The 69,973-nt window shown below is 33.0% G+C and overlaps 8 protein-coding genes across 19 annotated transcripts in view; 5 read left to right on the forward strand and 3 right to left on the reverse strand.

Annotated features, from left to right (window-relative positions):
- The first annotated feature begins 3,639 nt into the window (after nt 1-3,639).
- On the forward strand, nt 3,640-13,153 carry LOC110601830 (protein DETOXIFICATION 19). Of its 5 annotated transcripts, none has more exons than XR_006348748.1 (8): nt 3,640-4,104; nt 7,527-8,071; nt 8,378-8,464; nt 8,576-8,632; nt 8,723-8,961; nt 9,197-9,315; nt 9,440-11,279; nt 11,819-13,153. XR_006348748.1 is itself a non-coding variant. In XM_021739170.2 (7 exons), the coding sequence occupies exons 1-7, from the start codon at nt 3,787-3,789 to the stop codon at nt 9,572-9,574; spliced, it is 1,500 nt and encodes a 499-aa protein (XP_021594862.1). In that variant the 5' UTR covers nt 3,640-3,786; the 3' UTR covers nt 9,575-13,153. The 5 variants fall into 5 exon arrangements, 1 of the variants encoding a protein (XP_021594862.1); XR_006348749.1 differs by having other exon boundaries at nt 12,384-13,153; XR_006348750.1 differs by having other exon boundaries at nt 12,495-13,153.
- Nucleotides 13,154-15,696: 2,543 nt separating this feature from the next.
- Nucleotides 15,697-20,264, forward strand: LOC110601759 (phytosulfokine receptor 2). The gene is made up of 2 exons (XM_021739045.2): nt 15,697-16,073; nt 16,229-20,264. Exon 2 carries the CDS (start codon nt 16,809-16,811, stop codon nt 19,959-19,961), a length of 3,153 nt encoding a protein of 1,050 aa, XP_021594737.1. The 5' UTR covers nt 15,697-16,073; nt 16,229-16,808; the 3' UTR covers nt 19,962-20,264.
- A 6,234-nt stretch (nt 20,265-26,498) lies between these two features.
- Nucleotides 26,499-27,642, forward strand: LOC110602761. The gene is made up of 2 exons (XM_021740359.2): nt 26,499-26,756; nt 26,856-27,642. Exons 1-2 carry the CDS (start codon nt 26,646-26,648, stop codon nt 27,141-27,143), a joined length of 399 nt encoding a protein of 132 aa, XP_021596051.1. The 5' UTR covers nt 26,499-26,645; the 3' UTR covers nt 27,144-27,642.
- LOC110601300 (probable protein phosphatase 2C 39) lies at nt 27,630-29,508 on the reverse strand. The gene is made up of 5 exons (XM_021738385.2): nt 29,184-29,508; nt 28,865-29,110; nt 28,316-28,592; nt 28,075-28,229; nt 27,630-27,991 (listed from the first exon to the last, which is right to left on the reverse strand). The coding sequence occupies exons 1-5, from the start codon at nt 29,214-29,216 to the stop codon at nt 27,854-27,856; spliced, it is 849 nt and encodes a 282-aa protein (XP_021594077.1). The 5' UTR covers nt 29,217-29,508; the 3' UTR covers nt 27,630-27,853.
- Nucleotides 29,509-32,578: 3,070 nt separating this feature from the next.
- LOC110602382 lies at nt 32,579-46,399 on the reverse strand. Of its 2 annotated transcripts, XM_021739882.2 has the most exons (14): nt 46,199-46,399; nt 44,655-45,780; nt 43,801-44,533; nt 42,124-42,616; nt 41,090-41,241; nt 37,631-41,017; nt 37,316-37,528; nt 36,503-36,706; nt 36,186-36,389; nt 35,102-35,257; nt 34,454-34,804; nt 33,687-34,116; nt 33,461-33,545; nt 32,579-32,956 (listed from the first exon to the last, which is right to left on the reverse strand). In XM_021739882.2, exons 1-14 carry the CDS (start codon nt 46,233-46,235, stop codon nt 32,743-32,745), a joined length of 7,785 nt encoding a protein of 2,594 aa, XP_021595574.1. In that variant the 5' UTR covers nt 46,236-46,399; the 3' UTR covers nt 32,579-32,742. The 2 variants fall into 2 exon arrangements, with proteins under 2 accessions (XP_021595574.1, XP_021595575.1); XM_021739883.2 differs by lacking the exon at nt 46,199-46,399 and having other exon boundaries at nt 43,801-44,510; nt 44,655-44,796.
- Nucleotides 46,400-49,498: 3,099 nt separating this feature from the next.
- On the forward strand, nt 49,499-50,377 carry LOC110600883. Its single transcript, XM_021737793.2, has one exon. It carries the CDS (start codon nt 49,561-49,563, stop codon nt 50,254-50,256), a length of 696 nt encoding a protein of 231 aa, XP_021593485.1. The 5' UTR covers nt 49,499-49,560; the 3' UTR covers nt 50,257-50,377.
- A 525-nt stretch (nt 50,378-50,902) lies between these two features.
- LOC110600939 (protein RICE SALT SENSITIVE 3) lies at nt 50,903-54,032 on the reverse strand. Of its 3 annotated transcripts, none has more exons than XM_043951583.1 (7): nt 53,434-54,032; nt 53,252-53,302; nt 52,634-52,773; nt 52,352-52,482; nt 52,127-52,168; nt 51,967-52,023; nt 50,903-51,869 (listed from the first exon to the last, which is right to left on the reverse strand). In XM_043951583.1, the coding sequence occupies exons 1-7, from the start codon at nt 53,562-53,564 to the stop codon at nt 51,129-51,131; spliced, it is 1,293 nt and encodes a 430-aa protein (XP_043807518.1). In that variant the 5' UTR covers nt 53,565-54,032; the 3' UTR covers nt 50,903-51,128. The 3 variants fall into 3 exon arrangements, with proteins under 3 accessions (XP_043807518.1, XP_021593582.1, XP_043807519.1); XM_021737890.2 differs by having other exon boundaries at nt 52,352-52,457; nt 52,645-52,773; nt 53,434-54,028; XM_043951584.1 differs by lacking the exons at nt 53,252-53,302; nt 53,434-54,032 and having other exon boundaries at nt 52,352-52,457.
- A 7,624-nt stretch (nt 54,033-61,656) lies between these two features.
- The window catches only part of LOC110601914 (serine/threonine-protein kinase 3/4), an 11,354-nt gene continuing 3,037 nt past the window's right edge, over nt 61,657-69,973 (forward strand). Inside the window, exons 1-14 of one of the 5 annotated variants that reach the window (XM_043951210.1) lie at nt 61,657-61,849; nt 62,412-62,508; nt 63,459-63,515; nt 64,009-64,036; nt 64,127-64,249; nt 64,491-64,602; nt 64,802-64,839; nt 64,987-65,040; nt 65,889-65,957; nt 66,074-66,190; nt 66,317-66,385; nt 67,523-67,605; nt 69,274-69,390; nt 69,490-69,763. In XM_043951210.1, the coding sequence (XP_043807145.1) occupies nt 62,414-62,508; nt 63,459-63,515; nt 64,009-64,036; nt 64,127-64,249; nt 64,491-64,602; nt 64,802-64,839; nt 64,987-65,040; nt 65,889-65,957; nt 66,074-66,190; nt 66,317-66,385; nt 67,523-67,605; nt 69,274-69,390; nt 69,490-69,763 (1,236 nt within the window). In that variant the 5' untranslated portion in view covers nt 61,657-61,849; nt 62,412-62,413. Of the gene's footprint in view, nt 61,850-62,238; nt 62,509-63,458; nt 63,516-64,008; nt 64,037-64,126; nt 64,250-64,490; nt 64,603-64,668; nt 64,712-64,801; nt 64,840-64,986; nt 65,041-65,888; nt 65,958-66,073; nt 66,191-66,316; nt 66,386-67,522; nt 67,606-69,273; nt 69,391-69,489; nt 69,764-69,973 lie in introns of those variants that run through there. The other 4 variants (XM_043951209.1, XM_021739313.2, XM_021739314.2 and 1 more) reach the window with 4 other exon arrangements.

Genomic DNA, 69,973 nt, shown 5'->3' on the forward strand with positions numbered 1-69,973 from the left:
TTAAGATTTATATTTTATTAGTATTCTTCTATTATATTTTTGTTGATTTGATAAAAATTTATAAAACATATTCAGTCTCAAAATCTCTTATTTTTCTACTCTAAAAATAACAGAAAACAGCAGAGGAAAATGGGGAAGGAAACTGCAAGTGGAAGAGGGTATTGGATGTGGAAAAAGCCAATAACCGAATCTTGTTTTCTTACCCATTATCCTCACCAATGCTTTTTTACTACTCCAATTTCTGAAATGTTTCTCTGATCATTTCGGTGAGCTTGAGATCGCTGGCGCCGCCAGCCTTGCCAACGATTGGTGCATTTCATCGGGAACGCTTTCTCGGTATTTCTTTCATTAGGAGTTAGGAGTTGAAGCAGAAGCGCATATAATAGAAAATTAAATATTGAAATTAAATATTTAAAATTGAAAATAAATATTTAAAATTAGTGAAGAATTGAGAAAAAAAAAATAGAGCAATTCAGAACGTTTTTAACTCTCTTCTTCTCTTATTGAGATATAATAATTCATTGATTATACAATCAAAATATGGCTAATTTCACAGATTATAAGAAAGATTAATAATTTTTTCAAGTTAAAAAGATAGCTAAGGTTTTGGTTATTCCGCGTACTAACTAGTTATGGTTACAAAATTTCATTGAGAGTCTCTACTCGTATCTTAACTCGTCATTGAGCTAGATTTGTCTCAATAATTTATATTTTGTCTTCCGCTTTCCTCAAGTTAACTTCAGCTATTTCAAGAGTTTGCTTAGTTTTTTGTGGATCAATGTCACTACCCTTCTCTTGCATTAATCACTACCTAACATTTACATCATTACATCTACAATAAAAAGTTAACTTTAAATAAATCATTAACTATGATTTAAGTAACTTAAGCACTTAGAAAAAGTCTCATCACTCAATACTCTCCTTTTTAATATTTTTATCACTTTAAATGATGTTTATGCATTATGGTCAGAATGCTTTAATATTTTTATCACTTTAAATGGTGTTTATGCATTATGGTCCGAATGCTGATGTGAGGTTAGCTGGGAAATAAAATCTGAGTTGATTTAGTTTGTTGATATCACTTCTACACCTTTGATTAGGAGTATAAATAAATCAAATTGTTCGTAAATTACTCGAGATTCGATTCGATAAAAACTCGACCGAGTTCTACTCGATTTCTGAATGAGCCAAAATCGAACTTAATTTTTAGACTCGTTTGATAAATGAGTTAATTTTGAACTACATAGTATTCGGTTCATTAAAACTCGTGAGTTCGACTCGTTTTTCGAGTTCATGAGTAGACTCACAAACAGACTGGTAAACAGTTTTATCAAGTAAGCTGATATTATTATCACAAGAGAAATAAACTCAAATCTTACTTAAACTTTTATAAGACAAACCTAAATTTTTTAAAGTTCAGCTCTATATAGTTTAGTTACACTCTTAAACTAAATTTTAAAACTCATCTTTATAAATTTACAAGCTAATTTATAAATATACTTATTTAATAAAAATTATTTTAATTTTAAATTTATCAGTTTTAAACTAAAATTTATTATACATATAAATAAATTAAATTACTTCTGAAATATTTAATACTAAACTCGATAAAAATTCTACTCGTCTAAATTTATTTGCTAAACAAGTCAAGATTGAATTATTTAATATTTAATTCGAATTCGAAATAAGTAAAACTCTAATTTGACTCGAACTCAAAAAAATTTTAATAAAACCAAATTCAAACTCTTTAAAATTTAATTCGGCTTAATTTGGTTCGTTTACATCTGTTTCCGTCTCAATCACACTCCACGCATTTTAAGATCTTCCTAGTTCCTATCAAGTTTGCTATAATTCATTTCAATTTGAGTTTCTACTAAAAAATAGATATATTTAAAATAATTAAATATTAATTATTAATCGACATTTGTATTATAAAGTTTATTTAGAAGCACAAATCCAGCGTCAATTAAAATCAGCATCAATTAAAAAATATATATATATATTCCAAAACAAAACATTTAAAGAAGACAGCAACCTCTTTTTCCTTTTTTTAAATAATTTTTTTAAAAAAAAAGCAAATCAACGGATTGTATTAATAAAATTTTATCAACAAGAGGGATATTATCTCAAATAAAGAGATGGTTATACCTATAGATTCTCTAACTAAAATATGAGCAGTTAGAATAATATTACGATAAAGTTTTAGAGTCTAACAAATATTTATAATTATTTAAAATCAAACTTCTGTATAAGATAATTTGACAAAAATATTCATCATTTTTTCTAATATCTCGAACATAAATTATTAAAATCTCCCGAACAAAATCATAGAAAAAAGTTTTTACGAGATAAATCTTAAATAAGATTTCAAAACTGACGTCGTCATTGTGATTCCGGAGACTCATAATAACTAGTAAACCTCCATTGAACATTACCTTCCAAAACAACCGAATCAATAAAATTTAAAAAAAAGCTAACTACAAAAACAGATCTATGACTCTTCCACATCAACGAAAGGTCTCCTCCGATCCTTGTCTATTGACTAAGAATCAACTATCAAAATGTAAAAAATTACGAAAAAATTCCATACGAGAACTAAAAATTTTTGTTTTCATAAAAAATAAAATGTTTGGTTTGTAACTAGAAACCAAATAATTCAATAGAATAACTGTTCGAGGATTGCCGCCATAAATGTGTCAAAAAGGTCTGCATATTTTGAAAATTGATTGGATACCAAATAATTCAATAGAATAACTGTTCGAAGATTGCCGCCATAAATGTGTCAAAGAGGTCTGCATATTTTGAAAATTGATTGGATTGTATGTGAGAAATATCTCCACCATACATAAATCATAAGTGACGATCGAAATATCTCTGAAACTCTTAATAGGAACAATAAAATTTCTTTTTCATCGATAGTCAATTGAAGCAGATTGTCTTCCATGTGGAAAGAAAAAGAAGAAGTTAGGTTTAAGAAAAAGGAAAAGCGAAAGTATCAATCACAAAGGGATCAGAGACGAAAACTTGTGTATAAATAACTTTCAATACTATTTTTAAAACTCTATTAAATTCATTAAATTATAATGCAACAAAGTGAATATATATCCTCATTAATTCGCTTATGTTTTCTAATAAAAAAATAAAATTAATATATTTATTATTTAGTCTAATATATTGCCAATAGGCAATAACAATATCATGATTAATAAATCATTTTTTAAAAAAAATAAACTATTAATGAAAACTAGAATCAAAATTTAAGTCAACAGGGTGAAGAGAATGATTACACTCAACCTTTATCATATATAATTTGTATTTTGTTATTTCATATATATACTTGCGTCTTGTTGAATGAGATTTATACGGTTGAGTATATTTGACTAAATTTAAAAATAAAATATATTTATAAATTTTTTAATATTTTAATTATGATATTTGAAAGTTTCAAATATATATCTTTATTTAACAATATTAAAACATTTATTTTCTATAAATTATTTATTATATAATTGGAAAATGGATAAATTTAATAATAAAATAATTCAATTTTTGCGGATAGAAGCATGTTTGTCCATCGAACAATGAAATCTTTAAGAACAAAACAAACATAACAAAACAAAACATAACAAAACAAAACAAAAATAAAATAAAACGGGAGCACTTGCGGCGTAGCTGCTTTTCATTTCGGAGTTTGTAATCTGGGCCTTTGATCGGTGTAAGGATCATCGCAGTCCCTCGGCTTCCGATCAAGAGTATATATATATATATATATATATATATATATATATGATTATGTACGACAAGAAGCATCAGCAACATCCCGGGGAGGAGGAGATCAAACTGCTGTCAAACGCAAGTTCGGATGGCGCCGGAAACGAACAAGAGGAAGAAGAAAGCAGGAGAAAGTACTGGTGGAAGAAGGTGTTAGATGTGAAGGAAGCCAAGAAACAAATCTTGTTTTCTCTGCCCATGATTCTTACTAATGTTTTCTATTATTTGATACCTTTGGTTTCCGTCATGTTCGCTGGCCACCTAGGTGAGCTTGAGCTTGCAGGCGCCACCCTCGCAAATTCCTGGGCCACCGTCACTGGCTTTGCCTTTATGGTAATTCTTCAACCTTTCATTTTTTTTTTAATTTATATTTTATGTTTTTCCTTGATAAAAGTATTAGGTCCTTGCCCTTTGTCTGATAGCTAAAATTCGTCATTGAGTAGTAGTAAGAATTAATTTGGGATAAGGTGTTTATGATCAACATGTACTTGAAGAAATGCATGACCGTCGAATACTGAAACGCAACAGTCGGAAGCTTATTAAACAAACGGCCTGAGTTTTTCAGAACTTTAACCCTTTGTTTGGATCAGGGAAAGAGGAGATGAGAACAAAACTAACAAAATTAATTTTCCAAATTTCTCTGTTTAGACATTAATGGAGCCAAAAACTGAGAAATTATATTTTTAACATCTTACATTTAATTCATAATATTTCTTTTCAAGCTAATAAAAAATAAAGAGAAAAAAAAATTGGTGTTAATGTGTATTAAAATGGAAAAAGACTAAAATATATCCTCTAACTTTCCATCAAAATTCAAGTAAATCTGATTTTAACTTTTAGCCCAACAAACCTTTAATTGTTTTAGTTAAGATCAAGTTAGCAATCCTTTAATAAAATAACATATTTTCAATATTAAAATATTATTTTCTCCGGTTTTTAAATTTTAAAAATTATTTAACAAAAAATAATAAGAACAATAAAATATTTAATCAAATTAAATCAATCTCAACAACAACCGTAAATTAACTCATATTTCAAATCCAATAACAAATTATATCATTACAAATTCAACAACAACAAATTCAAAAAACAAGCCTAGAAATAAAGATTGAAAAATCCAAATATTCACGAGCACAATCTCACAAAACTTAAATTACAACAAAATAAAAACATAAAAAGACCTAACCCTGAACAATTCAACACCAATGCAATAATATCCAGTAGCTAAAATTGAAGAAGAAAAGACATCTGATAAACCCAAAGCAAAAATATTCTTCTTAGTATATGAAGGTGCTGTTGAGTGATGACTGTAATATGTAGTTTTCCTTAAATATTCATCCTTTTATGTCTTCAGAAATTCCTAATATGGGATGATCTCAGTAGGATTATTGGAGCAACCATCATATTCTATAAATGATGGTGTTGTTGGAACAAACTGTAATATTCTAGAATTGCAGTCTGCTCAAATTATTTGCTCAACCATCATCCCTAGAATAACAAAGGCTGAAGAAGAATACCGAATGAGGAAAAGAGGAAGAAAAATGCCAAAGAAGGGAATTTCTTGGTTGGATTTGACTAAATATTTAATCAATTTATATCTTCTTGATTTTTAATTTAATTAAAAATTTTAAATATAAAATTAATATTTTATTAATAAAAAATATTATATTAAATATGAACTAACTGTTAAATACGGTTGATAACTGATCATTAATTTTTAATTGCAACTGAAGCATACTAACGTTTGATAAAATATACATAAACGAATGTAAAATGATGAATATAATGTAATAATTTATTATATAATATTTAAAAATATGAAAAAATATAAATTATTTTTTTAATCTATATGTGTATTTTTATTTTATAAAAATAAATAAATATTATAATTAATATAATTATTTTTATAATATTTATATTTATTTTATAAGTAATAATAATTTATTAATATACAATAATATTTATTTTATTATAAAAATTTTGTAATTAATAAATACTAAAAAATAATACAATCCAAATAAAAGATAAAAAGCTAATGAAAAAAAACTGATAGAATATTTATTCGTTATCAGTTACCTTTTTAAATAGTTTACCAACACACAAAATAATTATTTAAAAACTGATAAATTATTAGCTATAAAAAAAAAAAAACTAAATGCACTCTAATTTTAAATTTAAATCTAAGATCTATGGTTCATTTAATTCAAAGAAGTAAAACTAGATTTTATTTGAACATTGATAAAAAGTTAAAAGACATATTTAAACCTATTAACGTATTAAAATGCGTAAATACTCTCACTTCTTTAAAACCTCTCTTTTTTAACTTGCAAGTGTAATGGTCATTTCTCATCTTCCTCTTTTAGATGAGAAATTGTATCTCTCTTTTTCTCTAATAATCTGTCTAAATACCATGAGGTAAATCAATTTGTACTTTTACTCTTTTTAATTTCTCTTTATTCACTCACATTTCTTTAAAGCCTCTCTTTTTTAGCTTGTATAATATAATAGTTAGTTCTATTTTTTTTTATGAAAGAAATTATATTTCTAAATTAAATTTTTTATTATTTTCGTTTCTTTTGTTTTACTCTTTACTTTTTCATTATTTATTCACATAATTAAGCATCCAAGTTTTTTTTTTTTTTTTGCCAAGATTAAGCATCCAAGTATAAAGGGCTAAAGTTGCATTTGAAGGTTATTTTCCAGGAACCTCCCCGTACCATAAAAGCTCTTTCTTAATTTTACCATTTACCACTTGTCTACATTTTGGGCCAATTCGAGTTTGGATTGTCAGCATGGGAATTTTACTCACTGGTCAAAGTTTGCTATCATTTTAAACTGGTTCACTTCGCAGGGTCATTTAAGTTTGGCAGGGTCAAACTACCTGGGATTTTAACACATTAGTTTTTTCCTTTTATCTTATTGATTTATGATCAAGAACAATCTAGAACCGGTCACAAATTCACTTGAGCTGCACTGTTCTGAGAAAAGGAACCATTTAATGGGCTTGTTTAATCAATAGGAACGCTGAACAAGAACAGGATCAGCTATCAAAAGATCCTTGTAAAGAATGCATGTCTTGGATGAACCCTTAAATTTATAAATGTGAAATTGACACACCCTCCTCTGTTTGGAAATCTGGTTTGCAATCTCCATAAAGAAAACAACTTCCTTTACCCCTATCTCTTTGCCAGGGCAGCAGCCTCTCTTGGCTAAAGGGCCTTAAGGATAGGGTTAGAGATTCCTGGAACGTGTTTGACAGCCCTGGTAATTGGATGACCAACATGATTTCTCGGCCAAAACTCTAGTTTGCAGTTTTGGTTCCAATTTCAATTCATAGTCTATCCAATTTTAATTTGATAAATAATTTTAATAATTATGAAGCAAAATCAAGTCAAGATTAGAATTTCACCGAGTCGGGTTAAACATAAAAATAAAGAAAAAAACCTTGATCAGTTTAAATTGAGTTCTAAGCCTGTTCAATTACACTTCTATCCAAGTTTAAAAAACATAGACATAACTAACATTTATTATTATTGTTATTATTATTATTGTAATTATGACTATGCCTAGGAATAAAACCTGCACCAATCAGTTTAAATTTATTACCAGAAAGAAGGGATAATTCAAATTATTTTAACAATCCTGGTGAAATGAATGGCATTCTGTGATGCAATATTTTGTTCGTATATGCTTGGTGTCTCACTGTCTATTTAATAAAATTTGTTTTGTTTTTATATTCATTTTTGTTGTTTTAGACAGGTTTAAGTGGAGCACTAGAAACACTATGTGGCCAAGGCTTTGGTGCTAAATTGTATAGAATGTTGGGAATTCATCTGCAAGCATCCTGCATCATATCGTTCTTCCTCTCCATTATAATATCTGTAATCTGGTTCTATACGGAGTCAATTTTGGTCTTACTGCATCAGGATCCACAAATTTCTGCCACTGCAGCTCTCTATATGAAGAATCTCATTCCTGGATTATTTGCGTATGGATTTCTGCAGAACATGTTGAGGTTTCTTCAGACACAATCTACAGTCATGCCCCTTGTCCTATTTTCATTTATACCAATGTGCATTCATATTGGTATTGCTTATGCTTTGATTTACTGCACAACTCTTGGTTTTAAGGGAGCTCCACTGGCAGTTTCAATATCATTGTGGTTATCAGTGCTTATGGTGGCCATGTATGTGATAATTGCAAAGAAATTTGAGCACACGTGGCATGGATTTTCATTCGAATCTTTCAACTACATTCTTACCAACATAAAATTAGCCCTTCCTTCTGCTGCAATGGTGTGGTAAGGACTCCCATCATTCATGCGATTCTCTCTTCCTTGCAGTTGACATTAACTTCCCGAGTTGCCACCAAAATTCATTGCTGAGATACTGAAGATATAATATTCTATTCCACAAATTATCTATCTGATATACAATTCCTATTCAACTAAGTGATCTTGTGTGTTTGATTAGCCTCACCGTATTATCGGAGCAGTTACATGCTCAACAGGAATATGAGATAAATTCATTCAAGATCACTATAATCTCGCTACTAATAAACTTTTCTTTTCTTTTCTTTTTTTTTTAAAAATAAATTATTTTGCTAGCTTGGAGTATTGGGCTTTTGAGATTCTGGTGTTCTTAGCAGGCACAATGCCAAACTCAAAGATAACTACCTCATTAATTGCTATATGGTACATTTGCTTTCCTGCTTCTTTGGACTTTTACAAATTACAATAGTTCTTCAATTTTCATGATATATACTACTTCCTCATTTTCTATTTGGGTTTCCATTTCGTAATCAGCGTGAACACAGAATCTGTAGCCTACATGTTAACCTACGGTCTCAGTGCTGCTGCGAGGTAAGCTGACATATTATTAAATTAATCCTCATGTTTTTGTTCCATTTTCTTTTGGGTGGTATATCGAAAGTGATGGACTTTCTGCGACAGCACAAGGGTATCTAATGAGTTGGGAGCAGGCAATCCAGGCCGAGCTAAGGGAGCCATGGCAGTGACTCTTAAGCTTTCTGTCTTTCTTGCCCTCATAGTTGTTTTGGCTCTAGCATTTGGTCACAATATCTGGGCTGCAATGTTCAGTGACAGCCATGCAATAGTAGAGGACTTTGCCTCCATGGCTACCTTGCTTGCGATTTCCATTACGGTTGATTCCATTCAAGGTGTCTTATCAGGTTTGACTCGTCATTTCTTCTATAGTTGCGAGCAGTTTTAGTCTTTTATCACTGCCACCGCTCCTCAAGTTGTGATTTGTACTCTATTAACATTTTAATCAAAGAAGCACCGACTCCTTATTAAAGAGATCACTTAACCTAAAAGCTCGAGCTCGAGCTTTTAATAAAAGGGTCTTGTTCTTGAATGCATTTCCATGATTTGTCTAATTAATCAAGGGATATTATGATGCTGCAGGAGTGGCCAGAGGATGTGGTTGGCAGCACTTAGCAGTGTATGCTAACTTGGCAACATTTTACATCATTGGGATGCCAATAGCATGTCTTCTTGGATTCAAGTTGAAGCTGTATGTCAAGGTAAAGCAACATTGTAGGAGCAGAAACGTAATGAAGTGGGCAGTGCCCAATAACTTGTTTATACAAATGTTGTCTCTGTTTCTACTTCTCACTGACTTAGCTGCATTACTTATTTTGGTATTAGGGTTTGTGGATTGGCTTAATCTGTGGCCTTTCTTGCCAAGCTGCTACCCTCTCATTGATCACAATTCGAGCAAAATGGACTCGAGTAGCAGATCTTTCTATAAGCAGAGATGAAGAAAACCCGCTTGTCGGTTAGCAAAATATCCATTTAATTGCTTGATTCGATTACATATAACCATTAATGGGTACTTTTCGGCCATTGGCTAATTTGTAGCTATAGGCACTTCTTTTTCCAATTTATGTTTATGTTGGTGTTGTAGAGTCCCAAAATAATTATTTTTAGAGAAAATTCAAGATGTTAGACACAATCTTTACCTTCAATAAACTTCAAAAGGATCAATTAAGCCAACCTCAATTGGTCCAATAGCAAGCATTTTAGTTGCTTATGCTTCATACTCTATTTGCAGCTAGCCAAATGCTAAATTAGAATCACACTGAAAGGGAGTACGTAGTAGATATTGAAGTTTCTTAGAAGTGCTAAACCAAATGGTATAGAATGCTTCAAACTGAAAAGACTCCTTTTATAGAAATGGGTTGATTCACCTTTTGATCCACTACTGTCATGAAACAAACTGAGATCAACGCAATCAAGCTAAATCAGCACAAAATAGACATGATATCACATATATTTTATTAATTTAGGCAAAATAAAATGTGAAACTTTTATTTTCCATGCATTGCAATTGAAGATGGAAGCATTTCACATGGACTAAAGAAAAATGCTACATACAATTAATTGAGCACCAGCAAAAGAAAAGAGTCCAGCACCGGAAGCAGTTCCATCATTTTGCATCAACATTGTATCACTCCTTTTTCTCTTCCTTGGAATCCTCTACCTTGGCTTCCTTTGCCTTTGGTTTTCCCTGCTTGGGCTTCATGAAGCAGAAACATGAGCAACAAGGACACTGGAACAAGAACTTCATTGCTTATGCCTGCTTTCACTTCTAAAAATGTACCCAAAACCTTATATCTAGCAGAAGTGTTAGCTTTCCCTATGCCTTTTTATCTTCTTTTTTCTTCCTTTTCTTATTTTATTTTATTTTTTTTGGGTTACTGCCTCTTTATCTTCTTTCTCATCTAATAATGTTGTTTCATTTTTTCAGAATTTTTAATTATCCATAGGATTCCAATTCAATCGCTTTCAATAAAGAAGATGCTAGCCTAACAATGCCAGCTCTAGAATGAGAAGTGGTGGGGCTGCCCATGAGAAACAAAAAAATTAATGCTTCTAATCAGGCTTCTCTTTGTGGGTCATGTTTCACCGCTAGTTTAGAAATTTAGAGGCTCCTTTTTTATTTCTTTGTCTCACCCTAAAATATGATTCCCAAGCTGGCAAGCAATACTTAGCAGAAATAAATTTTAAATTACCATCTGGAGCCATCACACTTTTTCTGAACTACCCGAAGACTTTTTAAGCCATCTGATTGAAATCTTGATATTTATGTCAAATGGGTGCATTCATTCATGATAAGCTTATTGACCAATTAGTAAGTAATCAAGCTTGGCTTCAATTTTTCTTTCTTTATTTTTTTTTCTTGGAAAAGCAAGAAGCATATTCTACACCAATCATGATGGTTTTCATGAATTGGTAGAAATCGCTTTTATATACCTATCATTTGACTTTGCTTTGAAAGTTCACAAAAAGGAAATAATGAAGGCATGTGAATTTCAATCTATTATGCGACTTTCAGGGTTGCTTTTGCCGGTAAAAGAAAAGAATATTTATGAACAGCACTGGCGTCCAATTATTTTTATGCTCTGACCCATATCCAACAGGCCTCTGATCATCTTACGATTTCAGCTCTGAAACTTCCCTTGTGATCTTCAAGGCGCTCATACAGGTACAATTACATTACCCTTTTAATCCAAAATCATTATATACGGTTAAAGGCATCTAATAAATTTTGAGATATAATAGAAAGAAGATGAGAGAAGGACAAGATATGGTGTTTCTGTTATCATTTAGTTCCAAGTATTGCAACTCACATGCCATGCAGATGAAATGGGGAAAAATGATCTATGTGAGTTAACGTTAATCCCAGCTTGTTAATCAAGAATTAACCTAAGATACAGGAGCAATATTGCAAAAGTATCTGTTGGTCTTTGGGAGGAGAGATTTGAGACTGAATTGTTTTATCATTTTATTTATTGAAGTATGAATATATTGATAAGAATATGATAGAAAATCTAAACAAAATATAAATCTTAAGAACTATATTTACCAAATCAAATCTACATAAATTCATAAATAATCTGAATTCTAACAGAAAACCTAAAAATATTATTCTATCTTTAACTATTAATTTATTTTCTTAAAACTTCTTTAACATATATATTTTTTTGTAACGGTAAAATATGCATGATTCAACAAATTCTGCAGAGTTTACTTGAAGCACATTCCTCTTCTTTTTGGGGACCTTGAACACTTCCTATAGAACTTATTCTCGATTTACAAGTATTTTATGTGCAAAGCAATGCATTATTTGCAAAATACTATACCATAATTGATTCAAACCCATGCCAGTGGCTCCACTGTCCCTCAAGCTTCTGCAAGCTTTTAAGGACCCATTGGATGGTTTGTTCTCTCTGTATCAAGGTTCTGCTTTGTTGCCACTCTTTGCAACTTGAAACAGAGCATTACAATTACTTAAACATAAGGAAAAATGAAAAGATGTATTTGCTAATTGCAGCTTAAGACACAGGGAAACAGAGATTGTAGCACCGCCTGTATATAATATAAACATATATTCCGAGAACACTTGTAATAATCATTTGAATACCGAATATGTTTCACATTTTTTGACATATTTAGTCTTAATTTGTTCAAATCAACACATAAGCATGATTAAAAGGAAAGAGAAACTCCAGTCCTGTCTTGAGACTTACGCAAATGTCGGTGTTGGAGACAACTGGGTAATTTATGCAATTATTACATAACTTATCAGTTGCAGATGCAAGATGAATTATGAAGATAGAACTTGTAGTAGAAGCCAAAACGGCAGAACTTTAAACAATCTTATCAAGTTGAAGAAACAGCTTTTTCTTCACATTTTCAGATTCCACAATAGCTTCAATTACAAAAATCTGCCTATGCACGTCCAGAGCATCCTCCAAAGTTACTTGTCAGGTTGGGAAAAAAGGAATCTTTTAAAGCTCATGCTCGTGAATTTACAAGAAAACAAGATTTAATTCGTCAACACTTTATTCTCGCAATCGCCAGTTAGTCTGAAGGAAATGAATTCAATCCCTTCATTCCTATCAACAGAAACGATTCCTGTGGGAGGGAAACTTTCCTCATTGGTCATAAACGACAGGGAAATTTTTTCCCGTCAATTTGCTCCCAGTGAAAAAATTGACAATTGTAGAGCATACATAGCTATTGAAAGCCTCAGATTGCTATCTATCTGCAAATCAAAGCTTGCCGGTAGGGCCCGTCGCTGCAAATTTACCGGTAAAGAACGACTCTTGAGGGTACTGCGCAGGCAAGATTGTATCACTTTGTTCTTGGATGATCTTCCATATGAAGTTGTCAGCTCTAGAAAGAACCGTGCTGCATCTTCTACTCCCACGTTTTGCTTTGATGCCTTGAGTTCTTCTTCACATGCTAATGGAGACATCACTGTGGATGCTCATATTATTTATTGAACATTTTTGTATATATAAGCTTCCTGAATTATGTGAAGCTGCTTAACAGTTTGTTCAATTTTTTTCCCCAGTTTATGCATTTTCATCTATCTCATCTGAGAAACATATCTATACAACTGCATCCCTCATAACGTGATTGCTGATGTTCTTGCATAAAATAGTTTGCAAGTTCAGTTAAAGACATCAAAATAACTTCTTTTCTAAAATCTTCAAACAACTTTGCCATTTCATCTGTGGTTTTCCTTCCTTAAGTAGAAAACCAAGTCCAAAATTAGAAATGGAGTGGCAGGAAGGCTTTTAAGTGCTTCATATGAAAAGGGTATTGCACAAATTTGTTCTAGTGAATTGAAGCTTTTAGCTATGGAAGGATATTTTGGAGACGGTATCACAGTTTGTGCAGTTGCCAATCTAAAGACTCGTTTAGTTGTTTTCTGTTCTTGATCAATATTGACTAATAGTAAAGGAATCTCATGACACTGAACCACGTTCAGAAGGAGAGCTGACCAATTTGTTGATCCACACTCCTCAGGAGATAGCTATCACTTCTTCAGAGACTGCTTCACTAGTAAAGGAATACTACCAAAATATCAAAAACTTTGCACATATGATAGTAATGGCCGACTGAGTTTACAAGAATACTAAGGTAGAAAACACTAAAATTATAGCTAAAAATTGACACTTATTTCCATGTATTTCAATTACAAAGCATTCCATTATTGGCAAAGTTCTATAGTATAATTTCAAAGCCTCATTCAGGTGCTTTACAGGGGAGAAACAGAAAATGGAGCACCACCCATAAAAATTTAACGATAATTTCGGTCACCTCTCTGCAAGACCTTGGTTGCATAAATTTCATTTGATGAGTCCACACCACCCACAGTCCCAAACAAATAAACATAAAATTGAAATTAGAAGAGGGAAAAAAATCATGCATATGAATATGATGATGCAATTTTTAATGAAAACTCAAGTAAAACTGTGGTGAAGGCCCTGAACAGAAGGCTATTTTAAATGCTGATGCTCTAGGCTCTAGCCCAATAAGAAAATACATAGGCCTGACTGCCAATTTCAAACTCTCTGATAAAACTCGGTCCATTGAACATTTTAGAGCAAAAATGTGGAATTTCAATTTTTTTTAAAAAAAAAATAAAATCATGATACTATTTGAATTTTACCATTTCTCTTCAAATATTAGCTAAATATAATCCAACCCTAATTTAAAAATTTGGACTAACATGGTTTGATTTTGATTATCAATAAAATCATAATTTACAAATTAATATATCATCAATTCTTATGCAATAAAAAATATAATTGCAAAAATTAGAAATTAGAAAATGCCAAATAAATTGAACCAAACTAAAAAAACAAAAGTGATGATTTAATTGATAGCAATAAAAAACGAAAGTAAAAAAGTGGGAATGATTGAAGTTGAAAGGGTGCACAAAGTCATGAGTGAAGGTATGAAATGAAAATATAATGGCTTCTGCAAGCTTATATAAGAAGCTAATATTATTAGCAATGAGTAATGATTTTGGACAAAAAGCATTTTCCCAAAAAAGGAATTTCCACCACCTCCCAAATTACCATTATTTTTTTTTTTATTTTACCTTAGGTGGGTTTCATCATGCTTTGTTGCTTTGGGCTGGGTTGTATTGCAATACCTTACATTATATATTTTAAAAGCAAATTAATGTGGGAAAATTTCTTTGAATTTTTTTTTTAAAAGGAAAACTTGAAAAGATAAGAAAATTTGACATATTTTAATTCTTTTATTTGGATATATGAAAAAGGGGAAATGAAGAGTGAATATAATTTTCAAAAAAGATATTTCCTTCCCTTTGTATTTATTTATAAACAAAGCACGAGGATGAGGAGCGAGGAGAAGTGGGTTTGGTGGGTTCACATGAAAGAAGGCTGAGGTGAGAGTAGTTGACCCGACAACCACAATCTTTTGATGAGCCTCCTTCATTCATATCTCAGTCCAGCCGCAGATCCCCGTGACGTCCGCTCACCCAACCGGCTATTACCGGTCAATTCTCTCACTCGCTTTGACTTCCTTCTTTTTACCTTTTCTCCACACCCGCAATTATAACGCGTGCTTAACACATTCATGCTATCCTTCATTTCTACTAGCCGCACCTTTGAATTAAAAGAAAATACAACAGAAGAGAAATAAAAGTAATGAAAACATACATTTTAGTTTATTTGGTTAAACCGATTAATAATAAAAAATCTCTTTAATTTAAAAAAAAACTAATAAAAAAAATAAAAATTTAATTGATTAATAGGGATCAGAGATGGAGCAAGAAGGTGTACATCACGCGCATGGTTGAAGCGTAAGAAAAAGAGTTGCATCTTGGGATTTCCTAGCTAGTCGATCCCAAAGTTTGGCGAAACTAAAAAACATGAGCAAAAATGAAAACTGAGGACACCAAAATATATTTGTTTTTCTAGAGAGAGAGTGAGTAGAGACAAATGTAGGTGTATATTGACAATGGGAGTGTGACTGATTTATGAGAAGAGATGAACAAGCAAAATACCCAAAAGCAACTAATATGTCCAAAAAAGTCAGCTCTCTCTCTCTCTCTCTCTTGTGTCCACATTTCATTTCAAATCACTACACCCCCTCGATCCCTATTTCAATTTTTTGTCCAAATAAATATTAGATTCTTTATGAAATAGAGGGAACTTTCCTTTTTCACAGCCTTCTTGTCTCTATTCTCTTTCTCTCTCTCCTTTGAAATCTTTTTCTTTTACTTAGATTCTGCCATTTATTTCTTCCTCTCCTTTTTTTTTTTCCTTTGTTTAAAATATTTTGAGAGAGAGAGAGAGAGAGACGTCTAGTTTTGAAGTTGGGGTTAGCCTATTTGTGGGAAGGTGGTGCTCACTATGGGTGTTGGGTTCACAGGAGGCTTTAACTTGCCTTACAAGTGATGTTTTTAATGCTCATTTTAGCTTTTTTTGAGATTTCATGTGTCTAGTTACTGGTAAAGTTTCTTTCTTTCTTCCTTCAACTTATCTAGTCTTGTGGTAGTTTTTCTATGCCATAAATATGAAAACGTTAATCTTGGGATCTGGCTGCAGTTTTTAAGTAAGAATTGCTGCTTAAATAGCTAACCAGTGCCTTTTTTGGGTTTTCTAGGTGCTTTGGGATGTGTGTCTTGAGTTTCTTCACTTAGGTAGGGTGACTTTCTTGTACAAGGGAGTTGATGGTTGTGGCTGTACAACAATATAGGGTTTAGGGGTTTGTAATTTTTTGATTTTAGTCAAGGGATTTGGTTGCAGGTGGGGACTAAAGATCTCAGTGTGCTTTACTGGACTCACTCATTTATTTTATTTGAAAGATCGCTATTATTGCTTCACTTTCAAGTTGCTGTTTTGTCTTCTGATATCTGACGAATTTTGTGCTTCAAGTTTCATTCTTTGAGCTTTCCTTCTCCTCTTACAAAATCAATTGGGAGTTCTGAGTCTCATTCTTTAGTGTTCTTGAGATTTGATTTCTGGTGGGGATTGGTGCTCTATTAAATTTTACTTCTTTTGGTTGCTTCATTTGCAATTTGCAGCTTCCAAGTTGCGTTTCCTTCTTCTCCTTTTGGGATGTCAAAGAACTTGTTTTTTCATTTGGATTTCTTCTTGAAAAGTAGTGCCTTCCCCAAAACATACCAGCTTCAATTGAGGGGTTTTGGCTTCGTCTGAGCTGGGGGTAGGTTTTTGTTTCGGTAATGATGGTGCTGGACATTGCTCTGGTGACTTTCCTCAAATGGGTAGTCTTCGCTTGTTTTCTTTGTTCATCTTTGGGTCTCAAAAGCTCATCCCAATCCTGTGATCCTCGTGATTATTTGGCGCTGAAAGAATTTTCCGGAAGCCTCACAAATGGGTCCATTGTTGCAGCCTGGTCCAACGAAGCTAATTGCTGCCAATGGGATGGTGTTGTATGCCGAAATAATGGCAATGGTTCGGCTGGTAATAGAGTGATAAAGCTAATTCTGCCGAGAAAGGACCTCGAAGGGATAATATCGCAGTCTTTGGGCCGTTTGGATAAGCTGAAAGTACTTGATCTCTCTTGCAATCATCTCCAAGGTGAATTGCCTATGGAGTTCTCAAGCTTGAAGCAGCTGGAGGTTGTCGATCTGAGCCATAATATGCTGTCAGGACGGGTTTTTGGGATGCTTTCTGGTTTGTTGTCTATTCAGTCGCTGAATATGTCTAGCAATCTGTTCAAAGAGGATTTGTCTGAACTTGGGGGATTTCCAAATCTTGTTGTATTCAACATGAGCAACAATTCATTCACTGGCCGAATCCCTCCTCAAATTTGCAGCTCCTCCAGTGGGATTCGGATTCTTGATTTGTCAATGAACCATCTTGTTGGCAATCTTGAAGGCTTAGACAATTGCAGCACATCTCTCCAGCAATTGCATTTGGATTCCAATTCACTTTCAGGCTCTCTCCCGGATTCTCTGTTCTCGTTGTCTGCTCTGCAGCAATTCTCAATCTCCAACAACAATTTTTCCGGCCAGTTAAGCAATGAATTGAGTAAGCTTTCTAGCCTTAAAACCTTGGTTATTTATGGAAACCGGTTTTCGGGCTATATTCCAAACGTGTTTGGTAATCTTACACAGCTAGAACAACTTGTTGCACATTCAAATTTGTTTTCCGGGCCATTACCATCAACACTGGCATCATGCTCAGAGCTTTGCATACTTAACCTGAGAAATAATTCTTTAACTGGCCCAATTGATCTTAATTTCACTGGAATGCCTAACCTTGGTGCACTTGATCTTGCCACTAATCATTTGTTTGGCCCCCTTCCAAATTCCCTATCTGATTGCCAAAAACTAAAAGTTTTGAGTCTGGCTAAGAATGAGTTAACTGGTCCTATCCCCAAGAGTTTTGCAAAGCTCTCATCCCTGTTGGTTCTCACTTTATCAAACAATAGTTTTATGGGCCTATCTGGGGCATTATCTGCACTGCAGCAGTGCAAAAATCTCACCACTCTTATCCTCTCAAAGAATTTCATTGGTGAAGAAATTCCCAGAAATGTGAGTGGTTTTGAGAATCTAATGGTATTATCACTTGGAAATTGTGCTCTCAAAGGCCAAATTCCAGCTTGGTTGTTAAGTTGCAGGAAGTTACAAGTTCTTGATTTGTCATGGAATCAATTGGATGGCAGTATCCCTCTTTGGATTGGTCTAATGGAGAATTTGTTTTACTTAGACTTCTCAAATAACTCTCTCTCTGGAGAGATCCCAAAGAGTTTGACTGAGCTAAAGAGCCTCATTACCCTGCATTGCAGTATATCCAATGCTTCCGCTGGCGTTCCACTGTTTGTCAAGAGAAATAGGAGTGCTAGTGGTTTGCAGTACAACCAACCCACAAGTTTTCCTCCCTCACTATATCTGAGCAACAACAAAATAAATGGGACAATTTTGCCTGAAATTGGAAAGTTGAAACAGCTCCATGTCTTAGATTTGAGCTGGAATAGTATAACTGGGACCATACCTAGCTCCATTTCTGAAATGGAGAACCTAGAAACTTTAGATTTGTCATCCAATGATCTTTATGGGTCAATTCCCCCATCATTTGAGAAGTTGACTTTCTTGTCCAAGTTTAGTGTGGCTAATAATCACTTGAAGGGGCAAATTCCAACCGGAGGGCAGTTCTCTAGCTTTCCGAGTTCAAGCTTTGAGGGCAATTCAGGACTTTGTGGAGGAATTGTTTCTCCTTGTAATGTCATTAGCAATATGTTGCAGCCTGGTATTCCATCTGGTTCAAACAGTAAATTTGGTAAAGGAAACATTGGAAACATCCTGGGCATAACAATCACTATTGGAGTGGGGCTCGCATTGATCCTTGCGATTGTTTTGCTTAAGATGTCAAAGAGGGATGTGGGAGATCCAATTGAGGATTTGGATGAGGAAGTCAGCTGGCCACACCGGTTATCTGAAGGCCTTGGATCTTCCAAGTTGGTGCTTTTTCAGAATTCAGAGTGCAAGGATCTTACAGTTGCAGACTTGTTGAAGTCAACAAACAATTTCAACCAAGCAAATATCATTGGCTGTGGTGGATTTGGCCTGGTTTACAAGGCCAACCTTCCCAACGGTACCAAAGCAGCAATCAAGAGGCTTTCTGGGGACTGTGGTCAGATGGAACGTGAATTTCGTGCTGAAGTGGAAGCACTTTCAAGGGCTCAACACAAGAATCTTGTTTCTCTTCAAGGTTATTGCCGTCATGGTAATGACAGATTATTGATTTATTCGTACATGGAGAATGGAAGCTTGGATTATTGGCTACACGAGTGTGTTGATGGAGCTTCATTTCTTAAATGGGATGTGAGGCTCAAGGTAGCGCAAGGTGCAGCATCTGGGTTAGCTTATCTGCACAAAGTCTGTGAACCACATATAGTTCATCGGGATGTGAAATCTAGCAACATACTTTTAGATGAAAAATTTGAAGCTCATTTGGCTGATTTTGGCCTCTCAAGGCTGCTTCGACCGTATGATACTCATGTTACGACGGATTTGGTTGGCACTTTAGGCTATATTCCTCCTGAATATAGTCAGACATTGACAGCAACCTGCAGGGGTGATGTATACAGTTTTGGTGTGGTTCTTCTTGAGCTCGTTACTCGTAGAAGGCCTGTGGAAGTTTGCAAAGGAAAAAACTGCAGGGATTTGGTGTCTTGGGTGTTTCAGATGAAGTCTGAAAAAAGGGAGGCAGAGATTGTGGACTCATCCATGTGGGACAAAGATATTGAGAAGCAGCTGTTTGAAATGCTTGAAATTGCCTGCAGATGCTTAGACCAAGATCCGAGGCGGAGACCCCTCATTGACGAGGTTGTTTCATGGCTTGATAGTATTGGAATTCAGGGTGCTTGAGACTGCATTTTGTTAGTTCCTGGTCATTAGCTTCAGTCGGAGGGATGGTATACCTGTAAAGCGATTACTATAATTCCAAGTTATTACAAGCAACTTTCTTTCTTTCCTCCATAGAAACAATCCTTAGTGCTGTCTGTATATTGACAAAAGAGCTGTGTATAAAGAGGCTCTTTTGGCCCTTTTTATTTTATATCAGCAATAAGCATCATAAAATATGTTGATTTTTGTATAGCTTTTCTTTCTTTGTTCCCCCTTAACATTACCTTGTGAAGAATCAACTCCTTTCAATCTGTTTCACAATCAGTTTTTATGATTCTTGCTACTCCATTTTCAGATTCTGAATTGTTTTCATTTGTTGCTAAAGTTAAATGCAACAGAGAATTAAAGAAACAACGTATCAAGACACTTGGAATATAAATTGAACTTGCACATTACTATTTACTTCAGTTTGTGGATGAAATCACAGCAGCAGTGGTCGCCGAAAGCATGATTGGTTGAAAGAGAAGCTAAATTAGTGTACCACAACCGAAAGAAGAAAATATGATTTGGGTTGTTTTTTCTTTGTTTGGTGTGGGTTTGTTATTTGATATTGATAGCCATCAGGCGATAGAAGATTGAGACAGGGTTGCCTTTAGGTTACCTTCTTTTTGACTTTTGTTGACATAGAGAAACCCCAACTGCTGCAAAAGGCAAACTACCAGCATGGTGATGTGAAACCCACAAAAAAATCCAACCCTTTTTAATAGAGACATTTACAGGACATTGTATATACAGTGCATGCAAGAAGAAAAATCATCCTCTGTTGATGAACTAAAACATTTTGGATTCCTTTTTAATTTTCTTGGAGGAATGGTTGAAAATGAAAACAGTTGATTGGATCAAAATAAATAATGGAGGGTTGTTTGGGGTTTGGTATACATCCTTTTCTTTTTTAACCTTTTGTGAAAAATTTTCTGCTACCTCGAGCTTGAAGCTCCGCAATTCTCTCTCAATTTTCATTTCAATGTGTCTTCTACAGAAGAAGGAACTACTGAAAATGAGCAGTAAATCAAAGACCCAAAAAAACATAGATAAGAAAAATTCAACATTTTCGCCATTTAGTATTTAAATAAAAAATACTTAAATTTTGAATGTATTATCTAATATTTATATTAAATGTAATTTCGAGTCAAAATTTAAAATCAACATCTAAAATTTAATTTTTATACCCATGATACTATATGAAATATCTACTAATTAGATATATTATGTTTCACAAGTTTTCCTCTGTGAGAAACTTGTGATCCCCTTTGTGACTCGATACTCTCGCTTTTTCCTCTTCCTTAAACCTAACTTCTTATTTTCCCGATCAACGTTAATTAATTATCGATAAAAAAAAAATATTGTTATCACTATTAAGAGTTTCGAAAATATTCTGATTGTCACTTATAATTTCTGTATAGTGGGTATATTTCTCACATACAATCCAATCAATTTTCAGAATATGCAGACCTATTTGACAGATTTATAGTGGCAATTCTCAGACAGTTATTGTATAGAAAGATTTGATTCCTAGTTACAAGCCCGACATATGAAAACAAAAACTCTTAATTGTCGTATAAAATTTTTTTCATAATTTTTTATATTTTGATGGTTGTTTCTCAGTCAATAAGCAAGGATTGAGAGGAGGTCTTTTGTTAATGTGGAAAAGTTATGGATTTATTTCTGTAATTGGCTTTTTTTCAAATTCTATTGATCGGGTTGTTTCGGAATGTAATTTTCAATGGAGATTTACTAGTTATTATGGATTTTCGGAATCGCAACGACGACGTCAGTTTTGGAACCTTATTCGAGATATATCTCGTAGAAATTCTTTTCCGTGACTTTGTTCGGGAGATTTTAATAATTTATGTTCGAGAGGTGAGAAAGAAGAGTATTTTTACCAAATTATTTTATGCAGGGGTTTAATCAGACACTTGAGTATTTTTGTCAAATTATCTTATGTAGGAATTTGATTTTGAATGATTATAAATATTTGTTAGACTCTAAAACTGATATTTCTGTTAAATGGATTCGTCGTAAAGTTATGATAACTGCTCATATTTTGGCTAGAGAATTAAATATAATTATCTATTTCTATTTATTTAAAAAAATTTTATTAATATAATCAATAGTTCTACGTTAAAAGAAAAAAGATATGTTAGACGTAGAAAAATTGAATTAATTATAACTAATTTAAAATTAAAATATAAAGCAGTAAATAAAATAATTCTGTTGAGTTGTACTTATCTTGTTTGCATATCCTATACAATGAGGCATTGGTGGAGTTATATATACTAGTACTATAGTAAAAAATGCAGAAGAAGATATATTTCTATTGATGTATATCTGTGGTTAAATACACAAATGCAAAGTCATCTAATCCTAAGAAAAAGGAATTTGAAATACAGATGGTTACAACAGTTTACTATTTAAACTATGTTGTTATCTCCACATCTTTATCTAATACGCCCCCGCAAGATGGTGAACGATTAGTTACACCAATCTTGGACCTTAACTTACAGAAATCGGAGACAGATAATGGCTTTGTTAACAAGTCTGCAAGCTGTTCTTGGGTAGAGACATGACATACTCTTAAGCTTCCATTTTGTACTTGCTCCCTTACAAAATGATAGTCAATTTCTACATGCTTCATTCTGGAGTGAAATACGGGGTTTGCTGCAACATAAGTTGCCCCCAGATTATCACAATATATAAACTGGTGGTTTTTGACATGGAACTTGTAACTCGTCTAACAAATTTCGCACCCAAACAAGATCTGCTGCTGTCGAAGCAACTGATTTATATTCAGCTTCTGTGGAACTCCGAGCTACAGTTTTTTGTTTCTTAGAGGACCAGGCTATTGGGTTTTTGCCAAGAAAAATTACATAAGCACCAGTAGACTTTCTATCATCTTGATTCCCTGCCCAATCCGCATCGGAAAAGGCATGCAAGTCTACAGACGTCTCTTTATGAAGAGATAGACCAAAATCAAAAGTACCCACCAAATACCGAAGAAGCCGTTTAAGAGAAGACCAATGATTTTCAGTCGGCTTTGAAGTGTATTGAGAGAGTTTGTTGACAACATAAGCCACATCTGGTCTTGTAAGCAATAAATATTGTAGACTTCCTATCAGTGCTCTGTATTCTTGCACATCAGAGAGACAACGAGAGTCATTAAGACTAAGTACAGTCTTCTGGGTCATCGGCGTGGGAGCTGACTTAGCTTCATGCATATGAACCTTCTCCAAAAGCTCCCGAATATAATTCTGTTGCGAGAGAAATAATCCCGTAGGTGTTCAAGTGACCTCAACCCCCAAGAAGAAATGAAGAGCACCTAAATCCTTGATAGAAAACCTCCGGCTAAGAGCATGTATAAAGTCCTCTACAGATGATGAATCAGCTCCAGTAATTATTATATCATCAACGTAGACAAGCAAATAAATAAGCTTGCCCATGTGATGATAAATAAATAGACATGAATCAGATTTAGACTGATGAAAGCCAACAGATAATAGAAAAGACTTCAATTCTGAATACCATACCCGCGGAGCCTGTTTCAATCCATAGAGCGATTTCTCAAGCTTGCACACCAAATTGGAATTATTTTCATGAACAAAACCGGGTGGTTGTTCCATAAACACAACCTCACTTAACTTTCCATGGAGGAAGGCATTATTAACATCCACCTGGCGAAGAGACCAGTTGTTAATAACAGCTAGAGAGAGAACTAAGCGAACTGTCGGATGCTTTGCGACGGGGGAAAATGTCTGATCAAAATCCAGACCCGGTCGTTGAGTGAATCCCCGTGCGACCAATCGTGCTTTATAACGCACTGGATTTCCTTTCGAATCATGTTTAATGCGAAAGAGCCACTTACAACTGACAATATTTTCTGCTTGAGCTGAGGGAACCAAACTCCATGTTTTTTGTTTCATAAGAGCATTGTACTCTTCCTCCATGGCAAAACGCCATTTTGGATCCTGCAAAGCTTGAGCTACTGTCTTGGGAACCTGCGGTTGGCTGTTCGAAACTTCAGTCAAGAGACACAGTCTATTCACTGGCTTTCGAATATTATTTTTGCCTCTAGTCACCATCGAATGGGTATTTGGATTTGAACGTAACTGTAAGTTGTCCACATTATCAATTGGATGAGACATAGCGGTGGAAGTTACAGAATCAGTATTACCTCTGATTGTAGTAGCCGAAGGACCACTGTGAACAGGTGACTGCTGAACTAGCAAGGGAGAAGCCGATTGAGGAGGCTCCAAATTTGGTTGCCCAATTCGGTCAAGACCTGTAGTGACAGGTAAAATAAAATGCACAGGGGACCAAGTATCCATAGTTGTGGTAGTGGGTCGATCCAAGGAGGAAGCAAGAGTAGTAAAGGGAAATTCAGTCTCAACAAAATCGACATGTCTGGATAAAAACATTTTTGATGTTGTAGGATCATAGCATTTATATGCACTTTGTGTGGCAGAATATCCTAAGAAGACACAAGGTATAGAACGTCGTTCTAATTTATGTTTAGTAAACGGACGAACCCAAGGGTAGCACAAACAACCGAAAACCTTTAATTTGGTATAATTTGGTTCTTTCCCATGTAGACATCGAAAAGGTGACTGATTTTTTAAAATAGGAGTAGGCATCCGGTTAATTAAATATACTGCAGTTTGAAACGCATATGTCCAAAATGAGAGTGGTAATTTGGCTTGGTGAAGCAAAGTAAGACCCGTTTCAACAATGTGTCTATGACGACGCTCAGCAATAGCGTTATGTTCTGGTGTATATGGTGGAGTAAGAAAATGTGAAATTCCCTTTTCCTGAAGATGCTTTTTTAAATGTAGAAATTCCCCCCCATTGTCTGAGTAAATGGATTTGATCTTGCAACGAAATGTTTTGTGACATGACCTTGGTTATCACAAAATTGGCATTTAATTCTACTCTTTGAGGTAGAAGAGTTGGTAGAGTTACCGGACCATGAGTTCGAAGAATTTCCAGAAGTTGGAGATCGATTACCAGTTTGGCGATCCAACTCTGTTCTTTGCAGTATAGTTAACTGTTGTGGGAGCAGCAGGGAAGCCAACGTCACGATTCAACTGACTTTCAAAATCAGTAAGTTTATCATGGAGATCATCAAAGGATATTGCTGAATCACGAGCGCGAATTGCTGCCGAAACTTCTTTATATTCGGCAGGTAACCCGTGAAGAACATGAAGAACTGTCTCATTCATGGTGACAGTAACACCAGCGGCAGCAAGAGTCGTAGTAATAGACTTAATTTTCTGAAGGAACTCAGTAATGGACATCGTCCCTTTCTTAGTTAGAAATAGAGACTCTCGAAGACTCATTATTCGAGCCTGAGATGGTTTTGCATAAGTTTTCTGGAGAGTATTCCAAACATCATAGGAGGTTTTCTCGCCAACCACATACGGAACAATATCCGGGGAGAGAGAGGCAATGATAGCACTGCGAAGGAGCTGATCTTGCCGAAATTGATAAGAACTTTTGTCTAGATCGATAGGAAGAGGAACTTCAACAAGCTTGAGAAAATCATATCCGATCAAAAGAGAATACCATTGAGTATGCCACGATTGGTAATTCGTGACAGTTAATTTGAGAGGAGCTTGAGCGGTGGCATTAATGGAAACAAGGTGAGTTTCAGTAGGATTGGTGAGTATAGTAGGAACGACAGACGGGGTAACCGAACTGTCTGCAGAGATGTCAGTCGGATTCGTCATAAAGACAAAACAGAAAGGAAACAGAAAATATAGGATCGGCAAAAAAAAAAAAAAAAACTTGCTGTTGAGCAGAAGGCTCTGATACCATAAAAATGCAGAAGAAGATATATTCTATTGATGTATATCTGTGGTTAAATACACAAATGCAAAGTCATCTAATCCTAAGAAAAAGGAATTTGAAATACAGATGGTTACAACAGTTTACTATTTAAACTATGTTGTTATCTCCACATCTTTATCTAATATATAGTACATGAAAATCTTTGAGGTTTAAATTTTTAATTTGTTTTTTTTTACATTATGATGTAAAATATTCAATTACTGTATTTTATATGAAAACTTAAATATTTAATTATATTATTCAAATTCCACTTAATTTTAGCTCACAGTCCTATAGAATCGATTTAACGGCACTGAACCAAAAGCTCACCAGTTTACCTACATTGTTTTAATCGTAAGAAACTGAGAAATGTTAATTGCGTTGGATGATTAAGGAATCACTATACTCTGTTTATTAGAATCGGCCTACTGGCCATTGGGCTTAGAAGCAGCCCACTATTTCTCAAAGCTGGACCGTCAGGACCCAGACCAGCATCTGCTGAACCCCAAATCAACGTAGAATGGAGGCTTTTGGAGTTTTGAGCACCAGAAATTCTATGATATTCGGCTCCACTTGGAAAAAAAAAAAAAGAAAAAAGAAAAAAGAAATGCCTTAGCTCACCAATAAATGAACATGGGTCATATTTAGCATGCACCAAATGTGCGAAAAATTATCCCATCGAGAACTAAAAGGTGTCCAATTCCCTTGGAAACGTGTCAATTTATCCAGAGTCGCACCGCTTGCTGCCTCTCGAACACTAGATATATTATCTGAACGTTGGCAAGGAGGATTCTGCGCAGCTTGGAAGTCGATCAAAGAAACGCAATGACGGCAATACTTTTGGCAAAGAGAATCACCATTACTGACGGCTTTAAAGCTTTACTTAAGCATAAGCCTCCTTTTGTCTGCTTCTCCACTGCTTTTGAACGTGCCGAGGTACCCTTTCTTTTTCTGTTGCACTCTAGCAAGATTATTATCATCGCCTTGGATCCCAGATCTCATCCTTAATGATTTGATGAATTTTTTGCCTTTTAGGGAAGCAAAGGAATGACAGAGACCAGAGGAGAAGGAACTGGCCCAGATGGGACACCAGGGACATCTTCAGGTGCAGGAAAAGATCCTGTGAGCCAAAGCATGTACGAGGCGAAGCAACAAGCACTAGACATGGACGAGAAATCAACGACAGGAGCAGCTCAGTTCGTAGCTGATACAGCCAAAGAAGGGGTGAGAAAAGCTACAGAAATGGCAGATGTAGTTGGAGATACAGGTAAGAAGACCGTGGATGGTGCTTGGGAAGCAATGAAGCTAACGAGAAGATCATAGAGAGAGTAGTTGGTGATAATAGTAATGGCAACCGAAATAGCGAGGAAGACCCAATAGTTGTGGAGGCTCAGAAGATTGATGGACCTATTGATACAGTGGAATACAGGAACGTAGACAGGAATTGAGTGGAAAGTGTAGACGTCTGTTGCTGCTCTTATATGTAAAAATTAATTGGCAACAATTTTTGCTTTAGAATTGCCTGATCTAGCGTTTCATAATTTCGCAGAACTAAAATCTCGCCGGTGTATGTATATATATACATAATAAATTTAATTTTTGGCCAAGCTTCGGGAGCCCTTCATGCCTTTTGTCTTATTTTTCTGTCTTCGTGTCTGGTACCTTCGTTAGCCAGCCCCTCTAAACAACAATGGATGTCAGAGCCCTTGAAGGGAAGTGCAGTTGCAATGTCGCGGACGATTTCATTGTTGAGAATACTTGGATATGGAACGTACCTACTTGCTGTAATCAAGTATTGAACTAAACGAATTTGGGCGGAACGTAATTGATATTTTAATTTAAACATAATTATTTTTTTCACAAATGTGTAACCACTTAGACTAATAACTGCGAAATCTGTACTTGCAAGAAACAGGCAAGTTATTCTTGCACGAAGATCGGAGCTACCACGAGGTTTACTAGTGTACCAGAGTTAAATACAGGTAACCGGGACTTGGTTATCAAACGAGAAAAACAAAGGAGGAATCCAGATATCACAGAAATTTTACAACTACGCAGGAAATATCATCTGTGCTTTCCCTACTAAGTGCCTCTTCAGTAAGGCGTTTTGCTGCTGAACGAGCATCCTTTATGTTCTTTATAGCATCTGCTGCTTCTTGATTCGACATTACCTACCATCATTCCGAAAACAGATTTTACTGATTACTTTTTCCAAGAGAAAATAATAACAAAAACAGTTTTGAAAAGAACCAACCTTCCACAACCCATCACTAGCTAAGATAATAAACTCTGTATCATCATCAATCATTTCCTTGGCAACATCCGGTTCTGAGCTGAGATGTTCTTTCAAGCTCTTGTCACCAAATGCCCTTGCCACTGCCAATTGCCCATCAACGCGCGGAACATCCCCTGAATTTTATAATCAAGTGGAACCCATTTCTCAATATTCTGATGTGCATTGTGAGAACCAACTACTAAGATCAAAGAGTTTTTACCTGGAAAGTTTGAGACAAAACCACCTCTGCGTTCAATTTCCTCCCTTTCTACATTGGGCTCATGATCAACCGACAGTTGTTTGGCCACACCATTCTTGCAGATAACAGCTCGAGAATCACCAACATTGGCTACTACCAGCATCTGACCGTTGATTAATATTGCCGTGACAGCAGTCGAACCCCCACTACCCAAATCAGCTGCTTTGTCCAAAATAGTAGTATCTGTTATGCGATATGCTCTCCTCATGGCGTTTTCTGGCGCTGTCCAGAAATCTGGCTACTTGCAGGAAAAAAAAAAATTGAAAAGAAAAACAACATAGGGGTTTATTCCTCAATTTTAGCTTTGCGAACTGCATACTGAAACAAGAAGAATATATGGAAAACATATTGACAATCTAGAGAACTTGAAAATGTAAACCCAATTGCTGGATGCAAGTAAATACCCACTAGTCTAACTACCGCCAATCATCACAAACTTTGGAAGTTCTAAAGTGTTGTCATTAATTTGGAAGTTGTAAAGCAGCAAAAAATGCAAATTAAAAATTCTACCTCTTTTAAGATAGTGTCAAACAAATTGGATCGCAAGTAATCGGGAATAATATGGCTAAGATGACCGTCATATATTGCAAACAGACCAAGTTCATTGTCATCAACTTGCTTAAATTGAGCAACAATATAATCTTCCATGGCATGATGTGATTTTCCCTTCACTAAGTGGTAGCCATGCGTTACATGCTTTGATTTCTTGCTCTTGCCCTTTCCAGAGTCTGCAGAAGAACCTATTCCAACTTTTTCCTGCAATATGCATATTCAAACATGTAATTTCACATAAACAGAAGAAACAAAAAACAAAATTAACAAAAAATACCTTCATCTTGTGTATGATTTCCTTGCCAGCCATTGCTCCGAAGATGGAGCTAAGAAATGGGATGTGGGCAGGAATGGTTATGGAAGCAGAAAATCACAGTGGCCAAGAAAGAAAGAAAGTAGGGAGACAAGTGTAAAGTCGAAAAGATGAGGATCACCCAACAGCTGACAACGAAGAAAGACAAACGCATACACATCAGCAATGGGAGTTTTGTTTGTAGTAGCCATCTGGCTCCGCTTTCTCTGCATTTACCAAAAGGGGTCATTGGAGCTCAGATTCTCTACCCGCTATTATACATATCATCCACTTCTTCTTCTTGATTGACCATTGAGTGAGCCTGTTTCCAGATTTCAACTTTCGGGCGTTTTATAAATTTAGGAGTGAAAAATTTTTTATTTGCAAATTTAGGGTTAGTATAAAAGTAAAAAATTTACTTGGCGTCTGTTTGACAGGCGTCAAAGGCTGACGCCACTTTAAGTGACGTCAGACTATTATTTTATTTTTTTATTTTTTTTAAATGGTCTACGCCACTCACAATAGCGCCAGACTATTACTTTCTTATAAATTTTTTTTTTAAAAAAATAGCCTGGCACCACTCCAGGCCTTTTTTTTTTTTTTAAAAAAAAAATTTTAATTATTAAAATATTATAATTATATTAATTAATATATTTTTTTATATTATACTAACTTAATAATTATATTTCTTTATTAAAATAAATTTTTTATAATATATTTTATTAATTTTAATATATTTTTATAATAATATTCTAATTAAATAATATTAATTATAAATTTATTTAACTATTATTAAATATATATATATAAGAAAGATTGAATTAAATAATTCATAAAAAATAAATTAATTAATTAATATAAATATTTAAAATTATAAAAATTAAATTTATTTTTATTGGACTGTCACTCGTATGTAATCACAGAATAATATTAATGGTTCTAATATTTTAGAGATTTATGAAATATAATATAAAAAATTTATTATAATAAAAAAATATAATACAAAAAATTTAATTATTATATAAAAAATATAATATAAATAAAATTATTAGAGATTAAAGAATAATAAATTATATTTATTACATATATATTAATTATTATTTTATATGAAAATAAAATTATAAATATATTTATACTATATATTATAAATATTTAAAATTAATTATGTTATTTGTCCATCTCTCATCAATTTATTTTAAAATCTAATTATCTATATATTTATATTTATTTATATTTATTATTTACGAATGATAAAAATATAATTGAAAAAATATATTATAAATTTAAATATATTATTTCTTATATTTTATCGTTAGAAAGATAAATATGTTTTATTTTTTTATTGATTATTTTAAGAATATAGTTAGTTTTTAATTTAAAATTTTTTTAATTATAAATTAATATATTATATCAAAAATTGTAAAAAATTAAAAAGTCATCTACTAATAATAATAAAAAAATTAAATTTTAAATATTTATAATATATAGTATAAATATATTTATAATTTTATTTTCATATAAAATAATAATTAATATATATGTAATAAATATAATTTATTATTCTTTAATCTCTAATAATTTTATTTATATTATATTTTTTATATAATAATTAAATTTTTTATATTATATTTTTTTATTATAATAAATTTTTTATATTATATTTCATAACTCTCTAAAATATTAGAACCATTAATATTATTTTGTGATTACAGACGAGTGACAGTTCAATAAAAATAAATTTAATTTTTATAATTTTAAATATTTATATTAATTAATTAATTAATCTATTTTTTTATTAATTATTTAATTCAATCTTTCTTATATATATATTTAATAATAGTTAAATAAATTTATAATTAATATTATTTAATTAGAATATTATTATAAAAATATATTAAAATTAATAAAATATATTATAAAAAATTTATTTTAATAAAAAAATATAATTATTAAGTTAATATAATATAAAAATAATATATTAATTAATATAATTATAATATTTTAATAATTAAAAAAAAAATTTTAAAAACATAAGGCCTGGCGCCACGTTGAGTGGCGCCATGCCATTTTTAAAAAAAAAATTATAAGAAAGTAATGGTCTGGCGCCATTGTGAATGGCGCCAGACCATTTTAAAAAAAAATAAAAAAATAAAATAATGGTTTGGCGCCACTTGAAGTGGCGCCAGGCTTTGGCGCCTCAAACAGGCGCCAAGTAATTTTTTAGCTGCCACCTGTCATTCCAACCCCAAATCCTCAAATACTTTTATACTAACCCTAAATTCACAAATAAAAAATTTTCACCCCTGAATTTATAAAAAGCCCTCAACTTTCACTGCTAATTCAGGACTTTCACTAATTTTGGTAATTCTAACACCTTTCTGTGAAACTAGTACAATCACATTTCTCTTGAGATAAAAGGAAGGAAAAAGAAACAACCACAACACAACATAACACAAACTTTTTTGCTCTGTTTAGGTCACTTTCCATTCCCAAAATTTCATGGAATTTCACACACTGTATATAATACTATTTTTTTTTATATCAAATAATTTTCTTCCAATAATTTATCTTCACATATTTTAAGCATTATGATTAAGCATATTTCTATATTTTTGAAAAATTTATTACTTCATCTCTATCTAAAATTTACTTAATTAAATTTCTCTATTCTATAAAATAAATTAATCATTCTATTAAAATCTCTATTAAACGCTATTATTTAATTCAATAATTTTAATTATTTATATTATTTTATTTTTATAATTTTAAATATTCACATTTAACCAACACTACTATAATTTGACTAATAATTTAAATAAATAAATAAATCATTTAATTTTATAAAATATAAAAACATTTTAATTTTAAAATTTTAAAAAAATTAATGAATTTTTTAAATACTTAGGCAGCATTCCTCTCAATATTTTATCACATTATGGGAGTTATTTGAAAAGAAAAGCCAATTGGCAATGTATTAAAACATTTTTTTTTTCCTTAAGAAACTCAAATATCGTGATTCTTTTTTTCCTTTTTTCCAAGGAAAATCTTAATTAAAAAAAAAACCTTTTCCGCGAAACAGCAATTTTTCAAGTGGGATGCGTACGGGTCCAGGCGATTTGGGCTAATAAAACCAGTCGACTGTCAGGTACCAAATTTACCTTCCTCGATGTCATGCTAGTAGAGACAACTGCCAACAAATTTTAGCGTCAGAAACAAAAATAAATTAGAATTAAAAGGAATTATCCAATTTAAGAATACCAGAATTCATGCTTCAGATTGCATTGATGCTTCTCCATTTCTCAGGACTTCTAAACTTATTATTTCAACCTTTGCAACTTACCTTCCGTTTGACCTAATTCATTTAAAAAAAAATAAATTCATTCTTATAAAATCATATATAATTTTTATAAATTAAAAAAATTGAGTTTTTAGAAAAAATTGAATTACATCGCCATATATTAGCCGAATAATTAAAAAAGGAGTAGAACAAAATTGATAAACAAAATTCTAAATGAATTTACATTTGAAAGTGAATCTATTTGCCTCAGTAACCATTAGCCTTCTCGATAAAACTTCTCTCCCATTCAAAGACATTAGAATTTCCTATAACTTGAAATGATAGAACTTCTGAATCTAATGGTTTCTTCCCAAGAATATTTGAGATTATCACCATCAGAGATTGAGAAGCAACATACTCATCCATCTTCTCTGTATCAGTCATTTCTAACGTACGATCCCTCCAAGGTTGGTAGAATGACCTGCATAAATAACATGGAGGAGCTATTTAGTTTACTGCAACACCAAAATATCAGACCTATTTTGTTCGTCTGACCATTTTTTTCATTACATTCTGGAATTGCAACATCTTTTCTGTGTACAATATTACAAGGAAGCTCTCGCAAGAAGTAAACTTCTGACTCAGTTTATCAGTTTTCACCACAAACATATTTATCAGAATTTGAGAAATCATTTAAGCTTGGAGTTTTCCGTGCTACATGAGAAAATATTAGCAGTCTGATTCACAAAGGAAAAACACATGATTCGGATAAAATTGCGCATTCATTCTCCTCGTTCGAAATTCCCAACTAAAAATCTAACTATATATTTACTTCAGTTTAACTTGCAATACAATGTTGGTTAATGAGTCCGCATCCACCTATGCAAAAATAATCAATCTCATACTAGGGGGTCATTTACTTATGCAAAAGAGATCAACCTTATAAGCAAGGGAGGGGGAAGCGCTGCAAGGAAAAATATATTACCATCTCCATTCAGGATTGGCTTCAGTAGGGCAACGAACTTTTGACAACAATGATACCATAGCAGTTCCGTTGTCATGCACGAAATCTGATCCAGATTCAACATAATCAATATATAGATGAATGTTGATAAAAAATTAATTATCCAAAACAACTTAGAATTAAGATAAGTTCCAGGTCTAAGAGCAAGCATACAAACAGCAAGTAAAAACCAATTAGACTAGCATACCTGAACATTTGAAGGGACTACAAAAAAGTAGAAGACATAGTGCAGAAACAGCTGAAGAAAGCACTCTACTAGTTGAACCAAGAAGCTGTTGGAGAAAAATTATTGTCTCAGCTAATACCTCTTCGCAGTCAAATTTACGGTTGTTCCTTCCTCCAGATGTCACTTCTACATATTCCAGAAAAGACTGCAAGGATTTTAAGCTTGATCTTTCTGAATATTTGGAATTTACATCATTAAGCTTCCAAGAAAGCTTCCCAAGAATGACAGCAGCAACAAGCCAACGTAAAAGTTTTGAGATCAAAGACTCGTCAGATGGTGTTTCCTCTGAGATGATCACTGGACTGACTTTATGGCGAAATATTCTCAGTGAATCAGACTTCAAGGCAGTAGAAAGTGCCCACATAAGGAAACCTGAAAGCTTTTCCTTTTTCTGTAAAACACATTTAACAGAAATTTTACTTGAATAGAACAAGCATAATTGCATAACAGCACGTAAAAATTGAACTAAAATTAGAATCATAGATTGATTTATTCCCAATAAGTTTACTTTTGGATATCCCCATAGAAAACCATTATACATGCACTACTGACCTCCTCTTCAACTATATTTTTGTTCTCTCTTCTTTTTTCCCCAGTGCTATTACTAAATCACATAAAACCTACTTGTGTCTTATAATCCTCTTTCTAAGGTTTTAGCTACTTCATGAGAATGAGGATGTCTAGACAGACAGACAGATAGATAGATAGAGAGAGAGAGAGAGAGGGACCATGTAAAAAATGTCAACTGGAGGTGTGCTCATAAGTATAACTTGAAGCCCAAACTCTGCATTTGGGCTAGATCTTGAAGTATCACATGCACATAGAACTTGATGAATTGTAAATAAACTCTCCATCGAAAGAATAAAATGAGGTTGATAAATTTTCCTTTTCTGTGATATCTTCAATGTTAATGTCATTATCTGTAGAATTGAATTAACCAATGAAACATTGTCCTTAATCAACTTCAAGCCACCAACTAGGAGTTTGTACAGATTAGATGAAAGTTCCATTAGCTGCTCTAGAGCAGTGTCTTGCAACCACTGGATGACGTCTCTGGACAAAATTATATCAGATACAACCTAAAAGGAATTAAAGAAAGAAGTTAGTAAGATAATGCATTTATTCTCAATCATAACTTGCACACAGAGCATGTAAAATACATGTAATTATATAGAATAATGGTTAATGCATACAATTCTTCTCTAGCTAATGCAAGTCGAGGGCTGTATCTGCAAAACTCCCATTCTAACATTAATTTTGTGAAACAGCAATGGCTTAATTATGAGAAGGAACAAAAATTATAAAGGTTATGGAACAGAAACTTCGCAGGACAAACAACAAGGTCCAAACAAGAAGATAGGAAAACTAGTAACTACCTCAACGGCCACAACCAACTGCAGTGTAGAAAAACTGTTATTTTCATCCAACAGCCCATTGGAAAACGAGATTATAGTTGATAACCATGGAAACAGGCCACAGTATTCAACCAGATGACGAGTCATTCTATGCAATTTGACTGACTTCTTCACTACCTGCAAAACAAATGAGGACGCTGTAATATCAATTTTTCTTCATCCTCACAACAAAACAGATGCAAACCAAGCAAAGTACTAAATCTCAACAGGTTTAAAGCTATTCAGTCTTCAGAGAGCATCAACTGCATTAAACATTTGTTATTCCATTCAATCCAAGGTTTTACTCAATGCATATAGCATTGAGTTTCACATTGTAACAACAATTAGGACCTTATTGTTGTTAAAATAAACCTGTTTTTGTCATTAATAGTGTTAAATTTGGTCCAGACTTAACTCATCCAAAAGTCAGCTCAAGGGGAAAGAGTGCCTATGGCCCATATAAGAGACATGTTACCTTTCCACAACCGATGTGGAATTCAACACAAACCTCACGCCCAGAATTTTACTGGTGCGTGACATATTTATAGGAAGCCTAACATCGGATGGGAGGCTCTGATACTATGTTAAATTTGGGCCAGACCTAACTCATCCAAAAGCTAGCTCAAGGAGGAGGAGTGCCTATGGCCCACATAGGGGACACATTACCCCTTTCCGCAACCGACGTGGGATTCAACAAATAGAAATTGCAAATGGCCAAAAAAGTTTGATACAGGAATACGTCAAGGCTTTAGACAGAATTATACTCTTATGCCTGTAAGGAAAAAGGCGATAATTCAGTTTAAAGAATAACTTCATAACCAGTCAAAATGATAAATCCATAGTTGACAAACAAAGAATCTCCAGATAAGATATTAAAATTTGTGGAATTCATTAATACTTCAAATACCAGAATTACTCACCTGCTAGTACATTACAGTATCTTTAATGTAATTCCCAATGCTTGCTTATTAAGCATGTTAGTCAACATTTTTAGGAAATGACTTGAGTATGCAACTAAACAACAAATAAATGTGACAGAATTTTAATCAGGAGGCATACAAGTTACCTGTAGTATCAGTTCCTTTGACTCATTATCTGCAAGAGGAGTAGCATAGAAACTCAGTAGGGTCTCAAGCACAGAATTCTTGATAAATATTTCAGCATCATCATTTAAATTCAGTCCAGAACATGCCAGGCGGAGAATCCACAGCCTCTCTGCTCTGAAGTTAACAGAGTTGCTCTGGAACAAATTATGAAATAATGGTACGCACTGCAAAATCGAATGGAGGAAATAAAGATCCATCTATAATGCACGTTGCAAAACAAAGAAAAATACAAAAGAAGGGGGAGGAATTTCATTTTTTTCCCTTATAAAAAATATACCTTCATGTTCACTTTGGGAGAATGCATCAAATGCTTACTTAAGGTTGTATAATAATCATTTGAAGGATCCAACAGTATCAAAGAAGACTCTGCAGCAAAAAGTGCTACAATGGAAGGAATTTTCTGCCACGGCTCTTTGATTCCATTTTGCATATACGTCAGCAGAAGATGAAGCCGCATTATATCCTTTTTCTTTTGGCATCCCTGTTTTAGACAATTTCAGCAACAAATTAAATAAGAATTCAATGAAAATCAAGTATGGCTATGAACAAGATGAATATCTGGTACAAATTGCCAATACCATAAAAAACAATTAATAAGTTCCTAGCTAATGCAATCAATATTCTGTTGTGCATTAAACAGAGAAATGTGGGAAATATACTTATACTATGAGCTGATCACTACAACAACACCACAACTAAGCCTTAATCCCAAAGGCCACCAATGCGCACAGCAACACCTAGCCAGTGACAAGCCCGGATCAGTAGAGGGTTGAGGCAGGTTGATGGCCAGTGTAAAACTCAGCTAATCACCATACATTTTTTAAAGTTTTTTTGTTACAAAGGAGATATCAAAAATAAGTAACCCATAATCCTGAATAGCATCCCAGTATCCCACACAACTTTAACTGAACTATTAGAAGGGGGAAAAAAATTCAACCAATAAAAAAGCTTAGCTCAAAAATGTACAGATACATGCATGACATCATACGGCAAAGACATTCTCCAACAGACATATAAAGCTCTGCCATATAAGCTCACAGAAGGACGTAGAGACTTTCTACGAACCAGAAACAGCAGGGAAAACCTTTACCTCTAATGCATTTTTATACCTCCCAAGAAATTCGTAACCCAACTTTCTCATCCCAACATCAGGTGAAGAAATGCTTACAAATGCAATTGCAAGCAAGCCCAAACCAGCAAATTCCATAGGCTCAATATAACCCGTCAACAAAATGTGGATTGAGAACCGCAAGAGGAAAACAGGATCATAACGTTGTATTCTGTCAGCAGTAGGAGAATATATCTGCATAAAGTATAAGGGTGTAAAATGCCTCAGAGCTACAACAAAAGTGCAAATAATTCAAAAGCAAAATTCAGATAACAGCCAGAGCAGTTCAGGTCATACCACATGCATGGTCTTCAGATTCTCTGGTTTAAACCTATTTAATGATAAAATTCCATCACTTGCAATTCTTTCGTAAGGAAAATGAAGAACTGTTGCCGAACACAACTTGGGGTCAATAGGGAGGATTTCCCTAAATTGACTTCTTCTATGTTCTTCAAGTGCTTCTGTATCATTAATAATATTAGAAGATGGAACCCGGTCCAAAGCTCGTTCATTTCTTACTTTCCAAGCAGAACTTCCCCACAGGTAATCCATTTCAGCGAGATCTTCAGATACTGACTTATCGATATATTCAATCTCTTGCATTAGATGGTACATCTCCAAGTCAATTTCACTCAGAGTTGCACCATAAGAAGACAAAAGCAATAAATGCAATTCCTTGAGATTTACTCCTATTTCATTTCCAGGAGAACCACCAGATAAGTCAGGGTTCAACTGAATGAGTGTCCTAAGTAACTTAACAATTTCCAACTGTTTCATATGAGGCTTAGTTGTTTGCACATCATTCTCACTGTTTGGATGGGTGATGACAAGTGATCGCAGAATGCTGGGCACAGGCCTGAAAAGAGCACCAATCTGACAACTGTGTAATTCTGTGAGAGAGCGCATGGTAGATGCGAACTGAGAGTGGGCAAGAAGCAGCTGAATATACAGAGCAGAAGAAAATTTTCCCTCTGACAGCAATAATAGGATACTACGAAGAATATCCAATGTTTTGGGATCTTCAAACCTATACAGAAGAGATGATCTCATCAATTGTTCAAGAAAAGGAATGGCTTGCAGTTGGACAAGGTCAGCACGCATCTCTGCGGTTAATTCAAGAATAGTTTTCAAAATAAACAATTCCAGGTATCTGTACAACTGTAAAGAACAGGAACCCTTTTCTTTTCTGGAACCACTTGAGACTGAAGGGAATTTCTTAACCACGTATTGCCAAGTACTTACCAAAATCTTTATAAACCGCATCCTTGATTGACTCTCTTTATTGGACACCATGTACAATGAGATCGGATTTGAGCTCCCATCTGCCTTTTCTTTTGGAGATTGTACATGATTCACCATAGGAAATAACATCATCCGACATAATGAAATTTTTGCAACAACCCTATTGATAAGGTTTAGTGACCGGCTAAGCGAGTAAAATTCCATTTCATTAACATCACAGTCTAGCAGCTGATCATGGGCATCAGAACAAGTGAAAATGGAACTAAACATCTTCAATCGCTCCTTCACTTTCATGTCTCCACTGAAGGAAAAGTGCCATTGTAACATCTGCATTGCCTTTCCAAGAAGGCTAGCATACACCAAATTGAGAAGTTCTTCAATAGATGATGGGAGGAACTCATCATAATTTTCCTGAAATACATATCCAGATACAAAGCTCTTCCAGTTCTGAAAGCCGCTTAATAGTACTTTCGAATAAAATGAAGGTATGGCAGTAAACTGCTTGTAGTACTGCTTTTCAAATTTCATGGAAACTGAAATCAAGTATGAACATGCAGAAGGCAACAATAACAAAAAGTCCTCATCTGAAAGTGATGCTTCACAGGTCTCTTCCACCATGTTGTCCTTAAGATGGAGTTTTTCATTCAAAATTCCTAAGAGTGAATACCCAAAGACTGACAGATGCAGGGGGCTCACGTCAACAAGAAGAAACAACAACTTAGCTTTTGTCTTGCTTGTGCCATAAATGCAGTGAGAAAGGATTTCTACAGGAGTGCTCATGATAACCCTTGATAACGTCAAGCTTAGGGCATTGAGTAAATCACACTGCAAGTACTTTTGCTTGTGGATGACACCGACAGCTTCCAACAAACAACCATATGCAAAATCCACTTTAAAATTGGTGGCAAACTTGCATATTTTAGAATAGATTTTCTCAATAAGGTTAAAATCCAAAAACTCTTTTTCCATTTCCCAAAAGGTACAAAACAGTGCTCTGGTAGTTACAGACCGCTGCAAATAAATAGATAAAGTTCTGAAAGCATCACCAGCAAGACAAAATCCAATTGAAAAGGCAAGTGTCCTGCAGGATTTCTGAGTAGTCAAACCATTCAATTCAAATCTATCAAATATCCAAAGCACTAAATCAAAAAGCTCAAATGGGGAAATAAACTGCACTAAAGAATGCAAAGCATAAAATGGATGGAGAAGGGGCAGAAAATCCTCAGTCTGGATGCACATGTCAAACTTGTCCTTCAGTTCCAGATATATCTTCTGTATCAGGATTTGGAAAGCCTTCACAAGCTGCTTGCTCACCCCATCTTCATCTTTGGGTATACAATATTGCCCAGTCAAAGGAGATAATAAGTAGTCAAAAGTTGTCGTCAACATATCCAAGACAAGATGATCTATTGGATGGATTCTGTGCTGAGAAAAACTAAGAAATGCCTCTAAATTGTCCCCGAAGTTTCCCTCTGCAAAATTATTGTCAGTCAAATTCTCATCACATCTCAAAGGATATGTCAAGCATGCTTTTACTGCAGGATGACAAAAGATGATTTCAGCCACTTCTTGAATCATTTTGGTTGAAGGAGGATCCTTTGAATCAGGCTTCAAAACCAGTAATTGAGCAAGCATGTGCTTCAAAAGAGCAAAGCATACCTCAGCAAATTCTCCCAATTTAGCCAATGGTTTTATTCTCCACGACAACTGTATCTGATAAAACCAAAACAGAAGAAGGTGCAAGTAGGAAACTACAAAATCACTTGTGCACTCAGATAGTTTAGCCATAAGCACATCATTTATCTTGGAAGTTTCCGATAAACCAGGACTACCGCAGCTTATAATGGCAGGAAATAGCACATGAAAAGGTGCCTGCTTCAGAAAAAGACCAAATGTAACAGCAGCTGCAGATTCACTATCATCAAAGTCCACTTCAAGTATTTCTTGTGGAGCAACAACATCATTTTTTATGCCTTGAGGATCAATCAAAGAAACAGCCATTTCTAGACCCGGAAAGAAAACTTGAGGCCATAACTTCAAAACACCAGCAAGAAAATTTTGCTCAAGAAAAAATATTGAGGATAAGAATGGCAGAGGAACCAGAAGATGCTGAGAAACAGCCATAACTGTAGGAAAGTTCTTCAGTAGACTCTCTGATTCTGTACACATAATTGCAGAAAAAAAGGCTTTCATTATTCCAGCTCTTTCCCCACCATGCCCACTTTCTAAATTCTTTCTTAATTCACCAAGTGCTCTCACAAAAGAACCATCAACAGGCACATCTTTTTCGTCAATCAGAAAAAAACAGCAGGCCCTTTGATGCAATATACTCTCTGCAAAGAGCAATAAACTTTTCAATGGCTGCCACTCCACAGAACATCGACCCTGAAGTCCCTCAAACAAAACTGATCTAATCAAAGCAGCTAACAACCTTGCATCTACCTGAAAAAATTGATGTCTCATCCCATCGTGTAAAAAGAATTGCAATTATTAGTTAAAAAACACAAATTTTACCTGAGTTTGCAATAAATATTTCAACGTGTTGCACACATAAACAGATATCATCGACTTCTCCAGCAATGAAAAGGTTCCAGATTCAGAACTTAGTAACCTTGTACACTTCTGTAAGACACATATGACGAGAGGACTGAACTTGGGTGAAATATCTGTGCAAGGGAAAGAGGAGACATTAGAACAAATGTCCCATCATTTGTCATAATTTTTTTGTAAGGAGCTTGAGGCTGTCTCACGCAATCTTATAGAAAAAAAAAAAAAAAAAAAAAAAGAAAGAGAGAGAGAAGGAGGAAAGAAGTTACTTCTAGGCTCTAAATAGTAAATAGAATTAATAAATCAATAGAACAGTAAAGCAAACAGCAAAGTGGTAGTTCATAAGGATGAGCAGCGCCCTACCGTAATTGATTCAATGGAGAAGAAAAGTTTAACCATCCAATAAATCCTGTGGTTAGGCAGTGGCAGACTATGACTTGAAGTATGGTTTGAGATAGGTTACGTACGAGGACAAGAAGATGAATAAGACTATTCAAGGCTCCATACAGGCATGACTTGCCACTGCACCTATTTTATAATGGTGCCAGACAATCCTTCAAATACAGCACTCCCTCCCAACAGAAAAGAAAAAAAATACAACTGAACTATGCTTTAATTCCAAACTACTTGGGATACCCTACATGAATCATTTTCCTCTATTGCATTTGGTTTAGTGGAGTACACATCCAAAAAGATGTAGATTGCACTTCCTCCTCCTTCCCCCCCCCCCCCAAAAAAAAAAATGCCGAAAAAGGGCAAAAAAACAAGCAGCCACAAAATTTAATCCAAAGGGAGGAGGAAATAACAGAGGAAGTTGAAGAAAAAGCAGTGGGAGAAGTGGGCAAGACCCAATTAGATAGGGACTGAGGCTGAATGAGTAGAAACGCCAAAAAGAATGGGAAGCAAAACTATACTATGGTTTTCCTAGAGAATGGTGGAATCAAGCCACAAAAACCAGACATGAAAATGTAAAGTAAAGAGAAATTAAGCATACCAATTACCTTTAAATTCATTTGAATGGTAAATATGGTTCCTAACTGCATCCCAGTATCTAAATAAATTATTCCCAATGGTAGAAATGGCATCACACAAGAATGAGATGGCAGCTGTTGACAAGTTCTGCAGTTCTGCTCCAATGGTCTCAACAGATGATTTAACTACACTGTAACCCGGTAGAAATAAGATCCATGCAACTATTTCATGTAAGTTTCTGTCAAATGCACCTGTACTTGACATGGCTGCTTGTGTCAAATTGTAAGCTTGAGCCTTTATGTCACCACGTGGTGAAAAGATTATCAAATTAAGAAATGGCTGCAGATGCTTATACATCAGTGGTGGAGTTCTGATGGCAATTTCACTCCCTGGATACCATCTAACATACTCAACTAGAAGAGGCATCAGGGAGCACAAGAGATTAGATGGCAATTCTGAAGGATTGTTGAGAAGGTTCATAAAAAAATCAAATGAACCATCCAAAGCACTGGGCATTATCAGCTGTAAAAGATAAAATAAATGCCACTGTAAGACTTAATAACTAGGAGCAGTTTTCTAACTTCTTCATAATTTATAATGTCAAAAATAAACTTATCCAAATCCATGATTTCCCTGTGAGATATACAGTAATTATAATTTTCGTTAGTTGCACTATGATAACAGGATTTTCAGCAAAATGTCCATAAATCTGAAGAATAAACAAGCATAAAGTGCTGCAATCCAAGAATTGTTAAAAACAGAATTATAAAATAGCTCATATATAGCAGAAAATAGATATAGGAAGCTCAAGGTGGGCGCCAAGGATGTAACATATACTTCACATTCTCCAGATAATCCTAAGCCAAATACTAAGAAACTGGAGGTTTTGATAAGGTATCACTAACATGACCGACTTGCAAAGCTATTTAATTGCAGTTTACATGCCATGCAGCTATTTGGCAACAGAACCAGCTACTAGCATCAGAATTAAGCATAATACATGAAAATCAAAGGAAAAGAATTCATGACAACCAAGTGGAACAAACTTATAAAGGCTGAACAAACAAAAGACATTAAGGAAAAAATAATAATCAATAATACCAATTGAAAAAGCAAAGGCACTGATTTAGCTATCAGAAGCCTAACCCTTATATGCGGCTGACTTCAGCAAGACAAAATGCATATCAATGCCAAAACGTATCCCGCACATAAAGTTACAACACAAATCATTTACACCTTTAAGCAAGTTATTATTCAAGGATATGAACAAAAATATATTCATTTTGTATTTAGAAGGCCTAAAATCAGAGAGCATTTCTCAAATTTGACCAAACCCTTTCATTTTGGCAACTTAGTCTGATTTAAAATTTTGATTTCAACTTTACCTCCCACAGGCCATGAAATATCTCAAATTCAATAAAAAACCAACACAAATTTTAATTGTATTGAGCAAGAATAAGAAGCATATGCTTTCACATGTATGGCAAGACCTCTAGTGTGATCCTCACTCTTGTCTGTGTGTGTGTGTGGTTACAACTATATTGGCACATTTTATTGTCTAGATAATTTCAGAAAACCATAGTATTAAAGAAACACAACTCAGTTTAAACCAAACCACATTCACCTAATAAAATCCTGATTCACTTAAACAAATAGCCTTGATAGGTTGTGAAATCAAACATGAGATTTAAAATTTTGAAACTTACAAGATAAATTTTGAGAGCATCAAGAAGCTTAGACTGGAAGAATATCTCTGCATCTTTTAATGTAGTGACAGGCACGGAGCATAGGTCAGAACCCCACAATTCCAATATGAGATTAATAAAATCCATTGCACCATCTGATGCATGTGGTATTTGTGATTCCACAACATTTCCATCATCTTCAGGCAATACAATGTCTGGAACTGAACTTATCCCACCTATAACAATATCTGCATCCTCGTTTGTAACTTTTGTTTTCAAGTTCTTCCTTCTCTTGCTACAACGAAGAGAACTACCTTTATCTGCTGTTCTTTTCAAGCATGACTTATCACACCTGGCATGGCTACTTAAAGAAGATAGTAGAGTGAGTAGAACTTGGGGATCAGGAAGCAGAGTTTGAATTTCACTCCAGATTTTCTGCTTAAGAGATGCCCACTTTTGTATCATTTGTTTCCTAGTACAAAACAGGTTTATGGCCCTTAAGAATGAATCCAACAACTTCAGAGCCTCCAAAAGTAGTCTGAGAGTTCCATTCTTCACAAGAAAATCTAAGTGAAGTAACCCCTTAGTTATTAGTGATCGGCTCAATGAACGAGAAGATATAATAGTCATGACATTCTGCACATCCACACTATCACAACAAGGCAGATCATTAGATTGAGAATCAATGAAACCAAAAGGATCACCTACAGCCATCGAGGAAACCAAGTTTGCTGCCAAAGAAACAGTAGAAAACCTGCAAGTGCTTCAGTTGCAGTAACAATAATAACAATGATGCTGATGATGATTTAAAAAAAAAAAAAACACATTTGAATCAAAAGCTACTTTGTCTATGCATAAATATGCAAAAATCTGACCAGCTAGGAGATGTATAATCTTCAAGGTTGTAGGGGAACTCCTCCATATAGGCTGAGCCAAAGGACAGCCTGCCCCTGACAATAGCTAAAATCAATTCTCTGTGATAGTCAATCTCTGTTGCCTTAAGCTTCTTCATGAGCTCCAAAAGTCTCTTTGGATTACCCCTTAATGGTTTTGGGTGTCGCTTGAAATCTGGCATCAACCCATTGCAAGGATCAGTACAAACCATAAGGAGCACATCATGTGCAAGCTCTGCAGAGGGTCCATTTCGCCTTCCTGAAATGCCAGCTAACTGTTCCAAAACAACACTCCCAAAGAGAACACTTCTAAGAGCTGGGGGAATCATTGACTGTTCAGTCAGAATCTTATCCCGCAACGTGGACAACACAAAAAAAACAGTCTCATTGTCATCATTCTCAAGCCCACGAAGAACACCAGAGAACATTTGTCTCTGCTGTAGGACCCACCTTAGTAATCCTGGTTTGCCAGCCTCCAAAAATGACATTGCAAATCCAACAAAAGCCTTTCTTGTGGAGTGCTTCCTTTTTTTGTCATTCTGCCTGAGTTTATACTCTGCAAGTTTGGAGAATGCCTGGAGTTTGAAATCAAACTTCTTTGCAACCTCAGAAGCCAAACCTGACCCACGCCTAACAATTGATGCCATTAGCAAAAGAGCTGCATTTTGTCGCTTTCCTTCTTTACTATTTAGCTCCTTATAAACAATCTCCAACTTTTCTTCAATAAAAGATCGGGCAAACTTGTCAAGAACCACACTTATAGCAATTCTCCCTTTATCATTTGGCTTGTATTTTCCATCAGGATGACTAAGAATCACAGATATTAATGATAATATATAAGACACTCCAGGTTTGCCCTCCCGAAGCTTCAAAACTCCCATAAGTTCTGAGAAATTTGAAGTTGACTGTACATATAGGCGGAGCAATTCCCCACCAGAATTTCCTTTGAGCAATTTAATGAACTCCTTTGAAGCATCCGAGCATAACTTAATCTCAAATGAATTGATCTTATGTAAGAGTTCTCTAAGTTTAGCTTCATGGCTCGCTTTATTAACTACATTTATAGCTTTCCTCCCCTCCATTTCACTATCCTCCTCTTCCTTCAAAACTGCAATTTGACAAAGCAAATATGTAAGTAAATTCATACTTATGTTACTTTCCAGACAAAATATACAATGCTACTTGGAGAAGCTAAGGCAGAAGAAAACCAAAAAATTAGTAAGAGCTTCCAATTCAAAAGGCCAAGTGCTATAAATATATCCTTTTTCTGGTTAATGAAAGAAAAAACAAAGATACCTAAAACGTTACTAAAGATTATACTTCTCTCAGCATTCTATCAAATTAGATCACAAACCACCACTTACCTTATAAATTTTCAACAGAAAATAACAGTGGGAATCAAAAAGAAGAGCAAAAGGCAATCAAGCACAAAGTTAACGAACTTGAAATTTAGCATTCCTAAAATTTCTTGGCTCCCAATCCGGGGAAGTTGTTAGTAATAGAGACGCGTAGTTAGAATTACACACCTAGGTCATCATCGGAGGCTGAAGTCGGGTCCTCCATTCAAGAGAACTGCTTTTGAGTCTCTTGTCTCTAGGGTTTAAAGAAGGGTTTAGACTTTAGACTATACTGATGAAGATGCAATTCCACGTCAGAATTTGGGGTTTTTATCTAAAAGAGACTAAAAGGAAATACCATTGAAGAGAGGGCAAAATTTTCTTCTCCGCCGCCCATATATAATCGGCGGTAGCTACCGCTGGGGCAGGCTTTTAATAAAATAATAAATAAATAACTCTTTGATCTTTTAATTTAACATAATTAACGTATCCATTTCTATATTTTTAATATTAAATATTTAAATTTTTTTATAATTAATTTATTTAAATAAAAAAATTGTATATATTTTTATTATTAAAAATATAAAAATATTTTTATTATCTATTTAAATTAATAAAAAATATATTAATTTTTAAATTTTAATATAATTAATAAATCAGTCTTTATAAATTTAAAATTAAATATTTAAATTTTTTTTAATAAATCCATTTGAATTCTATTATTTACATTCATGTCTTGCAATTAAAATATTTTTTAAAAATATAAAAATATTTTTATTATTTTCTTTTAAGTTAAATATATTAAAAGTTAAAATTTTATTTCATATCTATTAAAATTTAAATATTTCTTATCCTTTATTTTTTATTTATAAAAACACTTAAATCCCATCAATCTTTATATAAACTATTATATTCAAACTAATCTTTTAACACTTTTTATCATTTAAATTTTATTCATTAAAATATTTCATAACTTTTAAAAATATTTATAATTTTAATTATTTTTAAACAATACTAAATAATTTTTAAATAGTATTAATCTTTAAAAAATTATACTTTTAAAAATTTAACTATCCAATATTCAATAACTTCAAACTAATAATTATAATAAATAGAAAATTGTAATTTTTTTATGAAATAAATATAAAGAATTTAAGGATTTAATTTTAAAAATATAAAAATTAATATATTAATTATGCTAAAAATTAAAGATTAAAATATAATTTATATAATATAAAATATTTTTTCATGATAAAAATATTTTATATATTTAAAATATTTATTTTCTTTCTAACTTAATTAATAAAATTTAAAGGATTTAAGTGTTTGATTTAAAAAATATATAGATCAATCTGTTAATTATATTAAAATTTAAAAATTAAAATATAATTTGTTTTAAAAAATAAATTTAATATTATTATTATATTAATTTAATAATAAAAAATATTATATCATATTAGAATAATAAAATATATAATAGAATGAATTTTCATAATAAATTTTATTATATGAATATATTTTTATTTTTTAATTATAAAAACTTTGAAAAATATTTGTTTAAGCATGTTAATTTCTTAGATGATTACCACTTCACTTCTTCAAGCTAAGCATGTTTCGGAAATAAGAAAAAAATTATAAAAACAACATAAAATACAAGAGTTTTGGACCCTCATGTTTCTCAAAGTGTAAGCCTTACATAAAATTAAGGAAAAAATATTTTTAAAAAATCACGTAATTTTCAATTTTTCATTTCAATTTTTTTAACTCAAATTGTATTAAAATTAACACTCGTTATATAAATTTGTATAAAAAAAATTTTAAATTTTGCTAATAGGGTGAAAAAAGGATCAAATTACGTCATATTTCTTTTTATTTTTTAAAATTATTAATAAATTATTGGTTTAAATGAAAGTTGAGAGAAAATATCTTTGTTACTTTATCGTTGGCTTCTTGCTTGGCTTCTCTGTCAACTTTTTTCCTTATAAAATTTTAAAAACTTAAAATATTTCATAGAAATTTTTCTCTCCTCAAACAAAAAGATTTAAACACACCAAACTAAAGCTTCAAAAGGGGTTTCTAAGATATTTCCATCATGAAGCCACACCTTAAAAAGCTCATACTGAAGCAACAACCTACATTTAAACAAATCAGAAGCCTTGAAAGTCGAGGAAAACTAGGAATGAAGTAGTTGGCAATGGCAAGCTCAGTTGGTGGAGAAACAGAATCATGTCTCTTAAGATGCCAAAACCAAATAAATCAGCAGCTTGCTTAGAATAATCCATGAAACTACTCAACAACAGACTGGTAGTCTTTAATGCATTTAATATAATAAATTTTTTAATATTAAAATTAATTTTCATAATAATTTTAAAAATTGAATTTTTATATTTTTATTTTTATTAAAAACAAATATTAAAAAAAAATCAAATATTTTCTTAAAATTAGAAACTTTAAATAAGGGGGAGTTAGAGTATCAATAAAAGAAACCGAGAAAGGACTTTGCTTGGAAGCAGGGAAAAGAGAAGTAAACATGACTGATAGGTGATCCGGAAGGCATGATGAGCTCAGATGGGCCCTAACGGTTTCCCTAGAAATCCAAACGCGAGACACCCCAATTTTATGAGAGCTCCTTTGTGCTCATTTGGACGACAGGTTTCTGTTATTTTTTTTTTTATCAACAGATGCATTCATTCATAATCCACGTGAGATTCTAAAGAATTGAAAAGAGTGTTGAGCACTGCAATTGATCAAATTCCTAATAAAATTAAAGACTCTTACATGGGGTTGGTTTCAAGGAGTCCCCACCCACCCCTCTCTTGGAGCTCTTCCCTGCATAAAGAAGATTAAAGAAGAACAGTTAAAGAAAAGCCTTTGTTGATCCCATCAGAGCTTATGCCATGCTTAAAGCCCAAAACTTACAACGAAAGAATGGTCTTTTTCGTGCATGGAGGTGCTAAAGATTTTCTCTGCTATGGAGGTGCGATGGCAAAGAAGAAAACTTCAACAATCTCGCTAATATTTATGGCAAAAGATAGAAATAAGAAAGAAAAAATAGAATCTTTTGAAATACAAAGTTTTCAATTTTAACCTTCAACGAACAAGCAGAGAAGATAAAAATATTTTACATTAAACTAACCGAATTAAAAAAATTATAGATGAAATGACTTTGAATTAAAACTCAGAATATAAACATTAAATTTTAAAAATATAAAATCAATTCATTAATTATACTAAAATCTAAAAATTAAAGTATAATTTATCTTTTATAAACTAAATTGTAATTGCATATGCTAATGATTTAGCACGCAAAGTCTTAGGAACATCCCACACTGAACAAAATTATTATACAGCACTTCCAACTATAAGTATATATTTAAGGTTGAGTTGGCAATAATTAATTAAGTATAAGCTCATGATTTTATATTTTGGGCCAACAAAGCTTATAAAATTTCTTTTACATATTTGTCTTCATCATGCATCCACAGTAGACCTTTGATGTATATGTATAAAAACCTTAAACTCCAAAACTAACACATAAAGAAAAATCTCCAATGGAGCACCACCACCAAAAGACTACATCTAGAGACATTTTCTCCGACCAAGATTCAGATTTCCAATTCGAATTCGGATGTTTCACACCAGATTCTCCTTCAACTGATCCATTCAAGGCCTCACCAGCTGATCATCTTTTCTACAATGGCCGTCTCTTGCCTCATTCTTTTCCAGTACAAACACCCACAACGACTACGCTTCTCGTCGACTCAATATCTCGAGCATCTAGCAGAAACAGCAGCGTAAGCAGCAAAGGTTCCCTCGTGTCATCAAGGAGCAATAGTGTTAATAGCAGTAGAAGCAGTGTTAGCAGCAGCTCCAGAACAAGTTGGAGCAGTGACTATTCTCAAAGGAGATTACTTTATCATAGTACTAAGCTTGCAAGCAGAACGCCTATGGCTAGTAAAGTTGTAATGGCACAATTTTATGGCTCTTCTCAACGGTGGCAACATATCGTGTCTGTGCCGCCTGCCATGAAACGTGAGGATTCAAGGAGAAAAAATGTTGGGGTGGCTGTGGTGAACCCAGGGTTGATGAACAAGAAAGACAGTGATCATCAAAAAGAGAAAAAAGGTAAGTCATTGGGGATTTGCCGGAAAATTTTCAGATCATTTTTAGTAGCCTGCAGAGAATGTCATGCCATAGAGCCTTCAAGAGAAGAGGATATCTTGCAGGGAAATGTGAAGCTACAATAATTTTATAAGTGTTTTGTTCTTTTCCTTATTTTCTTGGATGAATATGCACATGATTTGGTTGGAATTTTGGGTAATTTTTTCTTGATTATTACCAGAAGTCTCCAATTTTTGCTCCTCAAAAGAGTGCATTAATTTGAGATCAGACATATTACATACCAAAAGAGAGAAAAAAAACATTGTTAATGGTTTGTGGAATGATTTGTCATGTAAAAGTATTTATTGCAAGTGCCCTTCGGCCTTTATTTATTTGTGGATGTAGCTAATACTCTTGTGAATGAATGCTGAAAAACAGAGCATAATCATTGCAATTTGCAAAAGTATACATAATTGTTGGCATTATAGAGCAAGTAGTATATGCCACAGTTCATTATGGCAATGATGACTTAAAAGCTGTGGCCTTGTGGATTAGCCATCTTTCGTCCAATCCTACTTCTTGGAAAATAGATGATTTTGAATCGAACAGGCCTAAAAATTCTACAAACGCGTGCTCAGAGAGCAAACGATACAAGAAAGCCTCCTAAATGGTTTGACAACAGAACCGGGCCAATGCAGTTTAAAACAAACTTTAAAATCAAGTTGAAGATGGAAAACACCCAACAGCTGCAATTTGGCTTTTGACACTCTCACAGGAATTAGCCAGAAAGCATGCACAAATATTATAGTCATCAATTTCAAAGAAAATTTGAGAGGAAACCTTATGTTAGGATCAACTAGAACAAATAATATGAAAGTCCAGTAAACTGATAAAAAAAGGGAACACAAGTACTAGTAAAAGAACATGAAAACAAACACAAGAATCCCAGTAGCAAAAGTGAACAGAAGCATTTTCCTACATACAACTCCCTCTAATACTGGCCTTGTGCAGATTGATTTCACTCCAAGAAAGTCTCCATCACATCTGGATACATCCCTGCCTCAGAATTCCTGTACTCAACAGCTTGTTGCTGGTGATGATCAACCGAAGTTGAAGAAGATGATGGGGCCATTCTTGCAGGCAAAGTAAAGCTCCTTTTGAATTTGTTTTCTATTTTTCTTGCACTATCTGGATGGCTGTCCAAGCTCAAGAACTCGTTGGGATTTGTACTGCCTGCACTATGCATATTTGAACCATCTGGATTGGAAGTCGTATTCTTTCCTTCAAGGATAAGAGGATGGTGATTTTGGTCTGCTTTGTTCCCTAAGCTCTCAGGGTTAAACAAAAGCTTGGCATCATCAGTTCGTCCAGTTAAAGCATTAAAGAACGACAGCCCATTAGGCCATTTAATGTCATTTTCATGCTCTCCCATCATTTCCTCCATTCGGGTTTCTGCTGAATGAGGAAGGATGAACATATGGGGCTCATCTTTGGATTGTGGAAATCGAAGTCTAGCTGCTGGGCTTTGGAAATTCGGTGAAGAAACCATAGAAGCTGCAGCTTGGAGTGGCCTTTGACCCCAGTTTAAGAGAGGCGGAGGCGGGCGAGTTGGAATGGGAGATTGCTTAGAGGGAATTGAGGATGAAGACGAAGTATTTCGGGTTGAAGAAAACAGCTGGGAAAGGTAGAAGCCAGATTGGTAACCTAATGATTCAAAGGTATGCCTCATTTTTAGCACAAAATGGAGGTCTTCAGGTATCTGAAAATAATCAATGCCTTGTGAGATTCTACTTGACTAAGCAACTAACTAACTAGCGGCTCTTGAGCATATAGAACTAGAAATATTGTAAACTCACTATCTTGCAGGAACCCAGTTGTAGAAGTCCATGGCCAGCTTGAATGACAGCAATAGTCTGCAGATATAAATTGCACGGATGAAAATTTAAGTACTAGAAAGGAGTTTTAAAAAAAAAACATAAGAGTAACAACAGTGGGATTGGCCATATGGGCACAGACCTGAATGCCAGACTCAAACTGATCAGTCCATTCTGGAGGAAGCTGCAATTAATAGCATCAAATTTGGGAAAGTTACTATCAAATCATAAATATGGTTCCATCCATCCAGCAACCATATTCAATAATGAGCACAATAAATACCCACATCATTAAAAGAAAATATATATATAAAAAAAATATACTAATTAGGGAAAGAAAATTAGATGTGAAAGCTAAGTTGCATACAGCATCAAAAGAGCTCTGCCAGTAGTTGGAGATATTTGGTTCACATTCAGAAGGTTCTTTGAATACCCATTTATGGCACTTATCTGAAGCAACCTTTCCCATTAACCTGCACCAAGAAAATAAAATCACAACTGATGGAAAAGGTAAGGCTTCAAATATTAACATTTTTTCCCACTTTAACCACTCTGCTAAAAAGCTTCCACTGAGTGAGAAAGAGAGAGAGAGAGAGAGAGAGAGAGAGAGAGAAAGAGAGAGAACTGAAACCAAAATAATAACACCTACCCAGTACCCACCCTTCTCCATAATTATATAACTGGATAGACATTTTGCTGAAAGCTTTCCTGACAGGATCTTCTCCATCAATCTCCTCCAGACAGTCTCCTACTCTTCCTCGGCAAAACCCATCCTCCCACATCAACATCCTTCACAAAAATTCACAAGTCTGTATTAATTATATTTGTGCCTGTGCTCTGTGTGTATCAGTTCAAGAAATGCTTATCAAACTTTAAAAAAAAAGGTGAAAATTATTGGAAAAATAGAAGCATCCAAATCACTAGTTACCAAAAAAAATTGTAATTACTGTTAACATATATATGTCCTTGAAAACATTTTTAATAATTAAATGGCCACTGTTTACTTTTCCAAAGGCTTTACTCTATTACAAGAGGGAGGCAAAAGCTAGCAACTTTTTGTGTTTGGAAACTGAGAAACCACCAGAGGAAGGAAAGCGATAGAAAAGCTGTAACTAAGGGAAAATCTGTTATATAGTCAAAAACCAAAAGAATTGCAACTTGTATCAGTAAATTCCAGTTTCCTTCCCCATTTTCCTCAGTTTTCTCAGTAACCAAACAGAGGATAATAAAGAGAAAAGTAGATAAACAAACAAATAAGCATACTCACAAGCTCCCATTATCGTCTCCAACCTTGCAACCATTACCACCTCTGACTCTTCTGCAAAACAAGAACAAAAAATGCAAATATGAACTAAAAATAAAAAAACCCATGTAAGGAAAGAACTCAAATAAGAGGCAAGAGGCAGAGAAGTATAGAGATAGAAAGTGATAGTTTCTCAGAGAAAGTACGGGCGAGGACGGATAGTCCAGAAGACTGAGTAAGTCCAGTCTGAGTTGAGACAGACGCTTCTGAGGGCCTCATGAAGGGCCATCATCCCAACAGCTTCTTTGCTTCTATCTGCTCCTCCTGAGCCCACCATCTCTCCCTCTCTCTCACACACACACTCACTCACTCTCCAAAAGTCTCTCTCTGGGTCTCTCTATATGTATATATATTATCTGTATATTCTTTTCTTATATATAAATTTTCAACCCTTAAAACTTCACTTCACAGTTCACACAGGGTTAGCCTTAGAAAACCCTTTTTGAAGTTCTTCCTTATCTCTCTCTCTCAAGCCTTTGAATCCCAATTCACACTGCCACCGTTTCTTTCTTGCTATTCTAATTCACAAGTCTAAACTAAACCCAGTTGCCTCATTATCACCATCCAATATATTTATATATATATTTATATGTTGCTTTCTGTAATTAATTTTTCTTTATCAACCGCAAAGGTAAGGTGAAATGGACCCTTTTCTTCATCTCTCTCCCTCCACCCCCTCACTCTCTCTCTCTCCACTATTCCTTTTGTTTGTCCATAAGTGATCTTGATTCTTGATCAAAGGGAGGAGGGTTAAAAAAAAAAAAAAGAAAGAAGGGGATGATTTTTTATAAGTTTCAAAGTGTTTTAACCATGGAAAAGGAGGTGGGGACAGGTATTATACATCTCTCTCTTTTCTCTCCATGAGAGCAAGAGTTGGGTAGAAAAAAAAAAGTAGCTTTAATCTTTTTGCTAAGGGCAAATTTGCTATTTTGACAAATTTTTTAATATATACATTTTATTTGGCTTGTGGGGAATTTTGAGTTTAGGTGGGTGTTTGCTTGCTTCTTTGCTTCTGGGTTAGGTTGATTTTATTTATTTTTTTTTTTTTCTTGTTATTGACTTGATTTTGTATGTATTTATTTTTGCCACTTGGTGGTGTTTGTAAACTTTGTTTGCATCAAGAGCTCAATATAAGAGTTTCTCTAACAACTCCTCCTCTGTTTTTAGTGACTTTTAACTCTTTAGTTATGCCCTTCATCTTCAAGAAAAATAAAAAGATGTATTTTTTATTATTACTAAATGATGTTATTTGTCAACAACCATATGCTGCATTTGTTTTGTTTGTTTTTATATAAATGCTCTATTTCTCATTGGTTTATATCGTATAATATTATTTGTAATATATTCTTATTTGAAATTAAAAAAATTATGAAAATTTATTTTATTTTATTTTTTTATTAAATTTTTTAATTAAAATTGAAAAATTCATTCAATTTTAAAGAAAATAAAATCATATATATTGAATGAAAAAAATATTCAAAACGTGTTCGTATAAAAAAAATATTGATGGTCCAATAAAAATAATATTTAAAAAAAAACTTGATATTTTTTAAATTTCAAGACCACAATCTAGCCCAATAATTTCGGCCAATATTTAAGAAACAACAAATTAATAACGGCTTTAATATTCTATAGTTCCATTAGAAAATTATTCAAGATGAGAAACGTTAAGTTTAAATTTTAATTTGAAATTGTCTAAAAATTAAAAAAAAATTTTAAAGCAAAAAATTGAAATTGAATATTTGAGATTTTGGTGCTTTAATTCTCAATTAAAATATATCTTATAGAAGTAAATTTTATATACTTATTGTCAATAAAGTCGCTAATTATGATAAAATTTATCTATTAAAATATATTAAATAATTTTATTAATTTTTAATACAGCACAACTAAAAAAATTTATATTTTTTTTTAATTTTTTACCATTACAATTGACCAATAAATAATAAATTATTTTTTAAATTATTCATATATAAAGTATTTTCCACGAAACTAATGGAGCCTCCACTTTTTATTTTCATCTACTTCTAAAACGAATGGTATAAATGGATAAAAACGTGTATCTTTAGCCGTTTCTACTTTAGAGTCTTGATTATTTCTCAACTTGAAAATAATCATATTTTTTAAATAAAGTAATTCTTGTCTACATCTATGATGAACTCATAATTTAAAAAAAAAAAAAACAATATATATATTTTGGATCAATATAAACCAGTTCTATTTAAGCTTTTTTTTTTCCTTCAAATAACATGAATTTTTTAGATTTTATTCTTTAATCCCAATTATTAATGGAAAATGGTTTAAAAATAACTCAGATAATTCATTTTAAATTAATTTATTTTTCTCAAAATGAATTTAAAAATACAACCTGACATTATGTCCAAATAATTAATTACCTCATATATATATATATTTTGACTATGATAACTAAAGTTTAAGTGATAAATTAAGAAATATTTCAAAGTAGCAGCCAAGTTAATTTACAAGATTTAATATATTAATGAAATTTTGAGAACATAACAAGCAAAAGATTTGTACAAAATTGCTGTTTATATTGATAACGTATAAAAAGTAAGAATAGCGTTTGTTAATATCATGATATGATATGTGTACGTAGGATTCATAAGGTTTGTATAAACTTTTTTATATGGTGTGATCTGATAGTAAAAAAACCGATTTATAAAATATAAATATTAAATATATAATATCTCTAACTTTATTAAAATCCTATTAAAATCCAAAAGGGATATATAGACTTACTTAAAATTTGTATCATAAACGGGAATTATATATAGAGACTATCAACTTTAGTGATCGAGTAAATGCCACTTCGATACAGATTTGATAAATCGAGCACAAACCAATAAGATTGGAGTAGGATACCGACCTTGGTATATCACTTGAATAAATAAATATAGATGCAGTAATATACCAATATGATGTACATAATGGACAGGACATGAATTAATTAGCTCTGTATTTATTAGTCGATTGACGGTCGTTAATTGATCACTTGACACACCTATCAAAAGATATTCCATCTACCTTGATGGAACGTAAGTCAAAAAATATCAAAACCTTCGGAGTATAAATATTTATGAACCAACAATCTCAAATAGTTTTATGGTCTGGACTCTCCTCTCTCACATTTATAGTGAAAATCTCTCTATTAGGCTCTTTCTCTCTCCGTCTCTATTCATATTTTCACGCAATCTCTTACATCTTTTATTTCTTTTTACTACTCTATTTTCATTTTTCCTAAATTAATATATTTTTAAAAAATAAAAAATTTAATTTGAATGTAAAGTCTTCACTAAAATATCTTTAATAGATACCCGACTATTTTATCGTATCTTATAAATTATACTTTTTTAAAATCTAGTATTGAGAAATTTATATAAAATCTTAAAAACATTCATTCTCCTCAAATCAATCATGATGAATGATAAATCTATAGAATCAATCCACATTTGATATTGTACAGGATACTATTCATCATATATACATACAAATATTAAAATTAAAATGTTTTCATAGTTAGACTCCACTCCACCATCCTGTTATCAAACTCATGCTTAATTTATCACGTTCAAGGTTGGGTATGTTATAATATTTGTACTATTGATAATTGAAATCTTTAATTATCGAGATTTAATTAATTATTATAATTACATGTATATAATTTTACATTTAGTTTAATAAAAAATCAAAGAAAAAAAATATTTAATAAGTTAATATTTTTCATATTTTTTAACCATTTATTATTTTTTACTGTTTGAAAGAAACGAAAGATATTAAAATGAAAAAAAAAAACTCAAAAAATAAAAGTTTTTGAAAGTTTTGAAACTGAATTTTAAAATATATCAATTTCTCAAACATAAATTAAAAATTATTAAACTTTAAAATATATACAATTATTTTAAAAAATATACTCATTAAATATTGATAAGTTATCTAATTATATAATTGGTTGGAGTGACGGTGATATTAGATAAGATTACCGCTAATATTTCTTTTTCATTTATCACAAAAATTGACTCATTTGATAATGGAGATTTAGCAGAAAGGATTTTAAAAAATGATGAACAGTAACAAAAACCCTAAAAAAGAGAAGGGAAGGAAAAAGAAAGAATGAGTGTTGGCATTGAAGAGAATCTTTTAGGGGTCAAAAGTGATATGAAGGATTCTGAGGATTAGATTTGGATTATTATTTTAATCCAAATTTCATAGTCTTGTTATGTCAGTAAGCATTGCAAGGACCAGCTATTTTTTCTATAAAAGAAATTATTATTATTATTATAAAAAATATTTAATTCATGATAATAATTTTTGTACGGTTCCCATTCAAACCTAAGGACTTTCCTATTGTGGCCACTTCCTACCCTTTTGTTTTCTTTCCTTTCGCCCTACCTTCATTGGGAAATGGGACCCCTTATCAAATACCACTATTGTCCCTGCTATCTTCACACTATTTCTGTTCCATTTTTATAAATTTTATTTTCTAAATAAATTTCACAAATTAATTTATATTTCTTTTTGTTATTTTATTAAAAGAAAGCATTACATTTCAATTTTTTAATGTAATTTAAATTTAAATATTATTTTAAAAATTTCTTTTTGACTTGGCTAGCCAAATCAACACCTTAGTGGTATTATTGTATTTTTGCATGAGAAGGCAGTTTAGAATTGAAAAATTAAAAAATAAAGGGAGTGCTCGGATATTTTTTAAGTGAGTGCTCTAATCATTTTAGGAGAGAGATTAAAAAAGAAAAAAGCAAAATATTATCATTTTGATTATTAAATAATTAATCAGTAAACAGTTTTAAAACGCATAATTGATAAAGGTTGAAGAGAAGATTTGAGATGTGTCACGTGTGCACGTGCCATGGCAGCGAGTCGGTGCATCGTTTGTCATAAAGAAAAGAAAACTAAGAGCACGAATTACGGGGCACTGCGTCCTCCACCTGCGACATCTTTCTCTTTTTTCCCACTCTCTACCTTCCCACGCGCTGTCCTTTTACTTGTTTCTTAAACATTTTATATTTTAATAAAATTACAATTTAGTATTTTGTTATTTTAATAAAGATTTAATTAATTTTAAATAAATAAACATTTCTGGGTAAATTTTATCATCAATAAATCATAAACATCCAATTGAAATTAACATAAAAACTGTACAAATATTAGTAAAATATAATAATTGTCATAGTATAATTAACTTTATATTTATAAATCTTATTTATTAAATATTTTTATAATTTGTGAAAAATGAATTTATATTAATGTATAATTTGGCAATTCTCAAATAGTAATATACTATTTTATTTTATTTGAAAAATTGAAAATAGGTGGCGCGTAGAGAGAGGAAAATAAGAAGAGGAGAATGAGCATCACACAATTAATAAGGTTTCTTTTCCGCATTGACCGCCCCAGGCCTCGCTCCAACCCCACGACCGTATCTTTTGTGGGTCCCACTTCCCCACTCTCCTTTTCTCATAATTATTAACCTAACCCCTCCCTCACCTCACCCTCTAAATCCCCTTGCTGTTCAACACCCCACTATATTTTAATTTACTTGGGATTAAGCAGGATTAGTTATTATTAATTAATATTCATTTTCATAAAATTAAAAGTATATATCATATTATTTAAATACAAATATAATTTTTATTTATTATACTATTATTAAAATAATTGCGAGGTATTTTCTAACGCAATTATTTAAGAGTATGTCAAATGAATTAAAAATTATTTTCATACTTTAATAAAATAATTGCAAAATTTAATGTATGGATAAAGTCAAATTTATACATATTATATTTTTAATTTAATTTAATTTATATGAATTAAACTATAAACGTTATGATGAAACTTAAATAAGTCATAATTGAATTAATAATAAAAAATTATTAGAATATCCGTACTAGTATAAAATAAAATAGGGATAGGGGATTGACCTATTTGCGTAAATAATTATATGTTAAGATTAAAATGGTACTTTAATCTTAGAAGGTGAATTAAAATGCAATAATTGCATCTATTTAGAGATGGGCATTTTTTAAGGAAAGGAGAAAATTTTGTATTTGATGGGACAATTGTGGTCAAAATTCTCATTATGAAAATTTGGTTAGATTTTTGACAATCCAAGACATGCAACTTTGTAAGTTTGAGAATGTGTACCTACCATTTATCAATTGTCTAGAGTTTTAATCTCCTGCAGTAGTAGGAGATGAGATTATCAGGTGGCACAAAGATGATCCATAGTATTGTTAGGCAATAGTCTTTCGTAGTTAGACCAAATGAAAAGGAGAAGTCAACATATTAGCTAAGATGAAATTATAGCCAGATTTAGCAAGCTGGAAAAAAATTTCATCCCCTCTGGCTTTGGCTGTAGTCTTTGAATCCAACAATTAATGCAATATCTCATTTACCATGATTTGTTCAATGCATCCACTCTATTACCCTTTTTTTTTCAAAACCTAACAAAATTTCACTAACTTTGTTGACCAGAATTTAGTTTTTTTAAACTTTAATTCATGCATTTGGTTTTTCACTTTAGTCAGTTTGGGTTCACCTTTACAAAAGAAAAAATCAATTTTACTCATTTAATTATCTTCGAATTAGGACCTAAAAAAGGTGGATTTAAAAAAAATATATAATTTTTTTATTGGAGCCTTACCCAAACAAAACCTAATTAAGAATAACTGAAAAATAAATAAAATAAAATAAAAAAGAAAGGTGATCTCTTTTGCATTTGCATCTAAAACTGATGATCACGTGAGGTGGTGACAAACTGACAATGCTTATGGTTTTTGGACAGTGGCAGTTGAGACATTTGCACGTGTTTACGCCAAAAGGTTCAGTTTTTAGGTTTAAGAAAATACCCTCCTCCAGCAATGGCAACAACAGCATTCCATGCAAATCCTTTTTTTTTTTATTTTTTCTTTTTTTTTTAATTGATAGATTTACGTGTGTAATGACAGATTTAGCCTTCCCCATCCATGGAATCAAAATAACCAATGAGGGCAGTCTTGACTTTTTATTATAATATTTGTATCTCCAATAATAATAGAAAAATCATATACAAGTTCAGTGTCGTAGAAATTATTGAAATTTTTGTTTTTATTTGGAATTGCATGTCATGGAAATTAATTTAGTGGAAGTTGGATTTTGACATCATCACAATTTCTTGGCACCTTCCAAATTTCCAGTGTATATAGATTAATATATTTATATGTTTTTAAAAAAATAAAATAAAAACAAAATTAATTATACATATCTCTTTAAGTCCAAAAATTAACGGTTTGATTATATTAAGATAAACTTTGATTTCTTAACCATTATATCCAGTAAAATAATATTTTATTTATTATTTTAAATAAACCTCTCAAAATATTTATTAATATTTAATAAAATGTAATTTATTTAAAATAGATATAATTAAAAAATTAATAAAATATATTTTTTAACATATATTAAAAAGTAAAATAAATAAAAAATATGAAATGGAAGAAAAAAAGAAAGAGATGCTGGAGAAGATAAATACAAGTCCATTTGCCAATTGCCCAATTAACTTGAGCCCATAGGTATTTTTCAAGCCCATAATATATTTACATTTTAATAGTATAAAAAAGATCAAGACAGATATAGATATGGTAAAAGTGAAGAAATTGAAATTTTAATTGATATATGCTATATTAAAATTTGTTTAATTTAAAAAAAAAGAAGTGGATAGGGAATATAATAATTAGAAAAAAGGTAAATAATTATGTTTGATTGATGTTTGAATTGAGGATAAAAGAGGCACTTTTTAAGAAGTGCAATTTCCTTAATAGTTGGGGATATAATTAAGCAATGAACCAAACCAAAAAGGCATCTAATTATGCACCTGTGGGCTTTGATCACCCTTAATGTTGCTTGTCAAATAATATTATTTATTAAAAAATTATAAATTAAATAATATATTATTAAAAATAGAGACTCAAACTATAAATATTTAAAATGCTTTTTTTTTTTTTTTATATTGCCAATCATAGTTGGGAAGTACTTGCCGTATTTGATGGTCACTTCATGTTGATTTTTTTTTGAATTTAATTAGAAAATTAATTTATTGTAAATCGAAGTATTTTTTATTACAAATAAATGGTTTAGAACTGAAAAATAATTTTATAAATATAAGGAGAGTTATTAATAAGTATTTTATTTCCAAGAAAATAAAAAGCCAGCAAATTAAAGTAGAAAAATCAAAACGGTGCGTTTGAACGCTCGGGTTACCCGGACCCGAGACTAAATGATGGTTCGAAAATGTAATTAAGGAGAATTAGGAGTTAATCAGAAAATAAACAGCCAATAAAAACTTCCATTAAACAAACAGAAGAGATACAACGCACACTCTCTCTCTCGATCCCTTGCAGCTATCACAGCCTCTCTGCAACCAGGCCCAGAGAGAGGGACATAAAGACAAAGATAGAGAGAGAAAACTCACTCTCTTCTTCTATTGGAGAGATCCAAAGGAAAAGATCTATGAAAGTCCATGCATCTCTTTCTCCGCGATATTAACAGGTAAACAAAATCCCAAATCTCTCAATCTTTGTTTATCTATACATCGAACAGAAGCAAAGCTAAAAAATAAAACCGAATTTTGAAGCTACGCATGTGTTGTTCTTTCGCTATCATTGATGGAATTGTTTTGTTGCATTGGAATTCTGTTGGTCTGTCTCTTTAGCATATCTCACTCTCTTTCACCTAACCGAACCAAATCATTCACAACTTATAAGTTTCTTTGTCACCATCTTCCATTTGCTTATGCTTTGAGTGTTAAATATCTCTGTTGCATTGCTGAAACGCGTATCTGTATATATGAATATTTTCCCACTTTTTAGATCTCAATTGCGGTAGATTTGAGTTTATGTTGTGATTTTCTTGATGGGTTGTCGCAAATCATGTTGCAGAGTTGGTTTTTTGAGGATAAAATATGAATTGGTAGGGACCGTTTTTGTGTTACGTGGATCTGGTGCGGCAAATTGGAAGTGGATTTTTGCTGAATGAGGAGATAATTTGGGTTGAATTGGCGTGTAAAGTGGGCGTAGAGGAACTTTATTTTTTTTTTTTTGGTTTGTTGTAGAAATGGCTGATGCAGCAGGGTTAATGGAGGCAGCTGGGACTAGATTTAGTTCCTTGGAGTTGATTGGGAGGGGATCATTTGGTGATGTCTACAAAGCGTAAGTCTACTTTGATTATTACCCTTTGTTTTTGCTAATCCTTCATAATGTTGCTCATTTTTGTTTTGTCAGTGAAGCTAACAGTGATTTTAGTATTCTCTCTACTTGTTTAAAGCATATCATTTGAATTTTGCATTCTCCTGTTATAAATCATATGCTAGAATAATGTAAATTGCTAAATGATTGTTCCTTTTTCTTTTTCTTTTTTGGTTGCAAAGGATATTGTTTAAGCTCTTCTGTTGTTGTAAAGTCCATGGTATAAAAAAAATTGTTGTTCGATGTTCTTTTTTTAATTGTTTAATGCACTTGCACTTCAAATTGGCTTGCAAGGCTTGGACTATGCTAACAAGGCAGCAACAATAATATTACATGGAAAAGAAGAAAAAATGTTCTATTTATATGAAAATGAAGAGATTTTTTCCCCATTGAGAGAAAGTAACATGTCTTTATTCCAACTTTTTAAAAAAAAAAATTGAAAATAGGATATAAACTGCTAAGTGCCACCCATCTGGGAAACTACCTGGTTATTGAGGAATTAATGTGAAGAAGGATATAGAGGTATTGAAGAAGTTTAATTTTGTTTGTGCAGTTGAAAGTTGCATACTTTTCTAAATATTTTTTTTCCAGTAAATGTTTATTATATTCATCTTCTTAATTGGCATGTGATTAATATTATGATATATGTTTGTTTAAGATGATTAAGTTGAATATTGATAATTTTTTAGAACTCAAACTAGTGATATTGGCATCAGAAACTACAAGATATTGCTGTGATACACTGACACAGTACATCTATAATTAATTTGAATATTACAAGGCTGAATAAGTCTTTAGTCATTACTATTTGTCATTTCAAACTGTTCTTACTCCTGAAACAGTGTTGTCATGACAATCTGAGTACTGTTTTCCTTCTAAGGCTGATGTGTCCTGATACATTTTATGATTTACAGATTTGATAAGGAGCTTAACAAAGAAGTTGCCATCAAAGTCATTGATTTGGAAGAATCGTAAGATTGTAGCCTTGGTTATTTTTTTGATGTTTGTATTCTTGCATGATCTAACTCTTCATCCTCTCTCTATCTCTGCATCTGATAATTCAGTGGACTGAGAGATAGAGAAACTGAATGACCTACTATATGCACTTTTCTCTATCAGCCTTACACATTAAGTTCACAAGCAGATTTTAGAATTAGCTCCATGTCTTTAGGCAGTAAAAAACAGAAACGCCAATGACTAAGAGTTCTAGCTGCAAGTTGCAAGGTGTTATTAAACTTAATAATGTGATATAATGTCAAACTGTGTTACATGCTATTATGACTAAGTTCATATAGATGGTTGATATTAACCATTGGCAACTTTTGCAAAGTACAGTGTTGCTTCTACTGTTCGTTGTTGCTTTCATGTCTTGTAAGATTTTTTAGGGTTCTGACTTCTACTTAGTCCTTGTCTTGATCTTACTATTTGATATTTCTAAAGAGCTTTTCATTTTCTCTTCTGTAGTGAGGATGAAATTGAGGACATTCAGAAGGTATTTCTCTCATATGCTTGCCTGTTTAATTTGTTATATGTGAAATTGCTAAACGATTATGTTGCTGAATGTATCTAATTGTTATACCAGGAAATTTCAGTTTTGTCACAATGCCGTTGTCCATATATTACAGAGTATTATGGTTCTTATCTTAACCAGACTAAACTATGGATCATCATGGAATACATGGCTGGTGGCTCAGTTGCTGACCTAGTAGGTTACTTCATTTTTCTTCTAGCTCATAAAGTTTTCACTTTCTCTTAAGATTCTTAACGTTTTGAGTGGTGACGATGAAGTTGCATTTTTGTTTTTGTTTTTAGTAGGCATCAACTTAGGTCTAATGCAGAGTTACGATATATTTTTTGATCATAAATTTGCAATGGAATGCTGAACAATTTCCTAAATAACAGTTTTTTTTCTTTTTCAAAAGCTAATGCATATTTTGTTTTTGCAGCTCCAATCAGGTCCTCCACTGGATGAAATGTCAATTGCTTGTATTTTACGAGACCTGCTGCATGCAGTTGAGTATTTGCACAATGAAGGAAAAATCCACAGAGATATCAAAGGTTTTTCCCTGCCCCCTCATACTTGACACCCTTTATCACGAAGATTCTCGGAAATGACTTTCAACATATTGGACTTGTGTATTTGATATGTTTGCTCTTTTGATTTTAGGTTTGATCTCTATGTTATTTCCTTTAGTTTCCTTGCCTTGCTCTTAATTTATTGGTACAGAGGTAACTTTTATATTATACATTTTTGCAGCGGCAAACATTTTGTTGAGTGAAAATGGTGATGTTAAGGTATATCTGTTTTCTCAATGGCTTATAAAATTCGCCCGACTTAGTGCCTTATTTGTAAAGAGCAATGAAGAAGGATATGCAGTAAACAACAGGAGTTATGTGCTTAAACTTTTAGTATTCCAAGTTACTTTGTTGACCTTGTGACAGGTTGCAGATTTTGGTGTCTCTGCACAATTAACAAGAACAATATCTAGGAGAAAGGTAATCATCTTATATAGTGCATGGTATATGAAATCCTATATGGAATAGGTATGGAATTGTATATGAGAAAGGATATGGATAATATGATATTTGCCTAGGATTCTATCACTTTATTAGGATAACACCCGGATTATTTGGATAGATTGAGATATTATATTAACTGAATCAAGACTATGCTTCTTTGGTATGAACCACTGATGTGGTTCGGGTCACTGAGATCCAGGACCTGAACCTACCAAGTCAAGTACTTAGATTTTTATGGATTAGTAAATAGCAGTACTATTTGGTTGGATTAACTGTTAGGCATATGGGTATGAACTGAAACTGAATTGACTGGACTGGTTAACCATTTTTTGTATGTCCCAGCCCCCCTGCAATGGGGGTAGGGGGCGGATCCATACCTTGTTACCTACTTGTCATTTGTGTGTTCTTTTGGCAATGTGCTTGCAAGTTGCTACTGTGTCTATGAATTGCTTGTCAGTTAAATTTTTTAAATGTTAGTCTAATAATCTTACTGCAAGATGGTCATGCAGCACAAGTCTGCAAGCTTTGCTCATTTATTTTTGTGAACTTAAGTTTCATAAACTGTTACAAGTACTAAGCAGTGAATGTTGTGAAATATAATTTAGAAGATAAGATGTTACAGTTTGTGCCCTCTCAGTCATGCATTCCTATGATAGATCATTTCGCAATTGGGGTCCATTTTTTTTTCTAAAAAAATAATTGAAGTTGATATTACTTAAATGTGTGGAATTCATAATCTTTCAACATTTATAATTTTATATGGCTTTTAGGAACATGAGTCAAAACTTCTTTAGCACTGTGCTAATCTGGTTTATAAATTACAGACTTTTGTAGGAACTCCATTCTGGATGGCACCAGAGGTAATTCAAAATTCAGAGGGATACAATGAGAAGGTATTTCTTTTAAAGGATTATTGAGCCTTTCTTTTTAGAAAGCTGGCTAGCCCAATCAAATGATTCTCAGTCTTGTTGATCGTGAAACTTGCATACAAACAATTTGCATCATGCAGGCAGATATTTGGTCTCTGGGTATAACTGCAATTGAGATGGCAAAGGGGGAACCCCCACTCGCAGATCTTCACCCTATGAGGGTTCTTTTTATCATCCCTCGAGAAAATCCCCCCCAGGTTTTTTAAGATATTCAACTGGTTAAACACTTAGTTTAGTTGGTTTAGAATGATGCAATCTTTTGTCAGATGGAGGTATGATTCTTCACTGTTTAAGAGAATCAACATTCTGTGTTTCTTGTACAGCTCGATGAACACTTCTCTCGTCCTATGAAAGAATTTGTTTCATTGTGTCTGAAGAAAGTTCCTGCTGAGGCAAGTATTTACCTCTATAGAAGTGTTTTAGTCTCTTCTTCTTTAGAATATTGTTGACTGTGTGGATAATAGAGTTTTGATGGTTTTCATTTGGAATTGCATACTTTTGTGCTATATGATGTAGACTTGTTATTTTAGGCTAGGATAGGGATACCCATGTTCATATGACATGACAAGACACACATCACATGAATCAGAGTCCAATCTTAGTGGAATTTCATGATATATTTGGTCAAAGAGCCTTTTTTTTTAGGTTGGCATCATCATGACACAGTTTCACTGACTTGGACAGATTTGAGATTGATATTCCTTTTGAAGATTGTTGTCATTGAGGAATGACAAATTAGAAGCACACCTTTGAATTGTTGACCATACATGTGCTGACAGCCAAAGACCAGTGATATAAACAAACCTATGAAGAAGCCCAAGTTGTTGGGCTGTTAGCTGAGAGGAGAAGGGAACCCAACCTTTGCTGTTTGACAGTTTCCTGTGCAATCAAATCCTTATAGACAGAATTTTATTCATCAAGAAGATAAGACTGTACAAATGATTAATTTAAAAGTGATCTGAGCACACTGCCCTCCTATCACCACTGTTATTCTAAATTCCAAAGTGGTGTTATCTTCAAAGTAAATGTTAAACTGTACAGCCATGTCCAATCTTTTGCATTCAATCTATGTTATATCACAAAGTTTTGAGGACAAGACACATTAGGATGAAGTTAACTTCATTACTGCTTTATTTAATTAAATAAACATTAGGATGAAGTTAAGTTCATTCATGCCCCTCTACTAAGGGTTGAAAATAATGTTAATTTAATGAGATATGAAGGTGATACATTGTTTTTCTAGACTTTTTAAGTGGTAAGTAATTAGTTTAAATAACCTTTATTGGTTGGAAATAATATGATACTTATTGCTTCCTACCACTTTGTTTTAGTTTTTGTGATATTTATCCATTGCTTCTTACCTCTTTCTTTATTAGTTTTTGTGATATTTATCCTTGCATCTTGATTGTCTTATGTGTATTTACTGATATGGTTCGTCAATTCAATATTCTATTGTTAACTTAAATGTTATTGAATACTCCCTTCTTTTTTTTTTTTCTTTAATTTTAGTTTTATCAATTTAATTTCAGAGGCCAAGTGCTAAGGAGCTTTTGAAGCACCGGTATATTAGATCTAATGCAAGGAAGAGCCAGAGGCTTCTGGAGAGAATAAGGTGCAGTATGTTGCTATAGCCCATTACATATTCTCAATCTGGAAAGATGATTTCAATTTTTCTTTCTTTTTTTTTTTTTTTTTCCTTACTGAGACTTTAAATTTGGGATGCTGCACCATCCAATCTAAAAATTTGAGCATAGTTGTCAAAGGCATGAATTGTGCAATGAGGACCTGGGTGCAAGGTGCAGGTGTAGGTCCACTTGCCTCGAGGATATGGAGTGCACAGTAATTGAACAGTGTGTAGAAATGTTATATTATTTTCAGTTTAAGGAGTTAAAATGATTGAATTTTCAAACCACCTTAAACTCTATAATGAGACACCATGAACTACTAAGAGTAGTTCATCTTAAGATGAAAGCAAACTAATTTGTGAAAAATACAAAACACTTTAGCACAAGATAACAATTGCAAACTTCAATTATACTCAAGCTATATTGGCTCTGTAAAGAAGATAACTAGTTAACTACTAAGATTAGTTTCAATAATAGTCATTTAAAAAAATGTTCATATGCTAGATTACTTCAACCAAGGGAGTCGTATAAAAGGAAAAATAATGTGTCAAACCAAGCATACTTCCAGCACAAACACTACAACCACGATAGTGGATCCCAAATTATACCATCCAAGTTACACCTGAAAAAAAAACTAATCATTATCTTCACTATCATTAGACAAATCTTCACAGTAGCAGATCCCAAATTCTACTAGAAAAGCTAATTGTAATATTCTGAGCATCTTCTTCCTCTTCTTCATTGGGGTTAAGGACCTCATTGCCTCGCTCCTTTTCATTTGTCTCCTTTAATTAGTCTCTTCCTCCACCTATAAATTCTAATCAAAGTACCTATGCTAGAAAGTAGGAACACTTGTGTCCTGTGTTGCTATAAAAAATCAGGTTGATTAGAAAGGATATAGCTCCAAATTTGGGTTTAAGGTTCGAAATCATATGGTGATATTCACCTTCTATGAGTTGATTCTCTGTAATTTTTCTTATTTTGTTGACGTTCATGATATCATCCACTATCCAAAGTCAAGTCCACGGTCGCACTTGGTATGGTTAAAATGTATATCACATCACTAGACCATCCAGGGTTCTAGACCTAGGGACTTTGCACCCTTGTTCAGGCATACCTTTGACAACTATGCGTACAAGCAGTTTGTTTGTGGAGCCATACTATTTTTCAGTGGGGGTCATTCAATAAGTTGTTTCATGATTATGACTAGCAATTTGCATATGTAGATCTGTTTCATGAAATAAGAAGTCCATTTAAGGTTTAACTTCTCTTCTTCTGCAATTATTTCTCAGTATCAAGCTCATTTTTTATGGATGCAGTGCTCATTAATGATTATCTGGTAGATGTAGATATTTATACTTCTTTCCACACATAGAAATATGAAATTCGGACTTATGTAACAAGACAAGGATATAATGGCATAAGATTTAAGAGAAAGTCCTACACCCAAATTATTTCATAAATTTGATTCCTATCTCACTGTATGTTTCATATCCCCTAAATTTCATTGAATGATCGACTCAAATCAATGATAGATTGCATCTTAGGCATTATTTTGTGGGAAATTTCCAAATCTTTCCATGTCTAAAAGGGTTTCAGTGAAGCCATTTTTGTAATTGGCAAGCATATTATTTACAGTCCTTTCATCTTGATAGGGAGCGTCCAAAGTTAGAAATAAAGGATGCAGAAACTCCCAGGAAAATATTAGGAGAGGCATCTGGCACTGTGAAGGTGACTAGAGATATAGGAGATGAGGGAACTGTTCGAGCCAGGTGGATTGAATTGTTTATTACATTTGTTTGTATGTTATCTTTTTTTATTCTGATCTAAGAAGGAGATGTGTTATTGTGATTGACTGATTTGATTTGCAGTGGTCAAGGAAAGCCCTTGAGAAATGCTGGGTGGGACTTCAGTATTGGTGGATCACAGAGTACTGGAACCATAAGAAGTGCTGTACGACCTCCTCCGGTTGGAGAAAAGAAAACAGAAATTTCATACGATAAGCTTACCCGAAAAAATTTGGAGAGTGGTAACCATTTGTTGTCTGCATCTGGAAATGCTCTGCAGGAATCACCAGAAATATCATTTGGTAAAGTTGCTGGAGATCCCAATTCTGATGAACCTGAGGATAATTCTCATGATTATGTAAGCCTAATCAGCTTCTCTCTCTCTGGCTCTCCCTCTCATTCATTCATTTTGTCTGAACTGCATCATGAATACAATTGCCTGTATTTTTTTCGAAATTTACTTGAGTTGAAGAATAGGAAAGCAGAAGTCAACATTTCCTCGATGTTTTTAGATTTCAGCTGCACTATCAGTGGTTAGAAGATCACATTCTTAAAGTACCAGCAAAGG

Source organism: Manihot esculenta, chromosome 15, assembly GCF_001659605.2.
Source record: "Manihot esculenta cultivar AM560-2 chromosome 15, M.esculenta_v8, whole genome shotgun sequence".
Taxonomy (NCBI): Eukaryota; Viridiplantae; Streptophyta; class Magnoliopsida; order Malpighiales; family Euphorbiaceae; genus Manihot; species Manihot esculenta.

Excerpts from the sequence above, each read along its gene's own strand:
- LOC110601830 (XM_021739170.2), top strand. The coding sequence starts at position 3,787 with ATGATTATGTACGACAAGAAGCATCAGCAACATCCCGGGGAGGAGGAG. Across the intron at positions 4,105-7,526 it reads TCACTGGCTTTGCCTTTATG|ACAGGTTTAAGTGGAGCACT; the intron begins GTAATTCTTCAA and ends TTGTTGTTTTAG. Across the intron at positions 8,962-9,196 it reads CATTCAAGGTGTCTTATCAG|GAGTGGCCAGAGGATGTGGT; the intron begins GTTTGACTCGTC and ends ATGATGCTGCAG.
- LOC110601759 (XM_021739045.2), top strand. The coding sequence starts at position 16,809 with ATGATGGTGCTGGACATTGCTCTGGTGACTTTCCTCAAATGGGTAGTC.
- LOC110602761 (XM_021740359.2), top strand. The coding sequence starts at position 26,646 with ATGACGGCAATACTTTTGGCAAAGAGAATCACCATTACTGACGGCTTT. Across the intron at positions 26,757-26,855 it reads CTGCTTTTGAACGTGCCGAG|GGAAGCAAAGGAATGACAGA; the intron begins GTACCCTTTCTT and ends TTTGCCTTTTAG.
- LOC110601300 (XM_021738385.2), bottom strand. The coding sequence starts at position 29,216 with ATGGCTGGCAAGGAAATCATACACAAGATGAAG. Across the intron at positions 29,111-29,183 it reads AAATCATACACAAGATGAAG|GAAAAAGTTGGAATAGGTTC; the intron begins GTATTTTTTGTT and ends TGCATATTGCAG. Across the intron at positions 28,230-28,315 it reads TTTTGTCTCAAACTTTCCAG|GGGATGTTCCGCGCGTTGAT; the intron begins GTAAAAACTCTT and ends TATAAAATTCAG.
- LOC110602382 (XM_021739882.2), bottom strand. The coding sequence starts at position 46,235 with ATGGAGGACCCGACTTCAGCCTCCGATGATGACCTAG. Across the intron at positions 45,781-46,198 it reads AGCCTCCGATGATGACCTAG|TTTTGAAGGAAGAGGAGGAT; the intron begins GTGTGTAATTCT and ends GTCAAATTGCAG. Across the intron at positions 32,957-33,460 it reads GCCAATCCTGAATGGAGATG|GTCATTCTACCAACCTTGGA; the intron begins GTAATATATTTT and ends TTATTTATGCAG.
- LOC110600883 (XM_021737793.2), top strand. The coding sequence starts at position 49,561 with ATGGAGCACCACCACCAAAAGACTACATCTAGAGACATTTTCTCCGAC.
- LOC110600939 (XM_043951583.1), bottom strand. The coding sequence starts at position 53,564 with ATGGTGGGCTCAGGAGGAGCAGATAGAAGCAAAGAAGCTGTTGGGATG. Across the intron at positions 52,169-52,351 it reads GGCAGAGCTCTTTTGATGCT|CTTCCTCCAGAATGGACTGA; the intron begins GTATGCAACTTA and ends TATTAATTGCAG. Across the intron at positions 52,024-52,126 it reads AGTTTGAGTCTGGCATTCAG|ACTATTGCTGTCATTCAAGC; the intron begins GTCTGTGCCCAT and ends TTATATCTGCAG.